At 51.4% G+C, this 67,682-nt stretch overlaps 4 protein-coding genes across 11 annotated transcripts; all 4 read left to right on the top strand.

Moving 5' to 3' along the window:
* Positions 1-9,795: 9,795 nt before the first annotated feature.
* NECTIN4 (nectin cell adhesion molecule 4) lies at positions 9,796-25,827 on the top strand. The gene is made up of 9 exons (XM_041003260.1): positions 9,796-9,974; positions 19,382-19,741; positions 21,126-21,416; positions 22,624-22,744; positions 23,738-23,886; positions 24,120-24,276; positions 24,607-24,682; positions 25,044-25,118; positions 25,438-25,827. The coding sequence occupies exons 1-9, from the start codon at positions 9,923-9,925 to the stop codon at positions 25,660-25,662; spliced, it is 1,506 nt and encodes a 501-aa protein (XP_040859194.1). The 5' UTR covers positions 9,796-9,922; the 3' UTR covers positions 25,663-25,827.
* Positions 25,828-27,762: 1,935 nt separating this feature from the next.
* Positions 27,763-42,401, top strand: ARHGAP30 (Rho GTPase activating protein 30). Of its 3 annotated transcripts, XM_041003417.1 has the most exons (13): positions 27,763-28,175; positions 31,144-31,246; positions 33,516-33,660; positions 35,085-35,167; positions 35,324-35,431; positions 35,972-36,099; positions 37,440-37,611; positions 37,692-37,795; positions 37,873-37,950; positions 38,408-38,803; positions 39,772-40,043; positions 40,136-40,504; positions 41,129-42,401. In XM_041003417.1, the coding sequence occupies exons 1-13, from the start codon at positions 28,079-28,081 to the stop codon at positions 41,777-41,779; spliced, it is 2,706 nt and encodes a 901-aa protein (XP_040859351.1). In that variant the 5' UTR covers positions 27,763-28,078; the 3' UTR covers positions 41,780-42,401. The 3 variants fall into 3 exon arrangements, with proteins under 3 accessions (XP_040859351.1, XP_040859350.1, XP_040859352.1); XM_041003416.1 differs by having other exon boundaries at positions 40,136-42,401; XM_041003418.1 differs by lacking the exon at positions 27,763-28,175 and having other exon boundaries at positions 31,162-31,246; positions 33,520-33,660; positions 40,136-42,401.
* Positions 42,402-43,153: 752 nt separating this feature from the next.
* Positions 43,154-49,747, top strand: USF1 (upstream transcription factor 1). Of its 4 annotated transcripts, none has more exons than XM_041003421.1 (11): positions 43,154-43,400; positions 45,175-45,315; positions 45,970-46,019; positions 46,149-46,264; positions 46,584-46,685; positions 46,917-47,112; positions 47,346-47,433; positions 48,165-48,223; positions 48,371-48,465; positions 48,679-48,807; positions 48,990-49,747. In XM_041003421.1, the coding sequence occupies exons 2-11, from the start codon at positions 45,308-45,310 to the stop codon at positions 49,077-49,079; spliced, it is 933 nt and encodes a 310-aa protein (XP_040859355.1). In that variant the 5' UTR covers positions 43,154-43,400; positions 45,175-45,307; the 3' UTR covers positions 49,080-49,747. The 4 variants fall into 4 exon arrangements, with proteins under 4 accessions (XP_040859355.1, XP_040859354.1, XP_040859356.1 ...); XM_041003420.1 differs by having other exon boundaries at positions 43,155-43,400; positions 45,224-45,315; XM_041003422.1 differs by having other exon boundaries at positions 43,166-43,400; positions 46,917-47,028.
* Positions 49,748-49,844: 97 nt separating this feature from the next.
* On the top strand, positions 49,845-51,723 carry TSTD1 (thiosulfate sulfurtransferase like domain containing 1). 3 transcript variants are annotated; one of them, XM_041003424.1, is made up of 4 exons: positions 49,845-50,069; positions 50,275-50,397; positions 50,863-51,025; positions 51,110-51,723. In XM_041003424.1, the coding sequence occupies exons 1-4, from the start codon at positions 50,060-50,062 to the stop codon at positions 51,159-51,161; spliced, it is 348 nt and encodes a 115-aa protein (XP_040859358.1). In that variant the 5' UTR covers positions 49,845-50,059; the 3' UTR covers positions 51,162-51,723. The 3 variants fall into 3 exon arrangements, with proteins under 3 accessions (XP_040859358.1, XP_040859359.1, XP_040859360.1); XM_041003425.1 differs by having other exon boundaries at positions 50,314-50,397; XM_041003426.1 differs by lacking the exon at positions 50,275-50,397 and having other exon boundaries at positions 50,060-50,069.
* The last annotated feature ends 15,959 nt before the right edge of the window (positions 51,724-67,682 follow it).

The raw sequence follows: 67,682 nt of genomic DNA on the forward strand, positions 1-67,682 counted from the left end.
CGGGTCTCCCAATCAGGTACATGGTCCCAAGGCTTTGAGCCATCCTCTACTGCTTTCCTAGGCCACAAGCAGGGAGCTGAATGGGAATGGAGTAGTCAAGACACGAACTGGCACCCACAAGGGATCCTGGCACCTGCAAGGTGAGGATTTAGTCATTGAGCTATCGTGTTGGGCCCTGATTTATTATTTTTAAATGTATTTTATTTTTATTTGAAAGGCACAGTTACAACGAGAAGGAGAGACACAGTGGAAGGAGCTTCCACTGCTGGTTCAGTCCCAAAATTGCTGCATTGGCTGGAGCTGAGCTGATCCGAAGCCAGAAGCCTCTTCCGGGTCTTCCACACGGTGCAAAGGCCCAAGGATTTGGACTATCCTCTGCTACTTTCCCAGGAGCATTAACTTGAGATAGATTGGAAGTGGAGCAGCTGGGACTCAATGGGCTCCCCTGTGGGATACTGGTGCCACAAGCAAAGGCTTAGCCTGGTATGCCACAGGGCCAGTTCCACATCCCTGAACTTCTTAATTCTGTCCTTCCAGGACCAGTGAGGGATGAAGAGGCCTGGATCTAAGCTGAGGAGCTTCAGCTGCAGACAGAACTACAGTCAGACTTCTACAACTAGAACAGCCAGGCTGGGCAGAAACAAAATCTGTCCTTCAGGCCAAGGCTGAACATAGGAATGACATTGCTTCTTTTGCCTCTGGTTTCTACACATCAGCTTGTTCTGTATCCTACTGAGTGTGAGGGCCTAATGGCTAAACCTTCCCCTTGTACATGCCGGCATCCCATATGGACACCAGTTTGTGCCCTGACTGCTCCACTTCCCTTCCAGCTCCCCGCTTGTGGCGTGGGAAAGCACCAGAGGACAGCAGGACCCTGAACTCATGTGAGAAAGCCAGAAGAAGCTCCTGGCTCCTGGTTTCAGATCAGATCAGCTCCAGCCGTTGTGGCCACTTGGGGTGTGAACCAGCAGAAAGAAGATGTTTCTCTCTGTCTCTTCTTCTTTGTGTAAATCTGGCTTTGGGCCGTCCTTGACTGTTTTCCCAGGCCACAAACAGGGAGCTGGATAGGAAGTGGAGCTGCTGGGATTAGAACCGGCACCCATATGGGATCCCGGTGCTTTCAAGGCGAGGACTTTAGCCACTAAGCCACCACGCCGGGCCCAGGTTGCTTTTCTAATCCCAACTTTTGATCCTCAAAGAAAACAGCATGGAGAAGATTTGTGCAGGAAGGCACAGTTCCTAGGACTTGGTTCACACCTGTGCATTACAGCTGAGATACAATCACTTTGAAAGTATCTGTGCAGTTGTCCTTGAGTCTGACAGGTCTCTTGGATCATGGTAAAATTCTACAAAATCACTGACTTGTAATGTCCTTGGATGAAATCTGAAAGCCAGTCTTCTTTTTTAATCTTTATTTATTTTAATTGGATAGTCAGATATATAGAGAGTAGGAGAGACAGAGAGGAAGATCTTCTGTCCATTGATTTACTCCCCAAGTGGTCGCCAACGGCTCAGCTGATCCAAAGTCAGGAGCCAGTAGACTCTGCAGGGTCCCAAGGCTTTCCCAGACCACAAACAGGGAGCTAGATGGGAAGTGGGGCTCATATGGGATTTTGGGAGCAAGCAAGGCAAGGACTTTAGCTACCAGTCTACCATGCAGGGCCTGAAAGGCAGTCTTCCCACGGCTCTCACTGGCTGGCCTCTCAACAGCTGGATTCAGATCTGTCACACTCGGGGGATTAGGCAAGACACTGTCTGGGGGTGAGGTGGGGTCATTTTGCTTAAACCTTCTTGGCCTATATGCCCATCTTTGGCTGTTCAGCTGCATTCTTATTTTCTGTTTCTTCTGGAGAGAAGTGGGAACTCCCCACCCCCAGGGCCTTTCCACCTTCTCTCTCACAGCTTTGTTTTGCTCTTCCTCGCAGCTTCCCCTCTGCCTCTGAGCCCTTAGCACTAGGCTTCTCTTTTGGACACAGGGCCTGATCTCACACACTCTGTGGCGGTATCATCTCTGATTCTGTGCCTCTTTCAGTTCTAGTTGCAGGTATCTATACATTGCTTACCCCAACCCTACACCAGGGAGCAAAGCCTCCAGGACTTCCCCCCCTCCCTTGGCTAGTCTGAACCAAGCTTATGTTCTTTTTTTTTTTTTAAGATTTAAAAAAATTTTTTTTAATTAATTAATTTATTTTTTTATTGGAAAGGCAGATATACAGAGAGGAGAGACAGAGAGGAAGATCTTCCATCTGATGATTCACTCCCCAAGTGAGCGCAATGGCCGATGCTGCGCCGATCCGAAGCCAGGAGCCTCTTCCAGGTCTCCCATGCGGGTGCAGGGTCCCAAAGCTTTGGGCTTTCCCGGGCCACAAGCAGGGAGCTGGAAGGGAAGTGGGGCTGCCGGGGTTAGAACCGGCGCCCATATGGGATTTTGGGCGTGCAAGGCGAGGACCTTAACCACTTGAGCCATCGTGCCAGCGCCAAGCCCATGTTCTAAAGACATAGAAGCCTGATCAAACAGAGGGGCAGAGAGAGGCAGAAAAAAAAAAGTAGCCAGTGTGCACTTGTGTCACAGACACATCCTTTATACCCTGTATGTGACACATTAGGTGGCAACTGAAGTCCTTGTGAAGAACCCTGTCACCTTCTGGATGGTACTCCAACTGAGAAGGTGTGAGATAAGGTGAAGGGTGATCCAAGAGCAGGGCATGAGAGACACAGAGAGCAGCAGCCAGGGTTTGCAACCTTTGTCTTCACCCGCAGATGACTTCCAGGGAGAGTCTCTGCCCAGGAGTTGGCATAGGTTCGGGGATGCCTCTTAACCCTGATATGACCCGGTGAATGTAGAGTGTCTCAAGGGACTGTGTGTAGCCAGCCAGGGTCTCTAGATCCCAGCTTCCCCAACCTTTGATGTCAGTCCCAGCCTGAAACCCATGCCTCCTTGCCTCAGATCTTCACAACCCTCTCACTCTACTTTGCCCCTTCCTTTAACTGTGTTTCTGGACCCTGGGATCCTCTCTGGTTTGCAGCATTATTTGTGATGCACTTGAGGTGTCAGTCACATTTTCAGATTCTTCCTGCAAGTTCCCTCGGCCTTTGCCTCCCGCTAGTCTCATTCTTCAGGCCCTTCTGGCTGCTCCTCCACTGTGCTGGGAGCATGCCCCAGCTCTCCCACAGCTCATTCTGGACACTTGACTTCCTAGCCTCATGCCATCCTGGTCCCAATTCTGACTGCTTGCTGAGCTCATCCAGAATAAGAGCATGAATAAATAGAAGGACAGAGGAAAGATGAGCGACAGTTAGAGCACCGCGGCGGCATGCGAGCCGAGTCTGAGAGACGAGTGAGCTTCCAAGCCGACTCAGAGTGGAGAGGAGCAGGACTCAGGCAAGTCACGTGGCGATGGCGAGGTGGCTGAAGTGGGGAGGAGCTTGAGTTACTGAGAGCCTCGGCAATGTCGGGTGAGAAAGTATCATTGGGCCATTGTTGAGAGGTGAGAACTGAGGGCAGAAGAGAGAGTTATTTAAGTGATCCAAGTGTTCAGTCAGTAGACATTCAAAGATCTCTCTTTTGGTCTACCTGTCTGCAGTTCAGATTGGTCTCAGCTATGTTCAATTCTCCCCTTTGTGTGTGTGTGTGTGTGTAAACACAACAGGTTTTCTTTTAATATATCTTTCTAAATTTCTTTTTTTTTGTAAAAATTTATTTATTTTTATTGCTAAGTCAGATATATAGAGGAGGAGAAACACAGAGAGAAATATCTTCCGTCTGATGATTCATTCCCCAAGTAACCACAACAGCCGGTACTGAGTCAATCCGAAGCCAGGAGCCTCTTCCGGGTCTCCCATGCTGGTACAGGGTCCCAAGGCTTTGGACCATCCTTGACTGCATTCCCAGGCCACAGGCAGGGAGCTGGATGGGAAGCAAAGCAAGTGGGACATGAACCGGCGCCCGTATGGGATGCCTGCATCTGGGGGTGGAGGATGAGCCAGTTGAGCCAACTGTTTCTTACTCTTGATGTTCTGCTTCTCTCACTGGTACTCCTGTTTCTCTGCTGAACAGAAGTAGCCATTTAACTTTCCAAAAGAAGCTTTGGAACTTTCAAGTAAGTGGCCAGGCTGCTTCCCATTGGCTGTGTTCTAGAACTGTAGCATCAGCTTCGGCATGACCATTAGACCTCGGTTACTGAGGGGCATCTGAGTGAGCTTCAATATATGAGACCTTCTGAATGCACACCATCCTGAATACACCCAATCTCGTCTCATCTCAGAGGCTAAGCAGAGTCTGGCCTGGTTAGAACTTGGATGGGAAAGACCTCCTCAGGGAGCAGGGTTTCCCCAGAGATGACCTCACTGGATGGAAGACTGGATCTAGAAAAAGAAGCGACCTGGCAAGGGGTCTTGCTGTAGAGCTCACAGACCAAAGCTTCCAGCCCTGCTGCCTATCATTGGCAAGGGGCTCCTGCTATGCTCTCTGGTCCAATGTGCTTTTCTAATGCCATGTCTGTGTCTGAGCAGGTACAGTGGAAGATGCTGAGAAGGCAGTCAGGAACATGCTCCACTTGGCTTCCACTCCCTGCTTCTTCCACAGACTTGGGCTTACTGCTTCCATCCTCAGCTCACACACATCCAACCTCATCATCTCTACGACCCAAAGCTGGTGCAGGACAGAGTCTGAGTCTCCAGGTGCAGCGACGGCAAAGCCAAGAGCTAGTTCTGCTGTGGCAGGGCCCTGGAGGGTATTGCAGACCTGGGCGACTTGGCTCTCACTTTTCAGAACCAGGAAGTGGGAGCCTGGGGCGTAGGGCACCTCTAAAGTTGCACCACATCCTGACTCCCAAGCAAGGCAACTACACACCTACCTGATGATCCCTGAGCACTGATTAGGGGGTGGATTTTCTTTTAGAGAGATCTTCCATTTGTTGGTTCTTGTTTTGGTTGTTCCACTCCTGATCTAGCTCCCTGCCTGTAGCCTGGGAAAGCAGTCAAGACGGGCCCAAGGCCTTGGCACTCTGTACCCATGTAGGAGACCAGGAAGAAGCTCCTGGTTTCCGGCTTCAGATCTGCTCAACTCCAGATGTTGTGGCCATCTGGGGAGTGAACCAGCGGATGAAAGATCTTTTTGTCTGTTCCTCCTTCTCTTAGTAAATCTGATCTGCCTTTCTAAAGGCGGATATACAGAGAGGAAGAGAGAGAGAGGAAGATATTCTGTCCAATGGTCCACTCCCCAAGTGACCGCAATAGCTGGAGCTGAGCCAGTCCGAAATCAGGAGCCAGCAGCTCTTCCGGGTCTCCCATGTGCGTGTAGGGTCCCAAGGCTTTGGGCTGTCCTCGACTGCCTTCCCAGGCCACAAGCAGGGAGCTGGATGGGAAGTGGGGCCGCCAGGATTGGAACCAGCACCCATATGGGACCCCCGCGCTGGCAAGGTGAGGACTTTAACCACTACACTATCGAGCTGGGCCCAAAATAAATAAATCTTAAAAAAAAAAAAAAAAAAAGACAGAGAGAGGAATAATTCTGGGACACAGAGAAGTCATCTTGTGTTAGTAAATCTCAAAAGAAAAATCACTCTCCTAGCGCAGGCGCATCAAGTTCCCACTCCTTCCCTCTAGTTCCCACTGGCTGCTTGTATCCCAGCTCCTTCCCCTCTAAAATCTTCCAGATGCTTCCTTTCTTCCCCTGCAGATCTCTTTAACACTTGCCTCCTCTTCCAAGTGCTCACATCTCTCCCAGGCTTCTCACAGACCCTGTCTCCCAGGGTCTCCTCTTAACCCACAGTCCCATATTGCAAGCCCGGCCACTGTGCTGTCATGGCAGTGCCTGGCCCGGGAATGAGAATGGACTAGGGTAGGGGGTAGGGAGGGCTTCCCCTGGAGGAGCTGAGTTGTCTGGTGGCAGGAGTCAGGACCCCAAGTGGCAGGTTTGGGTCTGTAGGAGAACTACTCCTTCAGCATCCAGGCCGGATGCTCAGAGATGAACGTGAGAGTTCCAGAGGACTGATGTCACCTGAAGATGCCGCGGGTGGTGCAGACTCTGCAGGCAGGGCTGGGCCCTGGGGGCTGCTCACGTGCTGCCCAACAAGCAGGCTGCTGGGAGGAGCCCTCGCTGCTTCTGTGGTCAAGCCTGGGGACAGGGAGCACAAGCTGGAGTCCTTACTAGGCTCTATTCTCTCACCAGATTACACCCTCTGGGTTTTTCTGTGACTTCCTCTTGCTACTGCATCTTCTGCTGTTCTGGTCCCCGCTTGGAAGACTCTGATATCCATGTAGTCTTCTACCCATCCTGTACCAGTGAGGAGCTATTTTAAGAACCTTGTAAAAAGGGACAGAGGCATAGGGCCATAGAATAAAGGCCTTTGTCTTTTACCGCATGCTCCAGCCCTCGATTTCATGGTGGTGTGTTGATACAGATGAGTTCATGGCATGAGAGCTCACGCCTCAGCCTACTGAGAAGCAGGACCCAAATGTATCATGTGCAGCCACCTCCTCCCTGGTGGCTCACTCCATTCTGTTTAGGGACCTTGAGGAACAAACAGATTCTTCCTCCGAGCTCCCAGGGCTGTTAGGCAACCCAGGAAAAGTAGGTATCCTAAAAAGATAACGCTGAATATTGGGGAATCAGTGGGCCTGCAGGATAGGCCAACAAAAGTGGCAAGGCGCATGGCTAGGGTTACGTGGAATCTCCTGGGAATCGAGATGCCACTGCAGGAAAGCTGCTGGGGGCCTTGAGTCACAGATGGGGGTCTCCCCATCCCACCATAGGTGGGAACATTCTAGGTGGGGAGCAGGAGTAGTGACTTGGAAGCACAATTACATCAGTCCTAGGTGATGGGATCCAGGCACATAAGAATAATCTTCTGCCACGTTAATCCTATATCCATATATCGCACAGACTGCAGAAACCAACGCAGGGAAGTTAGCACGTGGAGACAAAGTTGCAAGAAGTGGATCATAGTTTGATTTATTGTTTATTCTCCTTCCCCACAAGGCCAAGGGTTTCCCCCAAGCCCTTGGCTTTTTTCTGACCCAGGAATCAGACAAATGATCTTCATCTATTGCTCCTAATCTGTCTTCCTGACAGCCCATCCCTCAGCCTTCCCTATTGAGCCCGCCTCCTCCCCCACTCCCTCCACCTGACCCTCACTCTCACTCTTCTTCTCCCCCACACCACTCCACCCAGCTTCGTCCCTCCCTGACTCACCTCAAGTCCCATTGACACAAACAAAAATTTCAGCACAACCCACTCCAACCGGTTTGGCTTAGCTGTGCAGCCTGTCACAGGGACAGAGATGGCTATAAGTGGATGCTTCGACACTTACAGGTGGTGAACATCCACGGCTATGCACACGGACAGCCCATGGGCACACACAGAAACCCAGGGAGTGCACAATGGTGGCACTCAGCAAGTGTGGAATGAAAGCCTGCAAGCAGGTATGCGCCCAGTGACGCCGCGCGAACACACACACTGGAGAGGCCACCCACCCCACTGTGGCTTGAGTTGTTCCTAATCCTAGAGCCCGGAATGTAACTGGGAGGAAGGTAGGGAGTGAAGCATTTGGGGAATGGGCATTCGATATGAAAGGAAGACCTAAACTCAAGATGCACGCCAGGGTCTGGAATACCTTCCCCAAACCAATGTTTGTTTGTTTTTTCTCCCAGGGCCAATCACAGAACTGAATGGGCCTTCTCCAGACTTTGGTCCAGAAATGGGTAAAAAAAAAAAAGCATAAATATGACAGTCTGTTCCCCCAAAGCATGGCCCTTGTTAGATATACGAGGTTTAGACAGTGAGGAGGCAAGACTTGGATGCAGGCATTTGTTAGGGAACAGAGGGAGAGCCTACTTGGTATGGGGGGATACCTGACCCTCTCAGGCCTCTTGATTCCCTTGACCCCTACTTCAGAGCCACCTTTGGTGCTTACAGGACTTAAATCCGCACTTGAGAATGGGCATGGCCAAGGCTGCAACACTTGCCAGTGGTTGTTTCTACCTCTGTGTGGGGTTCCATGGGGCTACCATGGGGGCAGGCAGCAAGGGGCTCCCCTGGCACTTAGCTGGGAGGGCTATGTTGTGAATGGAAAGGCCCAAGCAGACCAACTGAACTGCTTTCCCACCCCCATGCCTCAGTTTCTCCCGTGGTTTCCTGAGCCTGGAGGGCTAAGTCCGTGGGAAGGAAAGGAGCACCTCTGAAAGCAGGTGATAGGATCCAAGGTGCGATAATTATAATTATAACACAGGATGCTCCCCCTCCCATTCCTCTGGCCCTACCCCGCCCTGGCCAGAACGGATCTCAAAGCAGCATCGGGGTGGGGCTGTTTCCCTGGCACAGGTGGGGACTTGAGTCCTGAAGAGGGGAAGGGGTTTGCCAAGGAGGAGAAGGAGGAGGAGGTGGAAAGAAACTGAGGAGTTTGGGCATTCTGCTTGGTCCTGAGGGCTATCCCTGACCAGCAGGATATGCAACCCAGAAAAGCAATCAGTGCTGTGGTCACCGCAGGGAGTTGGGCTTTCTGGCCAGTGCTGGGGCCGTGGTCCAGAGGCAGTGTTAAGGCACAGGCTGCAACCCGTTTTACTGACCCTATTGTAACGCCTATTCCTTACCGATACTCGTTTGTTCAGACACTGCTGACTTTAATGAAAAATGTGTTCCATCCCAGTGGAGTGCCGGGGACTGTACTAACACTTTCCACTTTCAGAGGATGCACAGCCTAGGAATCACGTCCTGTCCCCCAGTTGAACAAATTTTCTGAATCCTTGGCACACGGCAGCCCTCAATCAATGTTTCTTGACTTGAAGCTTACAATTTAATTAAGGAGATAAGGTATGCACAAATTATGAGTGCATATGCTATAATAAAGGGACTAGCAACGATCGAGGAAGAATAGAAGAGGGAAAGATTAATTTTGGGGGGTGGGGAGGAGCTGGGAAGGTTTTGTAGGTGCTGTGGCATTTGAGGTCAGCTTTAAAAGAGGAGAAGGCTTACAGCAGGTGCCGCGGATGGAGTGGGGGTCATTTCCTTTGGTCAGTTGACTCCTCTGGACGTAGGACTGGGGCTGGAAGGGGTGGGGGTCACTTGAACTCTTTCTGAAAGCTCTTTGATCAGCTCCCTGCTTCATGGACAGTGGGGTCTGAACAAAATGTACCCACTTTCTGAGCCCCTGGATTCTCATCTGAAGGTTGAGGTGTATGGGTGGCTTTGATTTCAGAGCCTCAAAACTCAGCCCCTTCAGCAGACTGGGGAATTTGTCAAAACCCCACACCCCCCACCACCACCACCAGGAGGCAGCGGGCTTGGGTCCCCCTCAGCCCACAAGGGTTGTCTTGTCACTTTTCATCCTGGCCTGGCCCAATGCCTCCCTTTCTAAGACACCCAAGGCCTCCCCCTCCACCTCTCCACCCTTGCCATTCCCTTCAGAGCCCCCCTCCACGCACCCACAGGTAAAGCATGGAGCCAAGGATGGAATCCCACCGCACACCCCCCTCCAGGTCCTTGCCTCCTTTCCTCCCTCCCTGGCGCCCATTAGCCAGCCCAGGCCGTGGGGGCGGTGGCTCCTGAGTCTCCGTGCCAGGCCCAGCCCCCGGAGACGCACCTGTTCTGACCTGCTGAGCAGGTTCCCAAGTTTCTGCCGTCGTTGTTGGCCACGGCGTGGGAAGCAGCTCTGGGGGAGCTCGGAGCTCCCCGGTTACGGCCTTTCTGGGGGGCAGCTGTGGCCGGGTGGGTGGAACAGAGCTGGGTCCCCTAGTGGAGACCCGAGTGGGAAAGGCAAGTTGGCGGTGGCTTTGTGGCTTCCTGCCTTGTCTACAGCTTCCTGCCTTCTGGGTCGGTGCCTTATCCAGCTCTAGAGCCGGCTCCCAGGGAGAACTCGGTGGAACTTCAGAAACGCTGGACAGGTCTGCCTTTCAACTGCTGCCCCTGGCCCTGGGAGCCGAGATGTGGGGGCCTGAGGCCTGGCTGCTGCTGCTGCTCCTGGCATCCTTTCCAGGTAGGACTTGCCTGAGTCATCAGGACCCTTGCTTCTGAGCCCAACCTGGCCTGGACACACACACACACACACACACACACACACACACACACACACACACACACACACACACAAGTATTATCTCTTTTTATGCTCTGGACGGAGGAACTATTCCTTTTTTCCACGCCAGCAGCTACCAGCTCTGCACTCTACAAAGCCAGTGTGGCCCTTCCCCTTCATACCCCCCTCTTTGCCCCCAGGCCAGGTCACTCTGACAGGCAGTGGACAACTCCCTCTGTCAAAGCCTGGCTTGCCTGGGTCCAGGCTGTTTCTGTTGGAAAGGTGACCCAGTGCAGGTGGGCAGGGAGGTGGAGCAACTGAGGACCCTGCTCAGTCCAGGATTTCCAGAGGGCTCCTTGGCCTTGCCCCTACCCTGGGCTCCAGGACTGCTGTGTGGATCTGGGGCTGACTCAGGGCTGAGCTGGTCTCATCAGTCACTGGGTTGCAGGAAGCCTGGTGTACAGGGAGTGGCTGGGGTATTTATCTCCCCTTTTCTTCTTTTCATGCTGGGCTGGGCTGCAGGCACCTGTTTGAGGGGCAGCAGGGAAGCTGGTTTTCCTCTTACTCTGACCCTCTCATTCCCTGGGTACCCTATTACATGTGGGATGGTCATGGGGGTAGCTTGGATGGTGGGGTTTAAGGTAGGGAACCTTCAGGATAGGGTGTGGTCCTCTCTTGTTCAACTGCTGTCCCTCATTTTCTCAACTAGATGCCTTGTGTTTGTTACTCCTCACCTGCCTGTCTACTGCACATACAGCAGAAATAAATTGTAGAGATTTATAGTCTTCAGAGTGAAGGGAGACGTGTATGTGTGTGCACACGAGCGTGCATGCACATGTACGGTGGTCCCCCCCCCCACACACACGCACAGTGGGATGCATATAGGCTGTTATCAGGGTGAGGAGTAACTGAGAGAGCTTTCTGCTGGGAAAGATGATGCCTGAAATGGATGGGACAGTTTGATTCTCACACCAGACAGCACCAGGAGAGGCTCAGTGGCCGAGCAGGCCCCAGCTGTGGCCCCCATCCCAACTGAAGGTCATGCGAGCGGAGCAAGGCTCAGATGCATGTTCTGGTGGGGGTCAGGGCTGCCCCCATTCTGATCTGTTCATGGAAGAGTCCTTGGCCCAGTTTCCAATCACAGGATTTTGAGCTCCAACCCCTTCCTTGCCTATTCCTCATGTCTTCATTCACATTTTCCAGATAACTTAACTTGTTTAGATCAAGAGGATGAGGTCTGGTGGCTGAGGCCAGGGATCCCCCCTCCCCATCAAGAACTTTGCTGTAGGATCTGTCTACACCTAAGGCATGGAGTTGTGCCCTCTCAAGTTGGAAGGGATCAAATCTACCTTATTTTACAGACAGCATCGCAGAGAGAAGTAGATAGGTGTATGACAGCTGTGAGATAACCCCGCGTTGGAAGCCTGACCAGGCTTGGTGTCTTGGCCTCTCAGCTCCTGCTTCATGGAAGAATGGGAAAGTCAAGTGCAGACTGGGTAGAGTCAGGCTGCCAGCTTCAGGAGATGCGGCAGGGTTTGTGCCACAAAACTACCGTCAAAAAAGCCCAGCGAAGGGAAAAGGAGACCCCGTCTTGTGAGGAAGTGATGCTCAGCTTGCTCAGGGACTGTGAGGTGCTGCGGGCTGCATGGCGATGGAGGGCTGGAACCAGGATTTCCCCAGGAAGTTGGGGTCCCACTCCGCCTGCCCTTGCTGTATTGTGCTGCTGCAGTAAGCTGCAGGGTGTTCTGAGGGCTGTGGATTCAGATCTGGGACCTAGCCTGAGGGTCAGATGGGCAGGGGCAATTCCACTGCCCTATCCCCCTATTCTGTGTAGGGCATCTGCTTCAGGATGCCTACCTCCAACTGCCCAGGGTGCTGGTGTGTTTCATGTTTGGAAAAATATTTACACCTGGAAGTTAGGAGTCTTGAGCTCTGATCTCATGTCTACTCTTCAGGGGCTAAAAGTGACTAAGAAACTCAACTTCAGTAGTCCAAGCGCTAGAATGGGAGGATCCCTACGAGCCTTCTCTGAGATCCCAACTGTGAGATTGTGCAGGCCCTGGCAGAGGTGGGATGCTGGGGTGCAGAAAGGGCAGGTCAGTCTCGGCCCAGCTGCAGTAGGGGAGAGGGGAGGAACATTCTAGCTCCTCTCTCAGTGGGGACCCCAGGATCTTCTAGGATGCTGCCTTCCTGGTCCTTTGGTGGATCTGTGCTGCCCCCACCTCAATTAGGGCTGGAGCCCCAGGGCCGGGCCCCACCCCTGACAGGGAGAGGAGCCCAGCTGGGGAGGTGCCTGCGACACCACGGCTCTTTGTCTCTCCTTAATGGGATGAGTTTCCGGGTGAGGTCCTCACCCTCCTCCCTCCCCCACCTGCTGCCCTGGGGCTTTCGAGACCCAAATCTGGGAGATAACCACCCCAACCCCCCACTCCCTAGTGGAATCCTGGGCACGGAGGACCCTGCAGAATCAGTGAGTGCAGCTCTGGAGCCTGGAGTCTGTCTTCCTGTTTGGGGCAGCTTTCCTAGAAAGGGAGGGGTTCCAACCCGGCTTTTCTACTCCTATTGACAGAGAGAGGCAAGCCCTTCCTTGCAGAAGCTGGCCAAATCCAGGCAAAAACAAACAAACAAAAATAACAACAGCAACAACAACAAAAACCCACCAGTGAGCAGAGGCTGCCTGCTGGCCGCATCACTGCCCTGGAGATTCCTAGGGAAGCCCTGCTCCGCCCCCAGCCCCCTCCCCCAGCCTGCCAGCACCAGCTCCAGGACCTCAGTCCCAGAGCCTGAGCCCCAGAGAGACTGGGGAGAAGTCCACAGTGCAGGATCCACTCTTGGGGACTTGCAGGGGTGGGTGTCTGCCACCATCAGGAGCAGGTCCAGAGGGGAAGAAGACCAATGCTTTTCGGCCTTGCATGGACCAAAGTCAATGTGGAAAAAGAAATGGAGATGATACGAGGAAACTGAGTCAGGAGGGAAGGAGTAGAGAGGGGTGGAGCTGGGGACAGACTTTAACATGGAGGTGACAATCCGAAGCAGGGACTTGAGCCTGGTGTCTCGTGAGGAAGGCTGTGGGATGGCGCTTTCTCTGGAACTGGAGGCTTTCCCACAGCTCTCAGCCTGTCTCCTCCCCCCGCCGCCTCCCCAGGCTGCTGGGTCCTGGGCGTTGGGGTTGAAGCTGTGACTCGGGGTGGAGCAGAGCTGGCCGCAGTGGGGGAGGGGGCCTTGGCTGGAGGGGACAGGGGAGAGAGAGCATCAGGACACGAGTTTGAGAGAAGCTGAATTCTGGGTCTCCCACCCACAGTGTGGCTGTTGCGGTGACTCAGCCAGGCTCAGACTCTGGCTCCGGGGGGGTTTAGGGGACTTATCTGTGCTGGGAGTTGTGTCTGGGCCAGAGCTGGGGCTGACTCGAGGCCCGGCCTCCCTCATTGTTCTCAGCTCCCTTTGTGACTGGCGTGGCCCCCCTCCCCAGACGCTAATCTACAGGTGGGCGCTTTGCCCAGGTTGGGAAGCTCTTGCTAATCTGGGGGGCTTAGGACAGTAGAGGATGAGGGAGGAAGGCACATGAAGGACGAGGGCCAATCTGCTGGTTTTCAAAGTCCCTTAGCATTCCAAGGCCAAGGTGACCATGTGGGGTTGTAGGGAAGGGCAGACAAAGAGGGCTTTCTGAGTTGTCTGTTACCTGTCCTGGCCAGAAGGCTTGGGGCTATCCTCCAAGCACCTTTCTTATCCCCAGACTCACCCACATACTCCAGCTCTCTCTAGTGGAGGCTGCTTGCGTGGGGTAAGGGGAGGCAAGAGTTAACAAAGCATGAGACCCTGACATCCTGGACCCCTCTCCCTGGCCCCAGGCAGGGTCTCCCCCCTCCATACTTTCCCACCAAACCCACACCAGACAAGCCTTACCCCAGGCCTGAAGCTAGAGCTGGTTTTTCAGGTGGTGGCGGCAACAGAGCCCTGACGGATTCCCAGGGAGAGAGAGGCCTCCTTGAGGGAGGGGGGGCACAGGTGCTGGGGGGACTTAGGGGGAGGGGCTGAGCAGGGGGAAACCTCTTTCATAGGAACCCGAGAAGCCAGGGCAGTGGGAGCTTCGCTGAGGAGGCTGGAAGGTAATTTCCCATCACCTGGAGGTACAGTGACCTCATCGCTGGGTACCTCCACCTTGTGCCTGGGATGAATCTGCCCTCAAGTCTTGGGGTGAACTCAGAGGGATGTCGGGGCCACTCTCCAGACAGGGTGCAAGGGCTAGGACCCAGCCACATACCACTGGCCAAGGGCTGCTGCAACAGGCAGACACGTGGAAGCCAAGATAAACCGACTTCAAAATATTTACCCTGTGTGTGGAGTTCCGCAACCCGGGAATGCACACTGCGCATACTGGGGGTGTGAGACGCCCAGGTAATGATGCGTGCAACAGTGACCACACACACACACACACAAGACACACACATGCGTGTGTGCATGCCCTAACATGGCCCTTCCCTTTGGGCATAGGCAAGTGCACATACTTCCCTGAATGTAAGACACAAACACACATTTGTGAGAAATAAACCTCACATGCATGGGAACTAGAAAGTCTGGCCACGCCCTCACCCAAAGGTACCCAGTGTGCACGCCATCCCGGCAGCCTCATCTCCTGTTCCGCTTCTGGGACTCTGGTGCATACCCTTCCTTATATGTGCCAGTGGGTGATGCTGCCACAGAAAGACCCCTCTCATAAAGGAGAGATGGCTTCCCCATAGATGTGGCTGGGTATCTTTGCAGTGTCAGCCTTAGTGTCGGCTGCTGAGATTAGAGGCCAGGCCCTATGCAGAAAGGGAAGCAGCGACCCAGGAACAGGGTGGGGAGTAGCCAACCAGCCCAAACCAGGAATGGAGGGCCTGTCTGGGATCGGGCGGGGTACACAAAGGGCAGGGCCCCAAAGAGGCCCGTGGGGGCCTGGCCAGGGGTGGGGGAGGCCAAAGCCAGGGATCCCGTCTGGCCAGTTGGGCCTGTTCTTTTCCTTGCGCAAGGTGGTGGTGGCTGTGGCTAGGCCTGCTGCTGTGTGGCAGCTTCTGAGTCACCAAGGCTCCTGACCAGCGTCCGACCGTCCTGGTGCTCCTGGGAGGAAGGGGGGGGGGGGGTGGATCAGAGGGAGGAGTGCCCAGGTAGCCAGAGACCAGCAGCCTCAGCAAACAGTTTGCAGCACAAGGGTCTGTGGGTTTGGCCTAGCTTGGCCACCACATGCCCGTAGGGTGACCTCACCAGGCAGATGGTGTGTCTCCTTCAGTCTGGTGACATCATCATGCTGACGCCAGGCAGGCACTGGGTGGGGGAGAGAAGGAGGAGGCAGTCCTGGCCTGTGCTGACTTGGGAGCCTGGGCTGCTGGGTCTATCCAGCCCAGGGCAGGGGTTCTAGGCCCAAGCTCTCCTTTCTCTTCTCTTGCAGCTTGGGGGACTGTGTGTGTGTGTGTGTGTGTGTGTGTGTGTGTGTGTGTGTATAAGACAGGAGGAAAGGTGTTGCTAAGATTGAGATGCTTCTATTACACAGTGGATCTGGGACAGTGAGGTGGGCTTCACAAAGACCCTGTTTTACTGGGTTCCTTGTTCTGCAAAGTTTGGCATTAACCTTGGGAGAAGGGGGTCTTAGACTCCCAGACAGGAATTCAGGTCTGAGCTGGGTAGCTGATTCCTACTGCATCCTAAGAAGATGGTTGTTTGATGATGATGATAATGATGATGAAAGATGTATTTATTTGAAAGACAGAGTGAGAAATCTTCCATTCACTGGTTTGTTGCTCAAATCTCTGCAACAACCAGTGATGAGAACAGGAAGAAGCCAGGAACCAGGAATTCCCATTCGGATAACAGGAATCCAAACATTCAATCCACCACCTGCTGCCTCCCAGGCATATTTACAGGAAGCTAGACTGGAAGCAGAGGAGCTGAGACTCAATCTCAGGTGCTCTGATGTAGATGTCCCAAGTGGAAGTTTAATGTGCTGCGCCACAGCACCTGCCACAGGAGTGTGTGTGTGTGCACATGTGGATAACTTCGGTGATGGAGAGGCAGGTGGTTGACAAGTATAGGGATGGGGATGGGAGACATGTCTTTTTTTTTTTTTAATGATTTATTTTATTTGTATTGGAAAGTCAGATATACAGAGGGAGGAGAGATAGAGGTGAAGATCTTCTGTCCATTGATTCACTGCCCATGTGGCTCCAATGGCTGGAGCTGAGCTGATGTGAAGCCAGGAGCCAGGAACTTCTTCCAGGTCTCCCATGTGGGTGCAAGGCCCCAAGGCTTCAGGCCATCCTTGACTGCTTTCCCAGGCCATGAGCAGAGAGCTGAATGGGAAGTTGCTGGAATTAGAACTGGTGCTGATATAGGATCCTGGCACGTGCAAGGTGAGGACTTTGGCTATTAGGCCACCACGCATGGCCTGGAGACATTATTTAGAAGGACTTGAGGGCTCAACCGCGTGGCCTGGCAGCTAAAGTCCTCGCCTTGAACTCGCCTGGATCCCATATGGATGCCCGTTCTAATCCCGGCAGCTCCACTTCCCATCCAGCTCCCTGCTTGTGGCCTGGGAAAGCAGGGGAGGACGGCCCAAAGCTTTGGGACCCTGCACCCGTGTGGGAGACCTGAAAGAGGTTCCTGGTTCCCAGCTTTGGATCGGCACAGTACCGGCCGTTGTGCTCACTTGGGGAGTGAATCATCGGACAGAAGATCTTCCTCTCTGTCTCTCCTCCTCTCTGTATATCTGACTTTGTAATGAAAATAAATAAATCTTTAAAAAAAAAAAAAAAAGAAGAAGGACTTGAGTGTCATTAGAGCAGGGCTCAGGGTCCCTGTCACCTGCATAGACACTGGGGGTTTGAGGCAAAGGTTGCGCTGGGATTTGGGAACTATCCTGAGCACATCTGAGCCTTGCCTGCAGTCTTTCTCCCTGCTGTGCTGGGAGGAAGTGCCTGGGAGGGGTAAGGTGGTTAGCTGGACTCCCAGGCTTGGGCTGGGTGGGACCAACTTTAGCTTAGGCAGGTCAGGGCCCTGGTATCTGGCCCTGCAGGTCTGTCCCGTCAGGTTCAGGCCCTCCCAGCTTCCAGCAGCATCCTCCCTCTATTCCTGCCAACAGTGCCACGGGACCCTTTCCTTTGCCTCACGGGAACCCTCTGGTATGTTCCCATGAGGCTTCACTTCCTTTCTCCATGCCCGCTTCCCTCCATTCCTTCTTTCGCCCTCTGTCCAATCTGGAGGTGCTTGCTTTGGCAGTGAACCTGGTGAAGCAGCCTGCTTATCCATCCTCCACCCCAAGGTTGCCATGTCAACGCCCTTCCTGCCCAGCCTAAGCAAGGATTATTCATTCTTCTTCCTTCTACCTTTTCCTTCTGCTGCTTGTCTGTCTCACTCATTCATTCATTCATTCAGTCAGTCAGTCAGTCAACAAACATTAACTAAGCACTATTATGCACCAAGAATGGAGACTGCACACCACAGAACATTAAATTATAAACAATGTTTCCATGTGTGCTGGGAGACCCAGTTCCTATTTTCTGTTCTTGCAGCACTTAGTGTAGTGGGGGTTGGAAGTAGACCCCAAAATAGCAAAGGCCACCTGTGGGATAAAGCACTGTGATTAGAGTCGCAGCGGGGTACGAGAGGGTAATGGAGCAGGATGCCCAAGGCTGCCCGAGGTGGGGGTGGGGAGAGGGTGGAAGTCAAGCAGAGACTTACAGAGTGAGTAGGAGTTATCCAGACAGTGATGAGTAGGAGCTCCCAGACACGGGGAGGAGGGTGTTCCAGGAAGGGGGTGCAGTGTGAGCAGAGGTGAGGAGCAGCAGTGCTTGTGACGTGTGACATGCTGGCAGCAGACGGTCGGCAGTGCTGGCATGCTCATTTCAGGTCTGAGGTTCCCAGCCGCCAGTCCCGGGTCTCATGTTCAGCGTCACAACTCCAGAAATCTCTCTCCAGAAATTTGCCTCCCCCTCTGTATGTGTCTTAGTGGAGAAATGCAAAATGTATCTCCTTATGTCCAAGTCTTTTCCTCATCTTTCTTTCTGCTTTAACCCAATTCCTGACAAATCTCCCCACTGCCCCCTCTGTCCCCTACTGCCAGGACCCGCCTCGCCAGGGCTGCTTGCTCCCTCTCTTCTGTCTAAGCCCCCTTGCCTCTGCCCCTCCCTAGCTGAGGAACCTTAAAGACTCCCCATTTCCTCTTGACCAAATCTGAGTTCATTTACCTGGCCCCTGCCAGGTCTAGGTGATTTGGCACCATCCCGCCCCATCCAACACACCCAACCTGCCTCAGGTAGCTCCTGACCAGCCGGCCTCCCGACCTCCTTTGTGGTGGCTCATTTTGATCCCTTCCTTGAAATGCCTTCTCGGTGCTCTCTGCTTGCTAATCCTGCCCAGCTCATGCCTGAGGCCCTCAGCTTGGACTGCCTCCTCCCAGCACTGCTGAGCATGGACTGATAGGCTTGAGTCTCCGTGTGTGTGTGGGGAGGGTACGTCCTCCTGAGCAGCTGTCTGGTGTCGCCTGTTTGCAGGCAGGCTTCTACTCCGTCTACCCAACTTCTCTATACGCTCCTGGTCAAGGCATCCAAACACGGGCCCGTCTTTACCCCTGGTCCTCTGCTTGCAGCTCACGACGCTGACCTGGTCAAGGTGTGCCTGCCCTGACCTTGTCTTTGGGGCTTCCGACCTGAGCCCTTTCTGCTTGATGACTTGCTCATTCCTGTCCCTGACCATGCCATCCCTGTTCATGCCATTCCTCCCACGTGGAATGCCTCCTTCTGGCTGGGAATTCAGGCCGCTCACCCTGTAGCCATGAAAAGAATGTTCTGAAGAGCCTGCTTGGGATGGCTGCTCCCATCAGCTGTGCTCCATCCCAGACCACTGGGGTCGGGGGTCCTGCATGCTTGTTGGGGCTCCAGACCCCACCTCCTGAAAGCAGTTTCTCTTACCCCTTTGGTAATTTGAGCCTCCTGTGAAAGTTTGTAGAAGCTTTTCCCCAATTCCATGTGCATCAGTTTTATTTCTTCCCATGAGCTCCCTGAGGGCTGGGGCCGGGAGTCTGGGCCTGTTACAACCTTCCACGTTGCAGTTGTTCAGGATACAATCCTAGGTGCAGGAGGGTGTAGGTCTTCCATAAATCATCTGTGTGGCCTTAGGCAAGCCACTTCCTCTCCCTGGGTCTCAGTTTCCTCATCTGTTAAATGGCGATAATAACGCCTACCTCTCGGGAATGTTTTGTGGATCTAATGAGGTAATGAACTGAACGCGCTTCGCCAGCATAAAACCTCCGTGAGTTCCGGGGGCCTTTGCAGCTGTGGCGATGCTTAGGCGAGTTCGCCCCTGTGCTAACCCCGGCTGCTCTTGTCTGCCCCCTGCAGGCCGATGCCCCGCCAGTGAGCTGGAGACCTCGGACTTGGTGACGGTGGTGCTGGGCCAGGACGCAAAGCTGCCCTGCTTCTACCGAGGGGATCCTGGCGAGCAGGTGGGGCAGGTGGCATGGGCTCGGGTGGACGCAAACGAGGGTCCCCAGGAGCTGGCGCTCCTGCACGCCACATACGGGCTTCACGTGAGCCCGGCCTATGAGGGTCGCGTGGAGCAGCCGCCGCCCCCGCGGGACCCCCTCGATGGCTCCGTGCTGTTGCGCAACGCTGTGCAAGCCGACGAGGGCGAATACGAGTGCCGGGTCAGCACCTTCCCCGCCGGCAGCTTCCAGGGGCGGCTGCGGCTCCGAGTGCTAGGTGAGTGGGGTCAGGGGCTGCTGGGTTAAGTGCGTGGAGCTACCAAGACCTCACGCCCGTGGCAATGGAAGCAGAGATGGATGGGGTAGTGGCAGAACAACAATGAAAGAAGGCAGCCCCACCGGCCCACTTCTCTCCCATTAACCCCAGAAGCCGAGGAAGAATTCGTGTGTTAGGAAGTCCTTCTTTCCGGTGGCTTTTGCCCTCTGGAGCAATGTGGTGGGGATTTGCCCTCTCCTCTGTACACCGGCCCCTCCTCCTGTTACTCAGAGCCAAGAACCCTTGTCAGGCCCCTCCCAGATCTGCCCTTTCCCCCTCTGGTGCCTACTGTCCAGGCTCTGCCCCAGAGCCTCCCTGGTCATGCTGGGCTGCACCGTTTTCAAGTGTGGTGCCATATGGGGCACCTTAAATGATTGTGATGTTGGATCACAGGCCCTCCAAACCACCGCTTTGCACTTGTGGTCAGCCCTGGTCAGCCACTGGTCAGCTTAAGTTTCTCTCATTCTGGGCTTGAACTGCTGGTTTTGCATGATAAAAGCTTTTCCAGTTTCCCTTCATCCACATGGGAAGTCTCTGGCTCCAGCCTTGGAATAGAAAAACAGGAGTGTGAACATCAGGGCTTCGCCACCTGATAGCTGGTGACCTGGAATAGCCCGTTTAATGTCCCTGAGCTCTAGTCTCCTCCCTGGAAAGGAGGGATGAGAGAACCTAGCTCATGGATTTGTTGACACACTTAACCGAAATAACCTTTGTCAAGTGTTTGGCATTCCGTTGCGCATAGTAACTGCTTACTAAACGGTGGCTATTATCATCATTATTATTATGGATGAGAGCTGCTCAGTTTTTTAATTGCTTCATTATTTTGATTTGAAAAATAACCCACGAGGGCCCAGCACAATGGCTTAGTGACTAAATTCTCACCTTTCAAGCACCGGGACCCTATATGGGTACTGATTCGTGCCCTGGCTAGTTCCCTACTTGTGATTTGGGAAAGTGGTAGAGGACGGCCCAAAGGCTTGGGACCCTGCACCTGCGTGAGAGACCTGGAAGAAGCTCCTGGCTTACGATTGGCTCAGCAACGGCTGTTGTGGCCACTTGGGGAGTAAACCAGCAGATGGAAGATCTTTCTGTCTGTCTTTCCTTCTCTCTGTAAATTTGCCTTTCCAACTCAATTCAAAACAAAACAAAACAAAACAAAAACAAGTAATGGAGAAATTCACACAGAGTCATCTGAAATTCTGCCACTCATCTGAGACCTTTGCTGGTGAAAACAAGAATGAATGGAAGAGGGAGGCCTGGGAAGTTTGTGCTGAGATGGGAGGGGGCAGGGCATCCTGACGGGTTGTGGGGACGAGTGTGACTCCTGCCTCCCACTTCCCTGCAGTGCCTCCTCTTCCCTCCCTGAACCCTGGCCCGCCACTTGAAGAGGGTCAGGGCCTGACCCTGGCAGCCTCCTGCACGGCTGAGGGCAGCCCGGCCCCCAGCGTGACCTGGGACACTGAGGTCAAAGGCACAGCCTCTAGCCGCTCCTTCGCACACTCGCGCTCTGCCGCTGTCACCTCCGAGTTCCACCTGGTGCCCAGTCGCAGCATGAATGGGCAGCCGCTGACCTGTGTGGTGTCCCATCCCGGCCTGCTCCAGGACCAGAGAATCACTCACACTCTCCAAGTGGCCTGTGAGTACTTGGATGCTTGGACAAGAAGGGGCCGGGGGTCTGGGGAGAACTGAGGACACACCGAGAGGCCCTGAGCCACACCCAGGCTGGCTGGCAGGCTGAGGATCATGCTGTGCCAGAGAGCATTTGTCCATAGGCAGAAGACCTGGAGCCTGGCCCAGGGTGACCTCAGCCTGTCTGAATCAGAGGCCTTATCTCCTGCCCCTCTCCCTACCCCTACCCCAGGACCTTGCTCCGCTTCGCAGAGCTGTTGGGAGGATCAACTCTGAACATGCAATTGGAAGCACTCTGAAAAATACACACTTTAGAGATGGGAGAGTCAGGCGAAGCCCTAGTTCTGCCATTTGCCAGCTGGTATTTAATCTGGTTAGGCTTCATCAGCAGAATGAGCCTAATTATACAAACTTGATGGGGTTTTGATGAGAATTAGAAACCACGAATGCAAAGCTCCTTGCACAGTGCTTGGCACGTGCCGGGGGTGCTTGGTAAATGACAGATACAGGTTCCCCAGCATGAGACTAGACTAATGTCAGCTCAGACTAACCCAGCACTTGGCACAAGGTGCTCCTCAGCCAGTGTTTGTTAAAGAAAGAAACAGAGGGCCCGGCGGCGATGTGGCCTAGCGGCTAAAGTCCTCACCTTGAACTCGCCGGGATCCTATATGGGCACCGGTTCTAATCCCGGCAGCTCCACTTCCCATCCAGCTCCCTGCTTGTGGCCTGGGAAAGCAGGGGAGGACGGCCCAAAGCTTTGGGACCCTGCACCTGTATGGGAGACCTGGAAGAGGTTCCTGGTTCCCGGCTTCGGATCGGCACAGTACCGGCCGTTGCGCTCACTTGGGGAGTGAATCATCGGATGGAAGATCTATCCTTTCTGTCTCTCCTCCTCTCTGTATATCTGACATTTAATAATAAATGCTTGTTCTGTGAGCAGCCATAGACAGTGCAGAAAAAGCAGAAAAAAGAAATCACCCTTTTATGTGTTAACACATCATGGGCTCCCAGCACAGGAAATCAGCAGGGTCACTCTGAGTTTGGGCAACTGTGTGGCCTGACATGGTGCGGAGGTGGGGCTGAGCTGGGTTTGAAAGCAGGTGTGTAGGAGGGTACAGGACAGCCCGAGGCTGTGCCAGGCAGGGCGGGGGCTCTGAGAGGACCCACACAAGTGCAGGCATCCTTCCCATTCTTTCTCCTGTCTCTCGTTCCAGTCCTTGCAGAGGCCTCTGTGAGGGGCCTGGAGGACCAGAAGCTGTGGCACGTTGGCCGAGAAGGAGCCTCGCTCAAGTGTCTGAGTGAAGGGCAACCCCCTCCCTCATACAACTGGACGCGGTAAGAGCCTAGTCCTCCCTTGGGCCAAAACTTTGAATCTGAAGTGCAGGTGCTTCTCTCTGAGAGCCAGGGTGTTCTCGTTCTGAGCTGGGATGATGTATTCTGAACGCCAGGTGGATTGTCACACACCTCCTCGGACTTAGGCAAGAATGTGTGTGGTTACCAGATATTATGGGCTTGCCTCAGGGTCCCTAGGACGCGTGGTGGGTCACTGGTGGGGAATGAACTCACAAAGAAATTTGACTGCTGTAACATTTATGTAGTGAGATGAAACACAGTGTTTTAAACTTGAACCTTTTATCTATGCAAGGGCACTGAGTGCAAAAGACAAAAAGGATACAGCTGACTGTAGCTGCTGTGAGCCAACACTCCTTGTTGGCAGCACTGTGATACACACAGTATCACAGTGTTGCCAACAGCCCCGAAACACCTCCCCCCCATCCACCTCTGCTGGTTCGTTCCAGGACTCCTTGGCCCCTTTCCAGGACCTGAGATGTCCAGAAAATCAGAGAGAGGTCAGGCACACTTGTAGGCTGTGACAGGCGTGTTCTCACATGTGAGCGTGTGAGCGACGCATGTGGCCTTGTGCCTGGGGCTGTGTTCACGGGCCCTGCCATGTAATACCACGGGTGTTGGAGCATGAGCTGCACTTTTCCCAATCCCTCTGAGTCAGCTAGGAGTGGAGTGTCCTGTTGGGTGGACTTTATAAACACGCAGCTCTGGTCCCCAGTGCTGGATGACGTGATGCCTGTGGGAGCACGTGGGATGGCACGCGTGTGCTTTTTCCCCGAGCGTGTGTGGGGGGTGCCCGGGTCAAGCTGGGCGGTAGGGAGAAGGGGCCTGTGCCTAGACCTGCCTGGGGAGGGAGGGGCACCGTGGGAACAGCCGGCGGCTCTGGGTGACGTCATGGAGGGGGAGAGCTGTCTGGGCACGTCGGGTGGTGGCAGCCTTAGCCTGCCTTAGCTGGCATCCTTCAGCTTCCCTCTCTTCCAGGCTGGACGGGCCTCTGCCCAGCGGGGTACGAGTGGAAGGGGACACCTTGGGCTTCCCTGCGCTGACTGCTGAGCACAGCGGTGTCTATGTCTGCCACGTGAGCAACGAGCTGTCCTCCAGGGAGTCCCAGGTCACTGTGGATGTTCTTGGTAAGTCCTGTGGTGGAAGCAAGGCCAGCTGGGCAGAGGGTCTGGTGGGGAGATGACAGGAAGCAAGGCGGACAGGAGGCCTGGGAAAGGAGCCGTTTGGAGGGGACTGCATTGTATGTTTTGCAGAGGATTCAGCTGGGTGGGTGTGTTTTGTAAGGGCACTGTGGGGGTGGGGGCCGGGGACTGTGGGTTCTGGAAGTCCTTGTGTTGAGATGGTGGCCTTTCTCCAGTAGATGCTCAGGAGACCCCGGGGCAGAAGGTGGACCTCGTGTCGGCCTCGGTGGTGGTGGTGGGTGTGATTGCGGCACTCTTGTTCTGCCTGCTGGTGTTGGTGGTGGTGCTCATGTCTCGGTACCATCGGCGCAAGGCCCAGCAGATGACCCAGAAATAGTGAGTACTGGCCACTCCTGGGTGGGTTGGAGGATGCAGGAGGTAGGCCCCTACAGACAGGAGCAAGGATGCAAAGTGGCCTGATAGCTGGGGAGCTTGAAGGACAGATGTGAACAGGGTCTCAGGGCAGGAAAGAGGACATTTGGGGCCTGCACCACAGCTAGGGAGTATGGTGGGGAGTGGGGGCAAATGGCCAGAGTGAGGACCATTCTGTAAGCGCAGGTGTCAGCAAGTACACACACACCCCCACACTGTGTCACCCTGGTCAGGCTGGACCTACCCTGGGCAGCCACAACTTTCTGGTCCCTGACGAGTAGGTATTTTTTCTAGTGAGGAGGAGCTGACCTTGACCCGGGAAAACTCCATCCGGAGGCTACATTCCCATCACACGGACCCCAGGAGCCAGGTAGGTGCTGAGGCTGAGTGCATGGCCACACTGGGGAGTGCTGTGCCGGGCCCTCTGCAGACCTGGGAACTGAGCCCTCTCCCACGTCTGGCCATTGACTCACAGTTGGTGCTGGGCTCAAGTGCACATGGGAGGGTGCTAGGGCTTCCCTGGAAGACCCCCTGGCCGAAGCTGCACTGGATCCTGGGGGGCTCAGGGAGTGGTGGGGGGAATGAGCACGTTTATATCAAGGACAGAATGGACCTGTGTGGTTGGGGGACAGGTGGTCAGGGAGGAGGCTGCTGGAAGAGGCAGGTGGAGAGGTGGAGGGGAGGAGGTGGAGCTCCATTCTAACTCCTCCCCCCTGTCCTGGGCCCTGCAGCCGGAGGAGAGTGTAGGGCTGAGAGCCGAGGGTCACCCTGATAGTCTCAAGGACAACAGTAGCTGCTCTGTGATGGTGAGGCCCCCGGCCCCACCGCTGTCCCCACCACTCTCCTCAGGCCCCTCTCCTGGCCCCAGATGTGTTGTATCACCAGCCCCCTTATCTCTCCCCATTGCCTCAGCCCTAGTTCCCAAGTCCCCCAAGCCCCAGCACTCTCCTGCCTCGCCTCCCCTGTGCCTGACACTTGTGCCTAGCCCCCATGCCTCTGAGAAAATCACAACCCCTGCTTTGCCTGACCTCTGACCCCACCATGACCCCCATGGCGCCTCCTGGCCACCCTGCCTGGCATTCCTGACTCCTCTGTTGCTTCCCACTGCCTGTCCTTGCCTGCCAGAGTGAAGAGCCAGAGGGCCGCAGTTACTCCACGCTGACCACGGTGAGGGAGATTGAAACGCAGACAGAACTGCTGTCTCCCAGCTCTGGGCGGACCGAGGAAGAGGAGGACAGAGATGAAGGCATCAAACAGGCCATGAACCATTTTGTTCAGGAGAATGGGACCCTGCGAGCCAAGCCCACGGGCAATGGCATCTACATCAATGGGCGGGGACACCTGGTCTGACCCAGGCCCCCCCGTCCCTCCCCTAGACCCGGCTCCTTCAGCTGACATGGGGGATTGTGGCTCATCTTGGAGGGGACCTCTTAAAAGTCCCCATTTCTTGAGGAAGATGCTCCCCACCCCAGCGACTGCTCAACCTGTTCCTCCAATCCTTCTGTTCACAGTGTGTGTGTGTGTGTGTGGCGGTGGGAGGGGGTCTCCCCAGGGAGTCCCTCCCACCATATGTGTGCAGGTCACTGTGTGTGTTTGTGGTATGTGTGTGTATTCGCTGACTGTTCAAGGAGAGCCACTGGTATCCCTGGTGTGCATTGGGTGTGCTGCAGTGTGGGCCACGGGCTTTGGGAGGCTGCCTGGGGCGCGCTGTCTGCGTGTGGCTGTGTGTGTCCTCTGCCTCTGAATGCAGGTGTTTCCCTCAGACCCCAGAGCAGTATTAATGATGCAGAGGTTGGAGGTGAGAGGTGAAGAAGGGGGGGCCAGATCCAGGTGTGCGGGCATGGCTGGAACTGGAGTCTGGCCCTCAGGGTGCAGGAACTGGGTTCCTATCCTCTGGGAGACCTGGAGCAAGCACGATGTGGCCACTCAGGGGACTGCCAGAGGCCTGGAGTGTTCCAGAAGAAGTCCTCTGCCCTCTGGTGGCCTGTGGGCCTGCTGCGTGGACATATTTCCTGTAAATAGATCTTCCCAGGGGAGTTTCTAGCAAGAACACTGCTCCACATCCCCTAATACGAGAAATGACTTTAGGAAGAAGAAGCTTGATATATCTTCATGTTTGTTACTGGGGTTGCTTAGCGTGAGGCCAGCCTCCATAGGAATTCGGAGTGGCGCCATCTTAGGAGGCTAGTTCCTGTGGTTCGGATGTTGTTCCTTCTAGGACAATCTTTATCAGAGCGGCACCTTGGCAGGGACCCTGGGAGCTGCTGGGGTCTGGAGTTGGGGGTGTGAAGCTGGGGACGGGGAATCAGCTGCGCCTGAACCACTGTCCCCCAACCCCATGCCATGGCCTCCTTGTCCTGCCCCAGCTTCCTCTCTGGTCTTCATCCACGATTGTGTGTGTTTCCTTAGGGTGGTTGTTGGGACTTGGTAATAAGCGCTCCTGGTTAGGGTGTGAGTATGAGCGGGAGGGAGATGAGGGGAAGTAGAGCTGGGGTGATCGAGGTGCTGGAGGTGAGAGGATTTCGCTAATTTGGGGCTGTTCTTGCAGGTTCTCTGGGCTGGAGGCTAGGGTTCAAGGACTTCTGCCCAAACACACTCAGCCAGTCTCCCCAGATATTGTGCCCAAATCCTGCTTGGCCTGAAATTCACTGATTTCCAGACCAAAGGAGAGTGTCCCTTCTGTTCCCCAGCCAGCCCAGACAGGACTCTGAGTGTGGGGCCCAAAGACCTGGGGTCCATGTTTGTACATTTTGTGTAAATATGTGCATATTTGTACATAAAATAATATTCTGTTTTTAAATAAACAGATAAAACCTGTTTTGTCTGGTTCCTGTTTGGTCTCTGAATCCCATTCTGTCACGGTGAGTCCCATCTTCCCCGTGGCCCCAAGTAGGGGAGGAGTTAGGATGCCTGTCACCAGGAGGAAAAGGGACAGGACCGGCTTCCACCAGACCTTCCGCGTCTCCAACTCCCCAGTTAGGATGTGCGGTTAAGAATCTTTTCCAGGTGTTCAGTGCTTGAAGACTCAAAAGTAGCTGTGTAGGCTCTTTCTACCTATAAAGAAACTGAAACCCAAGTTGTATGAATTCCACAAGCTGTTGAAGCTGGAAGGATTTGAAAGTTCATCTGGTCTACCCACTTCATGTCCCTTTGTGGGGAGACTGGGGTACAGGGGAGTCACATGGCAGGCCCGTAAGAGGCAGAGCCCAGGCAGCCTCTGGGGGTACACAGTACAATCATGTTCCGCCTGCTCTAAACCTTCGACCCAAGAACTGTGGTCTTTAAGGGTGCCAGCCACCTGCTCACGCCCTAGACACCATCACCCCACCCCGGGGCTCTGACATCACCTCTCCTTGACCAATGAGGAAAGACCCAGTCGTGAGTGGGGATGTGAATGTCAGCTACCTCCCCCACCCTGGCCCTGTGGTTGCAAAGATGCTCTAACAGGAAGCGGGTTTGAGGAGCTGCACAGCTTCCTGCTCCCCCATAGCAAAGCGGGGCGAGAAGGGCGAGTGCCCAGCCGGGCCACGAGACAGCTTCTTGCCGGGGTCCCATCAGCTTCCTCTTCCCCAGCCACTGGCGTGTGTGGCTGGGGAGGGGGGGCGCCGAGGCAGGAACCTGTTGCCCAGGCCACCCTCTATCCACCCCTCATTGGGAGCCTTGGGGCTGGGCCAAGCCCGGATCGGCTGAACTCTCATGGGGGACTGATAAAGCAAAGGTCTTGGGGGGACAGACGTGGCTGGGCCAGAGCCCTGGGGCTCCGGCCATGAAGTCTCGGCAGAAAGGAAAGAAGAAAGGCAGTTCGAAGGAGCGTGTGTTCGGGTGTGATTTGCAGGAGCACCTGCAGCACTCAGGCCAGGAGGGTAAGGAGGCCACCTGGGAGCTGCTGTGGGTGGGTGGCTGGGGAGACACGGAATTTGTGCAGCCTGACCTGGTCTGAGGGGCAGTAGCAGCTTCCGGGTGCTTCTGGGGGAAGGGGCAATGGCCTGGGGTCACCACCCCAGAGACCTACCAGCAGGCAAGACAGGAAATGGAGCTCAGTGAAGGCAGGGTGTCTCCTTTGGGGAACTCTCTGAAGTTGGGGTGGGTGACCAAGGGAGTGGTGAGCAGAGAGGCTGGAGAAATTGGAAATGCAAGGACAAGTGAACATGAGGGAGGTGAGGGGCTGGCCCCTGGGGGGCAGGAGAGGTAGGCCAAGGTGACAGAAGAGAAAAATGGCCAAAGTGCTCCTGGGTGGTCCTTGGGTTTGAGTCGGAGGAAGCAGGAGCAGGGCTGCAGGGGAGACTGGGAGGAAAGGGGCTTCCCAGTGGGAGGAGAACACCCAGGTCCAAGACCCCTCCGTAGCCTCATTGAGCCATTGTGGGCAAGGGTGGGACAACCTCCTCCTGCCTAGCGAGTCTTGTTTTCCCAGTGCAGCGGAGAGGAGCTGCTGAAACATGGAGCACTGGTCACATGAAGGAGATCTCTTGTGGCCTGTCTGGAGGCTGGGGCCGGAGAGTGTGAGGGAGGGGCAAGTGGGGACTGTCTATGGCGTGTGCTTGGCTTCTTCCCTGAGTTGCCTTGGCACAGTCTGAGAAGCCAGCAGGAGTAGGGACAACCTTGGGCTCACTGGGAAGTCACTCAAAACTGTCTCTTGACTTGATCTGAAACTGAATCCAGGTGTCCTGGTAGCCCAGCCAGGCTTGTTTTTGGCATGTCGAGCTCCTCCCAGCATAGGGCTTGATCTGTCCCTCACTGCCGCACCCTACCCCAATCTGTCATTTCCTCTTTGTCCCCTCCTCTGCTCTGGGCTGTGGTGCCTGCAGTAAATGGTGGTTCCCAGCTCATTTCCTCCTCTTAGCCCTGCCCCTGCGTCCCCGGACACCACCTTCCGCTTTTCTCCTCCCCATCGTTACTGGCTTCAGTTGGAGGGACAGCCTGGGCCCCAAGGCAGAGAGCTCCTCAGCCATTGCTGGCTGTACACTTGGCCATTCTTAGGGCAGAGTGGCCATGGCACAGCTGTTGGGGCAGGGTTTGCTGTTTTAGGACAGGTTCCTCCTGAGAGAGACGGTTCATGGCCAGCTTTAACTAGGGATGATGCTCTGGCCACAAACCCTTGGGTCCGCCTCCTCCCCAGCAGCACTGCCCTATCCCGTGACCCACCACCTGCCCTGACTTGAGCACAGGTTAAACACACACCTTGTTCTGGCAGCCCTCCTGGCCTCTGCCTGCCTCTGTGATGGGTAAGGCATGTGTTCTCCAGTATGGTAGACCTCGTGAATCTCACAGAGCAACATACCTCCTTGCCCTTCATCAGCACCTCACCTGAGCCCCAGGCTGAGGGCTTTTGGGGGGGGGTCCTCTCTCACCCTACTCCAGCAACCCCACCCCTGCCTGTTACAGAGAAGTGCAGAGGGAGAAATACAGAAGGGCTGAGGATGGTGTCACAGTCAGGTGAAAACCCAACTCAGAAAGGCCTGCTCCTTGCCAGTGTATCTACCTTGTCATCCTAGATGTCCCAGCCTCACAACCCTGCCCCATCTCAGGCCTCTAGCCCAGTCCTTTGCCCCGTAACGAGTCTCTTGCTTCCAGGTCCTCCAGGCATTGAATTCTAACTTTTGTTTCTTTTATACCTTGCTCAGGGTTCTGATCCTCCATGTCCTCAAGCTTTGGGATCCACATGGGGACTGCACACCCCTTCCTTGGTTTTTCATCCCTTTGCCTTCCTCACCCCGACCTGTGTGCATAATCTTCAACCTCATCTCCCTGATCTCTATCTCCTTAGCACCCTCATCTCTGACACCGCTCTCTCCTCCCATGCCCTTGGCCCATTTCCTGTGTGGGCACTTGCTCCTTATGGCTCTTGAACACCCTCTTTGAGGGCCTTCTCTGAAAGTTCCAAATCAGCAGACAGGAAGGGGAACACCTATTTTGGTCACTGTTTATGTGATGAGGACCTGAAGACTCAGGTGACAGTAGATACATGTGAGTCACCAAAATAATGTGGTGGCCAAATGAGTTTGTCTAGCATTAGACACTCAAGAACACAGTAGAAGCTCAAACCAGGAGGACCTGTCTCACTTCTGCATCCAGTAATGGAAATGGACGTCAGGGAAATCCTGGTACCTAGAAGCAGGTCCTAAAGGGATGGACAGAGAAGCTTAGGGCTGGAGCTAGAGTGAGGGATGAGAGGGAGCAGGGTGAAAATTTTAAGGAAGCACCCACTCTCAGAGCACCAAGTGACACAGGTATCTCATTCTTGAGTGCACTGTTGGCACTTGCATGGCCCCAAGAGTGAGCACTTCCTTAAATTTTGCACCCTAAATGCCTTTCTTATTTCACCCAGCTGTAGGATGTGCCTGTGCAGGAGGGCAAAGTGTCTTAAAACCAGCTCGTAAGAAAACAGTTAAAAGATAGTGAATGATGAACTTTCAAAACTGTTTCATTCATTCTATAGATTTTTTTAAGCAAAAGAATAAACTTTTACCTTTTTAAATTTATTTAGAATTCAGAGAGAGAAGAGAGAGCAAGATACAGCATTCTTATCTCTGGTTCAGTCCCTAAATACCTGCATTGCTTAGATCTGGGCCAGACTAAAGCCGGGAACTTGAAACTCAATCCAGGTCTCCCAGCCAGGTGGCAGGTGGCAGAGATCTAACTGTCTGAGGCATCAGTTGCTGCCTTGTAGGGTGCATATGAGCAAGAAATCAGATCTGGGAGCAGAGCACGGACTTAGACCCAGCACTTTGATAATGGGACGGGGGTGTGTGAACTGCTAAGCCAAGTGTCTGACCCCAAAGACAAGACCTCCCGGATGTGATTTCTCTTACCCTATCCTGTCTGCATCCCCAGTGCCCCAGGTGCTAAGGAGCTGTGCGGAGTTTGTGGAGGAGCATGGAGTGGTAGATGGCATCTATCGCCTCTCAGGGGTCTCCTCCAACATCCAGAAGCTCCGGTGAGTTGGCAGAGTGAGAGGGCTGTGACCAGGAGAATGGGGGACAGAGGACCATGGGGACAGCAGGGAGGAGAGATGGAGGGAAGTGGGAGAGGTGGGAGTGGGGATGCTTGGAACTCTCGTGGGTGTCCTCCAGAGTGTAGATAGTGAACTCTGCTTCGCCAGCACACACACACACACACACACACACACACACACACACACCTTTCCAATCGCACTTTCATTCACCCGGGTTTTAAAAAATTACCTATTATATAATACATGATAATAGATAATAAAATTACCCACTTTAAAATGAACAACTCAGTGACTTTTTAGTATATTTGTAAGGTTGCACAATTATCATCATTATCTAATTCCAGAACATTTCACCACCCTGAAAAGGAACCCTCTGCCCACCAACAGTCACTCCACACTTCCCCTTGCCACCCCCATCCCCTGGCAAATGCTGAGTTACTTTCTGTCACTGTGCATTTGCCTATCCAGGACATGTCATAGAAACGGAATCTTAAAATACGTGACTTCGTGTTTCTGACCATTTGCACTTTAAATGTCTTCACGGTCTGTTCATGTTATAACATGTCCCGGTACTTTGTTCCTACAACTTTGTCATGTTTTGTTTATTCATTCATCAGCTGATTGCTTTTTGGACTGTTTCCACATTTTGACTGTTGTGAATAATTCTGCCATAAGCATCAATGTACTCATTTTCGTATGGGCATATATTTTTAAATTCTTCTGAGTATATACCTAGGAGTAGAATTGCTGGGTCATATGGTAACTCTCAAACGTTTTAAGGAATTGCCAAACTGTTTTCCAAAGGAGCTGTATTATTTAACATCCTATCAGCAATGTATCAGAGCTCTAGTTTCTTTACAACCTCACCCACATTTGTTTCCCTGCATCTTCTTTTATTATAGATATTCTGATGTGTGTGAACTGATATTTTATTGTGATTCACAGTTGCATTTCCTGAATAACTAATATTGAGCATTTCTTCATATGTGAGAAAAATGACCAATGGTCATTTGCTCATCTTCTTTGAAGAAGCATCTATTCAAATCCTTTACCCATTTAAAAAATGATTTATTTGTTTATTTGAATGAGAAGCAGAGTGCCAGAGAGAGAGAGAGACCCTATCAGCTCATTCATACCCCAAATAGCTGCAATAGCTGAGGTTGAGCCAAGCTGAATCCAGAGCTCAGAATCTCCTCCTGGTCTCCCACATGGGTGACAGAGCTCGTAGGCTTCTTCTGTGGGGTTCCTAGGCTCATTAGAAGGGAGCTGGATCAGAATCAGTGTAGCTGGAACTCAAACCGGCACTCCTGGTGTACAAGGGGCTGTTTCACCGGCTGTGCCACAACACCAGCCTCTGCCTCCATTTTCTTTTCTTCTCCTTATATTCATCTTTTTTTTTTTTTAAAAAAAAGGATTTATTTATTTATTTATAGGAAATGCAGAATTTTACACACACACACACAGAGCTCTTCCATCTGCTGGTTCACTCCCTAGTAGGCCCCAATGACCAGGGCTGGGGTTAGGCTGAAGCCAGGACCGAGGAGCTTCATCCAGATCTCTCATATGGGAATAGATGCTGAAGCACCGGGGCTATCTTCAGTTGCTTCCCAGTTGCATTAGCAGTGTGAATTGAAAGTAGAGCAGCCAGGACTTGAACAAATGACCACATGGGATGCCGGTGTCTCAGGCGAAGGTTTAACGTGCTATGCCATGGTGCCTAACCTCACCCCTCTGCCTTTCGTTTTGTTGATAGTGTCCTTTGATACATACGTATTTTTAAATTTTGTTATTTATTTTTGCTTTAATTGCTTGTGCTTTTACTGTCATATCTAAGAATCTATTAATTAATCCAAAGCCATGATAGTTTATACTCGTTTTTTCATTCTGAGAATAATATCCAACCATTTTCACACATTCCCAGAATACATTCGGGTCCATTCTCCTGCTTCTGCTGATTCCTGTATACCCTGCCTTGCTGTTCACATCTACACCTACGTCCCTGACAGGTCCCTGTTTAGGTCTAGGTCCACCTACTATACACATGTCTTTCCCCAGATCCACATCGAAATGTCAACATGCCCAGTGCCTTATGCTTACTACTTCACATTTATACACCCTGGCATTCTCCTGTTGGCTTCCCCGCATGTGAATCTACAACCCTGCTCAGAGCCTGGAGCTCTCAGCTCTACCTCCCACCATCCCCGGCTGGTTCCCGATCCTGACCGCTCCTGACCACCTTGCATCTCCCCAGGCAGGAGTTTGAGACAGAGCGGAAGCCAGATTTGCGGCGGGATGTTTACCTCCAGGATATTCACTGCGTCTCCTCCCTGTGCAAGGCCTATTTCAGAGAACTTCCAGATCCTCTTCTCACCTACCGACTCTATGACAAGTTCGCTGTGAGTTGAGAGGCTGAAAGATAAGGTTCGGGGTGGCCATTCTTGTTTTGACATCCCAGGCTGTCATCTGCCTTGCAGAGCGCTGGTGATTCTGAACGGCCACAGCCGGGATGCCGGGATATAACATTGCTGGGAAGAAAGACCCCTCCTCTCCCAGTCTCCTCATTCCTGCTATGTTTGCCCTCATTTCACATCATTCTGTGGCCCTCAGTGCAGTTGTCAGACCTGATGGGATGGGGTCAGCTGGGAAAGTCCCTAGACTAGAGCTTCTCTATGCTTAAGAGAAAGGGAACACATTTTAGAAATTTAAACTTTTTCAAGAATGTCCTTTCATGAACTCTAATTGTCAGGATTAAAAAAAAAAATGCATGGCAACAGGAGATTCTGACTTAAGTAACTTTTTTTTAAAATGTATTTTTATTAGGCAGAGTAATAGAGAGAAGGAGAGACAGGGAGACTTCCTATCTTTCTCACACAGCCACAATGGCCAGAGTAGTGAGGAGCTTCTTCTGGGTCTCCCCCACAGGTGCAGGGTCCCAAGACTTTGCTCTGCTGCTTTCCCAGGCCATAAGCAAAGGAAATGAGACAACCAGGACACTAATCAGCACCCATATGAGATACCAGAGCTGCAAGTGGAGGATTAGCCCTATATACCACCACACCAGCCCCAAATCATCCTGACATTTTAAAAATAAGCTGCGTGTTAGTCATTTAGTTCAACAGCATTGATAACATAGTGCTGAAGGGTGGTGGCACCTCTACTCAATCTAATCAGAACAGACTGGGTGAGTGGAGGCTTTTCTGAACACTTTAAAACAGATTTTTTTTTTTTTTTTGGAAAAATTATTTTATTTGAAAGACAGAGAGAGAGAGAGAGAGAGAGAGAGAGAGAGAGAGAGAGAGAAATCTCATTCCCTACTCTATTCCCCAAGAAGTGCAACTCCCAAGGATGACCAGGCCAAAGCCAGGAGCCAGGGATTCCAGCCTGGTCTCCCAAGTCCTTGTTATCTTCTGTCTTCTTAGCTGGTTCAGCAGGAAGCTGGAACAGAAGCAGAGAAGGTGGGACTTAAATAGGCATCCCAATATGGGATGCTAGCACCACAAGTGGTAGTTTAATTCACTGTGCCACTGCATCAATCCCTTCCTGGACACTTTGTAACAGCTCTTCAACTGTGAGGCAGGGAGTCGCAGTGACTGGTGCCATGCAATAAAGCTGCTAAGTAGCATGACCAAAATCCAATTGTTATTCTCTGTGAAATCCAAATTCTAGGCTTTTCTCATTATATCAGGGTGTCTTGGAAGGTTCTGGGTGCAGGCACTGTGGATGCAGTATGGACTGTTTCTGAGTGGTTCGGAGCGCTGAGGAGTCAGCAGAGGCAGGCTGGGCTACTGACTCCTGCTCTGTGCACCTTACTCTTCCTCAGGAGGCAGTGGCAGTGCAGCTGGAACCCCAGCGCCTGGTCAAGATCCTAGAAGTGCTTCAAGAACTCCCTGCCCCAAACTACAGGTGTGTGGGGCTCCACTTCCAGCATCCAGCTCCCTGACAACAGCCTGGTCTGGTCTCACTCCACCAAGAGACTTGACTTGTCCCGCCCAGCTCCCTACCTGTCACTTGCCTGTGGTGTTCTCTGTGTGATTACCACCTCCTCACCCCTTTCTGCAGGACCCTGAAGTTCCTCATGCAGCACTTGGTGCACATGGCCTCCTTCAGTGCCCAGACCAACATGCATGCCCGCAACTTGGCCATTGTGTGGGCCCCCAACCTGCTGAGGTGGGTGCATGCGGGAGCAGCATGTGGGGAGCCTTGGAGAGCCTGTCCCCTGGAAGTCCATTGGGAAAACTGGAGAGGGTCAAGGGGGTCTTGCAAAACTCAACAAGAAAGGAAAGCTCAGAATTATACAGAAAGGGCTGGTGCCAGGGGGCCTTTGGGTTTTCCTCTGCTGCATCACTGAGCTCTGAGACCGGGATATAAGTCCCTACCAACAGTTTATTCAACATGAATGTCGCAGTTGATTGGAGGTCTGGCCTGCATATACTCACCATGGGATAAGGCAGACGGTGAGAAATCCTGTAATTCGTTATAAGCAGGCACCCTGATGTGCAAAAGGCATACGGATTATTCACTAAGAAAGTGACCAAGAAGACTTCCAAGAGGAAGTGGCAATTGACACTTCATGGCATTAATGATTTAAGAGGTGGAAACAGGGTTAAGAGCCATCACGGGGGAGTGGCAGGGAGTAGAGGTGTTTTCAAAGAGACTTTGGTGAAGAAATGATGGGTCTGGGGGAAGAATAACTCCACCCTTCTACAGGTCCAAGGACATAGAGGCCTCGGGCTTCAATGGGACGGCAGCCTTCATGGAGGTGCGTGTGCAGTCCATCGTCGTGGAATTCATCCTCACACACGTGGATCAGCTCTTTGGGGGTGCTGCCCTCTCTGGTCAGTGTCTTTTCTGCTCAGCACGTATCACGACTCTGGGGAGGCATGCCAGAATGTCAGAGGACCTCAAAGTTCAGCTAGTTCATTTCCTGTGTTGCAGAACAAAGACTGAGTTACAGAGGGACTTCATGGATAATGGTGCAACCAGCAGCACCTGAGAGGGTCTCTTCTGATGCCAGTCTAGTGAATAACTTGACCTCTGTTTTTCTTTATTAGTCTTGCTTTCTTTTTTTAAGATTTATTTATTTTGGAGCCCAGCATGATAGCATAGTTAAAGTCCTTGCCTTGCACGCACTGGGATCCCATATGGGCGCTGGTTCTAATCCTGGTGGCTCCACTTCCCATCCAGCTCCCTGCTTGTGGCCTGGGAAAGTAGTCAAGGACGACCCAAAGCTTTGGGACCCTGCACTCACATGAGAGACCTGGAAGAGGCTCCTGGCTTCAGGTTGGCTCAGCTCCAGCCATTGCGGCCGCTTGGGGAGTGAACCATTGGACGGAATATCTTTCTCTCTGTTTCTCCTCCTTTCTGTGTATCTGCCTTTCCAATAAAAATAAATAAATCTTAAGAGAGAGAGAGAAAGAGAGATATTTATTTAAAAAAAAGGGGGGGTTCCCAAGGCTTTGGGCTGTTCTCTACTGCTTTCCCAGGCCACAAGCAAGGAGCTGCATATGAACTGACTGGGATCCGTGCCAGGACTAGACCTTTATTTTTTTTATTTCTTTTTTTAATTATTATTAATTACATTGCATTATGTGATATAGTTTTATAGGCACTGGGATTCCCCCCACCCCTCCTCAAACCCTCCCCCTATGGTGGATTCCTCCACCTTGTTGCATAACCACATTTCAAGTTCAGTTGACAGACCTTTATTTTTAAATATTTATTTTTATTGGAAATGCTGATTTGCTGTCCAAATGGTCGCAATGGCCAGGAACCAGCAGCCTCCTCTGGGTCTCCCACATGGGTACAGGGTCTCAAGGCTTTGGGCCATTCCCTACTGCTTTCCCAGAATACAGGCAGGGAACTGGATTGGAAGTGGAGCAGCCAGAACATGAACCAATATCCATATAAGATGCTGGCTCTTGCAGGTGGAGGGTTAGCAAGTTGAGGCATTGTGCCAGCCTCATAACTTGACTTATAAATCACTATCCTGGCTCCCCAGCCTACCAGACCAATGCCCTGGGACTTTCTAGCCCTTTTCGTCCATAAAGACACCCTCTCAAGGAACTGGAAATGGAGGAGTTACCTCCAGGAACCTTAGAGGACATCCCTGACCTAGGAATTTGTGAGTTCTCTACTTGCCTCTGGTCTTAGCTGGCCAATTCCTTTCTTTTCCCAGGTGACGAGGTGAATAGTAGCTGGAGATCACTCCCAGGTGCCCGAGCATCAGGTAGCCCAGAGGACCTTATGCCCAGGTCCCTGCCCTACCACCTGCCTAGCATCCTGCAGGCCGGTGATGGACCACCACAGATGCGACCCTACCACACGATCATTGAGATTGCGGAGCACAAGTAAGACCTCCCTCCAGGACTCTGCTGCCCTGCACTGACTACTAAGCCCCAGATTCCAATTGTTTCTCCATTCTCCACAGGAGAAAGGGATCTCTGAAAGTCAGAAAGTGGAGATCTATCTTTAATCTCGGCCGCTCTGGCCATGAGACCAAGCGTAAACTTCCACGGAGTGCTGAGGACAGGGGTAAGTCTAGGGAAACGGGGGTATCATGCTGAGAGTGTGCAATGCCCTGGCCCCTACTACACACCCCTATCTCGCAGAGGAGAAGTCCAACAAGGGGACCTTGCGGCCCGCCAAGAGCATGGACTCCCTGAGTGCTGCGGCTGGGACAAGCGATGGTGAGTGTAGGTGTGTGTTCCTGTATATGAAGGCATGTGTGTGGTGTGAGCAACAGCGTGGTCAGCCATGTTCAATCATTTCAAAACATTGTTAATGAGTGCCAGTCAGGCAGTAGCCACAGTTGCAGAAGCCAAGTGTACAGTGGTGAGTTTATTGTCCCGTCTGTGAATGTAGCCAGTGTTTGTACATGTAGAGACAGTACAGGGTGTGTGCGAGTGTGTGATGGTGACAGCCAGTGAGTGGACTCCCTAGGGATGTATAGGTGGGGGGGTCCTGCCGGTCGGGTGGCAGGTTTGTAGCAGTGGCTAAGGGAAATTGAGTCTGCCTTTCTGATCTGAGAAAGCAGGGCTTTCTGGGAAAGAGAAGCAGAAAGCAGGGCTCTGCTGAGGTGTTTAGGCCCCTTGGAGTTAAGGCTATTGCTTCCTTAGCCTTTTTTTTTTTTTTTCTCTTCTACAGAGCCAGAGGGACTGAGGGAATCCAGCAGTTCTCAACCGAGCTCACTGCTACCTGAGTGCCTGGAAAATGATTCCATGGAGATGCTAGAGGGTGAACAGGAGACGGAACCAGAGGCACTGGGAGACACCAGCTCTGAACCAGGCACGCCACGAGCTGGGCGGACAGTCACCCGGGCTGTATGCAGCAGCCGTGCAGAACGCTGTGCTGGTGTTCACATCTCGGACCCCTACAATGTCAACCTCCCACCACACATCACCTCCATTCTCAGTGTGCCCCCAAACATCATCTCCAACGTCTCCTTGGCCAGGCTCACCCGTGGCCTTGAGTGTCCGGCCTTGCAACCCCGGCCAAATCCTGCCTCTGGCCCTGGCCCTGGCCTTGGCCCCAGCCCCCCAGGTAAGAGCCCTGGGATTTTCCCAGAACTAGGAAAAGGGGCTAGAGCTCTCAAATCAAGTTAGGGAGCTGGAAGATGGCCCCTTGGGAAGTCAAAAGTCTTGGTCTTTATGCTTTGGGGTTACCTTCATCTGTCTTCATGGATACAAGGTTGGGGAATTTACTAATAGTGTCAGGTCACATAAAATTCATGGCCAAGGGATCTCTAGAAGTCTTCAGATCACTGATGTACCCAAGAATGAGAGTCTGCTTCAGACACACAGGAGGGGATATCAGAAAGTTTATGGAATATGGAATTAAAAGATAATGCATGCTTCCCATCAACTTGAATTTCCCTGTACATCGGGGCTTGTTAAGCCCAAGTGTGGCAATATAAGACAGATGACTAAATGCTAGTGTTTGCTGGGATTTATAACATGCCATGGGCTCCAGTGAGAAATTTTGTAGGCAACCACTTAGTTTTCTCATAATCTTATGGCACATGAATACTGCTATGCTCATGTTACAAAGTGGCACCTGTGATTTAGAGTGATTTACCAACCCATTAGGCAGAAGTTGGCATAATTGGGACCTGATGATGCTGTGACTCCAACTGCCACAGTGTTACTGCTAAGTCTTGAGGCAGCATAGGATAGGATATAGGATATCAGGTTAAACAGATGTGAGTTCAATTGTTTCAAGTTCACTTTTTGGCTGTGTGATCTTGGACAAACTGCTTAGTATTTCTGAGTCTTAGTTTCTTCTTGACTAAATAATTACACTGCAAATAAAAACAATCACATCATATGAAATAACACATTGTAAAAGTATAGCAGAGTGCAGCGCTTGGTGCTATAAGCTGTTAGGGATTTTGATCTGGGAGAACCAGCCACCCAGAACAAACATTCTGGGAGCACTAGGAAGGCCTACCTTGGAAAGGGTCAGGGCTGGCCTTGACCTCTGAATTCATGGCAGAATTTCTCTCTTAACAGAGAAGAAGTTGGAGGCAAGTCCAGTACCAGGTCCTCTGGCTGACTCTGTTCCAGTGGACATAGCTCCTGCCCTGGAGGACTCCCTGTCTCAGGAAGTACAGGATTCCTTCTCCTTCCTAGAGGACTCCAGCAGCTCAGAGCCTGAGTGGGGAGGGGTGGAGGATGGGGAAGTGGCCAAGGCAGAAGCGGCAGGAGCAGCAGCAGCCTTCTCTACTGGGGAAGATGACCCTGGGCTGGGCTACCTGGAGGAGCTCCTGGGAGATGGGCCTCAGGTAAGGAGGAGCTGTGCTGGGCTTGCCGGTGGGATGGAGCCCAGAGATGCACAGGACCACCCAGTGCTGAATCACAATGTTCCTGTCTGCAGGTGGAAGAGTTCTCTGTGGAGCCACCCTTGGATGATCTGTCTTTGGATGAGGCACAGTACGTCCTGGCTCCCAGCTGCTGTTCGCTGGACTCAGTGGGCCCCAGGCCTGAAGCAGAGGAGGAAAATGGGGAGGAAGTTTACTTGAGTGCCTATGATGACCTAAGTCCCCTTCTGGGGCCTAAATCCTCAACCTGGGAGGGTGCAGAAAACAGGCAGGAAGAGGCAGGAAGAGGGTGTGGAAGACAGACTCCAGGACCAGCTGAGGAAGAACAGGCATGTGGGAAGGTAGAGGAGGACAAGCAGGCTGAGCCTGCAAGCGGAGGTGCTGTCAGGGAAGAAGCTGAAGGGAGCCCAGAGATCGAGACAGATGTTGGAAAGGCAGATGAGGAAGAACAGGAGGCTGTGAGCAGCCAAGAGCTGATGGTCAGCTCAGTCGAAGGAAGTGGGGAGGAGTCAGAGGCCAAGGGAGAAAAATCCAAAGGACATAAGGAGGCTGATAATATGGAAGAAACTCTGAGTGTGGAGGAACCAGGGAGAGAACAGGATAAAGACCAGGAGAAGAAAAAAGAGACCAAGAGCGAAGCGGAGGCCAAGGGAGGAGAGGAAGCACAGACAGAAGCTGGAAGCTACTCAGAGTGTGCGGTCCAGGAACACCTGGCTGCTGAGAACTGGGAAGTCGTACACAAACAGGACATTGAAGAAAGCACGGAGGATGAGGTCAAAAGACAGAGTGGGGATGGAAACCATGGGACAGAAGCAGACCAAGGAGATGGTGAAGGCAGCAGAGACTTAGAAGTAGCTGGAGGAGGAAGGGAGGTCCCCAGGCAGCCAGAGAGTGGTGGCAGTGTGGCTGAGGGAGATCAGAAAACTACAGATTACCATTTAGAAGAGGAGGTCCTCCTGGATGGGTCCCTCCAGGATGGATCAGGCAAGAAGTTCTTAGGGGCTGACAGTGCCAAAGAGGGCAATGTCCTACCTTCTGATGCAGAACAGGTTGTCCCACAACCATCCCAACCAGAGGAGCTGGAGACTGCGGGGCAGTCCAGCTCTGAGGGTCACACTCTGTGTTCCTGTCCCATTGGTTCAGCGGGTGGTGTGGGTATGCGTCTGGCTTCTACCCAGCTTCAGGTCCAACAGGTCCACTCTGTGCCAGTGGTGCCTCCCAAACCACAGTTCGCCAAGATCCCCAGTGCAATGTGCAGCAAGATCCACGTGGCCCCTGCAAACCCATGCCCAAGGCCCGGCCGGCTTGATGGGACTCCTGGGGAAAGGGCTTGGAGTTCCCGAGCTTCCCGCTCCTCTTGGAGGAATGGTGGCAGTCTTTCCTTTGATGCCGCTGTGGCCTTGGCCCGGGACCGCCAGAGGACGGAGGCTCAGGGAGTTCGGCGCACCCAGACCTGTACTGGGGGTGGGGACTACAGCCTCATCCCCAGAACCTCCCTCTGTGGCATGACCCCTGCCCATTCTCCTCGACCCCTTAGCTTCCTGGAACTCCCACCTGAAGGCACGGAAGCCTCAGCATCCCGAAGTCGGTTTAGCCTGCCCCTCAGAGAAGCCCAGCCCCCTGACCTCCTCCTGTCTCCTCAGCGCAGGTCCTATGCATTTGAAGCACAGGCTAACCACGAGAAAGGTGAGAGATTGTGATTAGGACCACATATTGGGAAAAAGGGACCTGAAAATTCTCTGGAGTCCTTGGGGTCTCTGGCTGTCTCTCCCGCAGCCTAAGCCACAGTAGTGCCAAATTCCGTGGACTCAGCCCCTCCTCTACTTTCTCTTTTTGACCACAGGAGGCACTTTCTGGCTGGTTTACCTGAGCTTGTCTCAGATCCACAGCACCAATCTCTTACAACCCTAGGGAGTGAGGTCATTGCCAAAGCAAAAACAGGGTAGCCAAAAAAGTTTCAAGGTTTTCTCTTGACCGAAGAAGCCCAGGATAGAGGTGAGGACAGGGCCCGGTCAGAGCTTTTCCTGCACAGTTCTTGAGCTGCCCCGGATCCTTGGATACCTTCTGAACCTCTTAGTGCCAGATGAGGGATAGGCCCACCAGGGAGCTCCCTGAAGCCGTCACTGTGTAATGGAGGGCATGCACTGCAGCAGCCTCACTGTGTGCCTCCCAGCACACTGCAGGAGAGAGATCTCATGCAGATCTCTGGCCTTTTTCCTATGGAAATGTCTTCCTATTTCAGGAATTGCTTCTCCAGGCAGGCGGAGGGAATGGGTCTCACTGTTTGATATCTCAGAATAAAACTCGTGTTTTTACATGGAAGCGGTATGCAGTCTCCTTACTCAAACCGTGGGTGATCGATCAGTATCCTAGTCTCAAATATTCCACGAGCTAACTAACTCCAGCTCTTGTTCTGGGCTGTTGCTCGGTTGTCATGGAGACTTGGGACTGAAAACTAGAGCTGGGTTCATGGTGGTCAGGAAATGGGGAAGAGAAACTCCAATTTACATAATGCTTATTATGCACCAGTGACTGAGCTAAGTAGTCTCTGTGTATAGAATCTTTGCATCTTATTTAATCCACTTAATTTTGAAGGTAGGAAACTGTAGGAAACTTGCAGATGAGGAAAGGCAAGCTCAATTAAGATACTTACAAGATCTCAGAGATAAGGAGAAGTGAATTTGAGAACCAGGTTTCAAACATCCGAGATTCTGAATTTTTCCCATTATCCTAATCTAAACCCATTAAAGAAGTATGGAAATCCATCTTATCAAACAAACAATGAGCCTTAAGAGAACTAAAAGCCTTAGATCCATACACACCCTGAGATGTCTCAATCTCCAGTATGAAACTCTTATTATTATTATTTTTTAAAAGCCCTGTTCCAACATGGCCACCCAAACAGCCCTTGTTAAAGATGGCGCCGCCATCCGACACCCTCCCTCCCTGGATCATCGCCTGCCGCCTCACTCTTCTTTCTGGAATTAAAGCCCTGCCTGGCAGGGAGAGAGTACACGCTAGCCCCCTGTCCGGCCTTCGCCGAAAAGTGGCCTGGACTTAAGCAACAGTCTCCATCACTATCCCTCCGCGACCACCCGCACACACCCCGCAGGCCTCCAGCTCTCGTCAAGATGGAGCCAGCGGAAGTGGAGCGACTCAGAGGCTATAAACGGGATGGGCGGGTCGAGAAACACACTTCCGCCCCTCACCAACATGGCCCAGGGCTGGGAGTGCGCATGAGCAGCTGTCTATGGAGCGACTTGGGGCCGGAGAGGGAGAACACGGTCGGGCAGAAATCGGCGGCTGAGACGACCCGGACCGGTGAGTGCAGGGCCAGACGACAGTCTGGAGGTTGGCTGGGTCGGCCAGGCGGCGCTGCTTTGGTCCAGTGTCCCTTTTTTCGGGGTGGGAACCTCTTGGGAAAGAAGCCTTTGTTTTGGGGGAGGGGGTCGCCCCTGGTCCTTTTATTTGCTGCCCCGCTCTGTGGGCCACGCTGGCCCCCGGCCCTCCTGCGCTGTCTCCAGCCGGCCGCCGAGTCCCCGGCGCCCCTTTGCTGCTTCCTTCTCGAAGCAGCCGCGGCGCGGGCCGAGTGTGGCGGGGCTGGCCGGGTCACGGCGCGGGTTCCCGGGGCGCGCGCTCGCCTCGCGGGCACTCGGCCGGGGGAGCGCCCGCCTTGCTGCTTGGTGGGCCTTGGGGAAGACACTCGATTCTCGGGCGAGATCCGGGCGGCCTGCGTTCTTTCCGAGCTTGATCCCTCCCCCAGCCCGCTTTGTGTGCAGCGTGGCGAGGGGTCTTGCTGGACCCTCCTTCCTGGGCGTGCACAGCATAACATCCTATCCCCGTGTCCGTGTCACAGAACCCTAAGCCTCAGGAAATGCTTCCGGACATCCAAACTGAGGTCTGAATAAGTAGCTCGACCCGGTCGTTGGTGGCCTCGGCGGCTGCCCTTGGCTGACAGCTGTGGGTGATAGAAGTGTCTTCTGCTCTCTGCCTTCTCTTTCATTGCTTCCTCCTGCAGTCGACGCGCGAGCCTCGGGGGGCACTTAGCGCTCAGGTTTGAGGATGGAGCCGTAGGTGGTCCCATAACGCCAACACTGCTTCCTCTGAGGGGCTGGGATCTCATTGCATTTACTTCCTCCACACAGTTTCACTTTCAGTTCCTTGTTATTGTTCTTGTTACCATTTTCCTTGGACCCGGGCTTTCCGAGGCTTCTCAGCTGAAGGTTTTTTCCCATGGAGGGAGGGTTTCCAGACATCTTGTCCTTTTCGTTTGCTGCTTTGTACTACTGTGTGGCTGTTTTTCTTTCTGCAGCTGCCTGCTCAGCCCTTTGTTTTTTTTTTTTCTGTCTTCTGGCTGGGTGTCAGGGTCCTAAGGCAGGCACCTCCTAGCTGGATTCCTCCCCCATTGTCTCCTCTCCTTCGGAAGCCAGAGCCTGGGTTTCCCCCTCACTCCCACCCCCTGCTAAGGCTCCGTTGATTTGGAGTTGTCATGGCAACGTTTTAGCAACCGTGTTCTACAGGAAGGCTTAATGAATAATAATAAAGAGGGCTTGAAGCAAATGCGCTTGGACTGTAGGTTTTCTAACACATGATATAAGTCTGGGCAACCCCCTCCTCAACTCCCCAAACAAGAGCCCTTTCAGTAGAAAGGAGCCCAAGGGCCAAGCCTTTGTGATTAGCATCCCTGTTTCAGGGGTCACGGTTTCATGTGCCCCCCCCCCTTCCTAGCCTGGAGAACAGAAATTTCTGTACTGTGTGGCTGAGAAGGTGGAATGAGTGTCCAGGAGCCTGTGTTTTGGTAATGGTGGTCTAAGCCTGACCCCTCAAGAGCCCCTCGAAGTATGCTGTCCAGAGAGAGTGTCAGAGCTTTAATAATAATCCTTTCAGAAATGTGTTGTGGCTCAGTCTTCCGGGGTAATGACCCCTTCTCCAGCAAGACCCGGAGTGATAATGAAGGGATGAGCAACACTATTTGTAGGGTTGGTTGCCTTTTCAAACAGACCGGCCCTCAGAATTGGAATGGGGGAAGCTACCTTGTAGGTGGCTGGGTTATCTTCCTGGCTGTGTTTTCAAGGAGCCTTGGTTCCAAATCTAGGGCGGCTGTTCCATCCTACACTCACTGCAAACCCCGTGATTTCTACCAGGACTTAGTATTCAGGCCTGCGAATCAGGACATAGGAAGACTACCCAAAAGGACCGGTTCCTCGGATGTGCCCCCTCACAGAGAGATGAAGGGGTGAGTGAAGAAGAGCTGGGGTCTGGGCTGGGAGGGGGTTGACCTGGGAGATCTGCAGACACTCAAGAGTCCCAGCTGTGTAGTTGGGCTGACCTGGATCTGGGGCCAGCTCTGTCATCTGGTTTCCCATCTGCAGGATGCAGGTGGTGCTGCCTGCCTTGTAGTGCTGTTTTTACTACTAATAAGATAGTACATGTTAAGTGCTTAACTTAATGCCTAGGTGCATAGTAAATACTGCTTTTTTAAAGATTTATTTTTATTGCAAAGTCAGATTTACAGAGAAGAGGAGAGACAGGAAGATCTTCCATCCACTGGTTTACTCCCCAAGTGGCCGAAACGGCCGGAGCTGAGCCTGGAGCCTCTTCCTGGTCTCCCACACCGGTGTAGGGTCCCAAGGTTTTGGGCCATCTTGGCTGCTTTACCAGGGCACGAGCATGGAGCTGGAAGGGAAGTGGAGCAACCAGAATAAGAACTGGCATCCATATGGGATCCTGGCATGTGCAAGGCTAGGGCTTTAGCCACTAGTTGTTGTTCTAACTAGACCCAACATCTGTTGGGAATGCCAGTGGATTTTGAGAGTTGTGTGCTACTGGGCAAGTGAACTTCTCATTCCCTTTTCCCTAATTCTTTCTTTTGCCCTTTTCCCACAAACAGGCAGCAGAAAACAGCTGAAACGGAAGAGGGGACGGTACAGATTCAGGAAGGTGAGTGTTAGAACTAAGACCAAGAACCATCGAGGCGTCCTTCCCTCCCACTCGACTTCCTCCAAGTGGTGCACAGCTGGGACAGAGAGAAAGGCAGTTAGCTCAGAGACCTTTGCTTTGTTGCTTAAGGTGCAGTAGCTACTGGGGAGGACCCAACCAGTGTGGCTATCGCCAGCATCCAGTCAGCTGCTACCTTCCCTGACCCCAACGTCAAGTACGTCTTCCGAACTGAGAATGGGGGCCAGGTAAGGGAGGGAACCAGGTGGCTGCAGGTGTTACTTGGGGTTGGGATTGAGGGAGGTGATGAATGTGGGTTGGGGAGATATGGCTTGGAGGGTGAACATGTGGTCTGTTGGGGAAGGGGTGGGGTGCTGTTGTGAGATTTGGAGTAGAGATTGGGGTGGGCCAGGGGTATGCCGAACCCTCCGTGTGGGGAGGGAAGGGAGAAGGGCTGACTGTCTCTGAGTGGGTCTTGCTTTGGGGCCTTCTCTGGGGGAAAGTTTTGTGAGGTGTTCTGGCATTTACTTCTCTCTTCCTCTTTCACCCCTTCCCCTCTGCTTTTAGGTGATGTACAGGGTGATCCAGGTGTCTGAAGGGCAACTGGATGGCCAGACTGAGGGTACCGGCGCCATCAGTGGCTACCCTGCCACTCAATCCATGACCCAGGTACTTGGGCTTGGCAGGCAACTAGATTTCTAAGTAGTGGGAGACAGAAGGGAACTCACAGGATAGGGAGTAGAGCTGGGAGCAGCGAGGTTCTAGGGCTGCCTTGACCCAGGGCTCTTCCTCTAGAGATGTTTCTCTGCCGTCTATCCCAAGGGATAGAAGCTACAGATTGGACAGTGGGCAGAAGTAGCCGAAGGTCGCTGGACTCTGCTCTCTTGCTCTCCTCTCTAGGCCGTGATCCAGGGTGCTTTCACCAGTGATGATGCAGTTGACACAGAGGGGACAGCTGCTGAGACGCACTATACTTACTTCCCCAGCACTGCAGTGGGAGATGGGGCAGGAGGTACCACATCGGGGAGTACAGCTGCTGTTGTTACTACCCAGGGCTCAGAGGCACTACTGGGGCAGGCAACCCCTCCTGGCACTGGTGAGATATCGCGTGAGGATGCTGGCTGGAGGGGCTAGGATAGGCCATGGGACATGGCTGGTGGGCAGTGGGCCTTCTCTAGACCTGGGCAGGCAGTGAGGCGGCCTCTCCTGCTCTCCTGCTCTCCTGCTAGTAGGAGGAAGCCTGTTCTTTTCAGAGGAGGATCCCAGGGTCTTGGCCCCAGGGCGTGGTGATGTTCTTGTCCTGACACAAGCTCTCCTGCATCTTCACAGGTCAGTTCTTTGTGATGATGTCGCCACAAGAAGTGTTGCAGGGAGGAAGCCAGCGCTCCATTGCGCCTAGGACTCATCCTTACTCCCCGTGAGTGACTGTTTTGCTTCTCTGTTACCCTGAGTAGTGGTGTTTTTTAAGAGATTGATTTGTTTGAAGGGGTGATAGAGAGAGATACATCTTCCGTCTGCTGATTCACTCTGCAAATGCCTGCAGTAGGTATCCACCGGAGTCTTCACATGGGTTGCAGGAAACCAAGTACTGGGCCATTATTTGTTGCCTTTCAGTGCCAGGAGCATTATTAGCAGGAAGCTGGAGTAGAAGCAGAGTAGCCGGGATTTGAACTAGCACTCTGAGAAGGGTCTTAAGAGGCAGCTTAACCGTCTGTGCCACAATAATTTTCTGCTGTAAATGTCGAATCATCTTCTTCTGTTTTTTTTTTTTTTGTGTGTGTGTGTGTGTGTTTTAAGATTTCTTTATTTGAAAAGCAGAACAGCAGAGGGAGAGAGAGGGATCCATTGCTTCCATTTGCTGGCTCACTTCCCAAATGGCCACAACAGCCATTTGGGCCCAACAGAAGCTGGGAGTCAGAAACTCCATCCTGGTCTCCCATATGGGTGGCAGGGGGCCAAATACTCGGGCCATCTTTGGCTGTTTTCTCAGGAACATTGTCCTGAAGCTGGGTTGACATTAGAGTAGCCTGGACTTAAACTGGCACTCTAATGTGGGATTAGAGTGCTGCAAGCAGCAGCTTAATGTGCAGTACCACAACAGCGGCCCATAATCTCATTTTCCATTCTTTGACTGCTTGGGGTTATCAGGAAGTCGGAGGCCCCTCGGACGACTCGGGATGAGAAACGCAGGGCTCAGCACAATGAAGGTGGGTTCTAGTCGAGTGTGAAGCTGGGAGCTGCCTGGGGAAGTTGGGGCCGTGGGTGACATCTGGCAGGGACGAGGTTTAGGTAGTTCTACCCTGGGCTGTGGTGCGCTCTCCTGGAGTCACTTTGCTCTCCCCTTTGCTCCACAGTGGAGCGCCGCCGCCGAGACAAGATCAACAACTGGATTGTGCAGCTGTCCAAGATCATCCCAGACTGTTCTATGGAGAGCACCAAGTCTGGCCAGGTCACCGAAGGACCCTGGGAGTGGGCAGGATGCCTCCATTCTGTCTCCTGGCATTGCTTGCAGTCTGTTCTCACCTCCCTCTGAGCTTCCTGTATCCCTGGGAGATGTTACATAACCTGCTTGAGGGGACAGCGAGGCCCAAAGTGGGAACATTCTTTTGGACAGGCCGGTGGCCCAGAGGCCCATCCTCACTCTGTTGGCTTTGTCTTGCAGAGTAAAGGTGGGATTCTTTCCAAAGCCTGTGACTACATCCAGGAGCTGCGGCAGAGTAACCACCGGTTATCTGAAGAACTGCAGGGGCTTGACCAGCTGCAGCTGGACAATGATGTGCTTCGACAGCAGGTCAGGCGCCCACCCCTGGTGGAGCCCCCTCACCCCCACAGCCACTGAGCCAGTGTCAGACCCCTTGTGTTCTTCGTCCCTCACTTGGTCTCCATGCCACCAGGCACCTCTGGCCAAGTTCAGGAGCCTGGCAGTGTGAAACTTTCCTATCCCAGTCCCCTTACGACCTCTTTCCTTGGCAGGTGGAAGACCTAAAAAACAAAAATCTGCTGCTACGAGCTCAGCTGCGGCACCACGGACTAGAGGTCGTCATCAAGAATGACAGCAACTAACTGGGGATTCAAGGGCTTTGGGCCCAGGAACTACAGCTAGCCCAGGAGCACCAGGCTAATCCCATGCCCCTTTCCTTCACTGCCCAATCCTGGCATGGAACTGGGGGTGGGGGGAGTTCGGAAGGCGTGTCTTTGAACTGAGGCCCTGTGATATGGCAGACTGCAGTGGTGTGAAACACACAGTGTGGACGTGCCCTGACAGCCTCGCCTACCCCTACCATGCAGCCCCTGGGTTCTCATGCTCCTCTTGCACAGTGCATGTGCTGTCCCCATGCTGGATCCTGGACACACTGAACCGGGGGCCTTGCCCTGTGCCTGCCTAGAGTGCCCAGCAGGGGATCTGCTGACTGCCGGGTGTGCTCTGGCTTGTCACAGGACTTGGGCACTTCCGGTGGGTCTTTCCCTGGGGTGGAGGTTCAGCCACACCTGCCTGGCTGGCAGCTCTGGGGAACAGACTGAAAAGTAAGGAGGGGAAGAAGGATGCTGAGCAATGGCTGCTGCCCCACGGAGAACAGCCAGCGGGCAGTCAAGGCCTATGCAGAAATCTCTGGAGCCAGGGAGAAGAGCAGGCAGGGGCCCACTTGGGGCCTTCCCCCTTAGGGGTTGGTTTTCTTCCTTTTTTTTTTTTTTTTCCTTTCTTTTTTTTAAGATAAAATTGTTCAGAGCCATGGTTGTCTCTTTTTTGCGGTCCCCAGGGCAGAAGGGAGGGCATCTGAAGCTCTTGAACCATTAATGGCTGGGTGGAGTTTAGGGTGAATTGCTGGGTCCCAGTACCTGTGCCAGATGAATGAGTTTTTTCTTGCACACGCTGGGGAATTGCTATGGTGTCTCCTGTGAACTGGCGTCAAGCACCACTAACAGGTGCTGTGGGGGTGGAGCAGGAGGCTGGCCCTTCACTTCCGGTTCTGGGCAGCTTCTGAAGGGAGAGGACACCGCGGGGGAGGGCCTTGGCTTTATTCCTGCGATTTGCGGCTTGCACCATGGCTGGAGGTACCTGCAGGCTATACTGAGACCTTACCTTGTCCAATAAGGAGCCAAGGGGGGCAGGGGTGGTGAGGAGGTGGGGTGGGGGCGTGGCAAGGGACTAAGATCTTGCATACCTCCCTGGATTGGAACTCAGCCCGGGGACTGAGCCCCCTGGGGAACTCAGCCCTGGGAACCCCATCCCTGAATGCACTCGTGCTCCCTTCCTCAGCACCTGGCGTCTCGTTCCCTGAACTCTGTTCACTCCTAGCGTCCGGCCGGGCCCAGCTCTTCGATGTGCGATCTCGGGAGGAAGCAGCAGCTGGGACCATCCCAGGGGCAATCAACATCCCGGGTATTGCATGGAGAAGGGAGGTCCATCCCCATGTTAGACTAGCACCATTAGTGGGGGGCTTAGCAAGGTTTCCCAAAGCATGGTTACCAGGGATCCGGCATCCCTCTTTAAGCCATCCCTCAGTTTCCTGAGAAAAGGACTGATTGGAAGCAGGTCCTGGCAGCAGAACCAGCCCATCCAGTTTGAGGGGTAGTTGGCTGGTGGGGAGAGGGGCCAACCAATTTCTTTATACCCGACCTCCCGGGGCTGGGTGCCAAACCGGGCACCTCCTCACAGCAGGAAGTGGCTGGGGTCAAAGGTTGTTTGGTTGACCTCCTGAGCTGTAAGTTGCTGCTTTAGGTGGGGGTTGGGACATCCTGTTGTTTTGAGGCCCATTGGAGGGGGCTCAGCTCTTCCAGGCTCGGCTTCTGACACCCAGGGTACTAAACCACGGGTTTTTGCCTGTGTCCTCTCCACTCCTCCCAGTGTCAGAGTTGGAAAGTGCCTTGCAGATGGAGCCAGCTGCTTTCCAGGCTCTGTATTCAGCTCAGAAGCCAAAGCTGCAAGATGAAAATCTCATTTTCTTCTGTCAGATGGGCAGGCGGGGCTCCCTGGCCACACAGCTGGCCCAGAAGCTTGGATACATAGGGTAGGGGACAGGCCTGGCTGACCCTTGGGAAGGCGTTGGGGACTGCCTGCTGGGCCTGCCTTTCCACTGTTCTTGTCTCTACAGGGCACGAAACTACGCTGGGGCCTATAGAGAATGGTTGGAGAAACAGGGTTAGGGAGCAGGTGGCGAGTGATGCTGTGGATGCCCCAACTGAGGAGGATGAAGGGGCTGACCTGCTGGGGCTGGGGCAGCATTCCAGTGCACATGAAAATATCCAATAAAGAGCATTTCCTCAAGGCATTCAAAGCATTCATTTGTCAGGTGGACCAGAGACCGCTCCAGTCATCATCACGTGTTTGATTTAGACTTCCTGGATCATTTATCTGTTCAGCATCCTTAAACTCTACACCCCCAAGCCCCAAATTCTGTTTGAGAGAAACTACAGGTTTCTTTTTAGAGGCCCAGGATGCACATCAGACTCTAGCAGCTCAAGGGGAGGAAAAAAAAAGTTTGACTTATTCCACATTGAGAATCTGGGGCTTGGAGCTTTGGTGAGCTGTCAGGTGCTTCTGATATCCAATCAGCAACAAGTTCCACTGTTTCACCACCCCACGGTTCTGATTGGCTGTACCACACCCCTGCCTTTTGTTTATGTACTGTTTGACAGAATATTTGAAGCGGGTTATATGTCCTTTAAACTTAAAAAAAAAATATGTATTTGAAAGGCACAGAGATAGATCGATTTTTTTATCCACACGTTCACTCCCTAAATGGCTGCAATAACTGGAGCTGGTTCAGGTCAAAGCCAGGAGCCTGGAACTCCATCTGGTCTCCCTTTTGGATGTTAGGAGCCAAGGTTGCAAGTAGCTTAATGCTGACCTAGATTTTTTTGGGCGGAGGTGGGGTAGGGGAGTCAGATATGCAAGGAGGAAGCCCTTGGGTCTGCTGATTCACTCCCCAATGGCTACAAGTCCTGCTTGTGGTTGCCTTGGCAGCATCAGACTAAATGACTTTGTGGCTCTCATATGGCCCGTGGGCCAAATGTTCCCAGATACTCCTTCAGTTCCTCAGTCCCAACGTCACTTTTCTCAGCTTGTTTCCTGAGTTGAGAAAATAAAAGGGCAACCTTTGGCTGAGGGAAAAGGATGGGGCCCTCATCCCTACCATTTCTCCCTGCTACGGATGACATATGAGGAACGCTTCCTAGGCCACCCTAACGGGTCTTTCTATTAACACTGATCTGATTCCCCACTGTGTTTAACAAATATTAATTGGTTAAAAATAACGAAATAGGTGGCCAACACTGTGGTATATTCAGCTAAACCTCTGTAGTGCCAGCTTCCCATATGGGCACCAATTTATATTCTGGCTGCTTCACTTCCCATCCTGCTCCCTGCTTATGGCCTGGGAAAGCAGAAGAAGATTGCTCAGTCCTTGGGATTCTGCCTCCACATGGGAGGCTTGGAAGAAGTTCCTGGTTCCTATTTTTTTTTTTTTTTTGAGATTCAAACAGGTGTTTATTATTTAATGTTAGCATCATATTAACCAAATGCACAAAACACAAGTTCAGAAAAGTCCCTGTTACCCTTATTGTATAGGTTTGAGAACTGGGATATATAAATAGGCTAGGTAACTAGTTGAAAATCACAAAGCTGTTAGCTAGGGAATATGATGATTTAAGTACAAATTTAACTTGAGTCCACAGCCCATATATCTGTTGCTACCTGCTTTAAATCATGTTATGGTAGTGTCCTGGCTCCTATGTCTAGACCAGCCATTGTGACCTTTTATGGGGTAGACCAGTAGATGGAAGATCTGTATCTCTCCTCTCTGCAACTTTGCCTTTAAAATAAAAATAAGTCTTTTTTTTTAATGAAATAGCACAAACTTACTGAAAATAAGATATAATAATATACATAAGATTATAAGACAATAATAAGTTACAGAATTCAACAATACAGTAGGTATATAACTTCCCCTTTAGCATGGTCTATGGTTTGATCAAATCCTACCCTCTATCTTTTAAACAAATGCTTATTTATGGGGCTGTTCCACTTCAGATCCAGCTTTCTGCCAATGTGTCAGGGAAAGCGGTAGAGGATTGCTCAGGTGCTTGAGGCTCTTTATCCATGTGGGAGACAGAAGAAGCTCTGGGCTCCTGGCTTCAGCTCAGCTCTGGCTGTTGCGGTTATTTGGGGAGTAAACCAGTAGCTTCTCGCTCTCTCTTTTTTTTTTTTTTTTAAAGATTTATTTATTTTTATTGGAAAGACAGCTATACAGACAGGAGATACATAGAGAAAGGAAGATCTTCCAACTGCTGATTTCGTTCCCCAAGTGGCCACAATGGCCAGTGCTGCCCCGATCTGAAGCCAGGAGCCAGGAGCTTCTTCCGGGTCTCCCACATGGGTGCAGAGTCGCAAGGCTTTAGGCCATCCTTGACTGCTTTCCCAGGTCACAAGCAGGGAGTTGGATGGGAAGTGGAGCTGCCGGGATTAGAACCAGCACCCATATGGGATTCCGGTGCTTATAACTCAAGGACTTTAGCCGCTAGGCTACTGTGCTGGGCCCTCTACGCTGTCCTTCAGCAATCACTTGGTGCACCGAGCTGATAATAACACATGTGGACTATTGATTGATGGTCAATAGCAGAAGTTTATTAGTGGCATCAAACTTTTATAGACTGAGGGTCACATAGGATAAGGAAGGAGGTATTGAGCTTATCCAAAGGACCCATCAATAGTTTCCATACCCTTGTTTGGAACTCTTTTGTATATCCCACCAAGTGTTTTCATTGCAATGCTATCCACTCAGTTACACAAAATGGTATCCATTCAGTTCTTCTCATACAAATGTTATCCATCAATTGTAATCCTATGCTCACTGACCTGGAGTTGCAATATTTTACTACAGGCCCCTGTAACTCTTCAAATGAATAAGTACATCCTTATTTAAAAAAAAAAAAAGTTTTGTTTTAATTGAAAGGCAGAGAGGGGCTGGCATGGTGGCTGAACAGGCTAATCCTCTGCCTGCAAACGCCAGTATTCTCAATAGGCGCTTGTTGTGTCCTGGTGGCTCCACTTCTAGTCCAGTTTCCTGCTTATGGCCTGGAAAAGCAGCAGAAGATGATCTGGGTCTCCTTGGGAGACCCAGAAGAAATTGGCAACTCCTAGCTTCAGATCAGCTCAGCTCCAGTTGTTGTGATTGGTGAGTGAACCAGTGACTGGAAGGTCTTCTCTTTTCCTCCATGTTTCTGTAGATCTTTCAAATTTAAAAACAAAACAAACAAAAAGCACACACATTTTAAAATGATTTATTTCGGGCCTGGTGCGGTGGCCAAGCGACTAAAGTCCTTGCCTTGAACGTCCCAGGATCCAGGTGCCAGTTCTAATCCCGGCAGTTCCACTTCCCATCCAGCTCCCTGCTCGTGGCCTGGGAAAGCAGTTGAGGACGGCCCAAGGCCTTGGGACCCTGCATTCGTTTGGGAGACTTTGGAAGAGCTCCTGGCTCCTGGTTTCAGATTGACTCAGCACTGGCCATTGTGGTCACTTGGGGAGTGAATCATCGGATGGAAGATCTTCCTGTCTGTCTCTCCTCCTCTCTGTGTATCTGACTTTCCAATAAAAATGAATCTTAAAAAATAAAAAATATTTATTTCAAAAAGAAAGTCACTGGTTTACCCTTAAAATGCTGGAAAAGCTCAGGCTAAGGCCAAGAACTGGATCTCAATCTGAATGTCATCTGTGGGTGGCAGGGACTCAAATACCATGCCTCCCAGTGAACACTGGCAGGCAGCTGGTGTGGAGGATGGAGCCAAGACAGGAACCCATGCACGTGAATGTGATATCCAGGCATGCCAAGTGGTGTTTTAACCATGTACCAAAAGCCCACCCTTATTTAAAATATTTCAGTGGCAGATTTTCACTTCTTTTTGTTTTTAAAGATTTATTTATTGTTATTACAAAGCCAGATATACAGAGAGGAGCAGAGACAGAGAGGAAGATTTTCTGTCCGATGATTCACTCCCCAAGTGACTGCAACGGCCAGTGCTGTGCTGATCCAAAGCCAGGAACCAGGAATCTCCTCCAGGTCTCCCACGTGGGTGCAGGTTCCCAAAGCCTTGGGCCGTCCTTGACTGCTTTCCCAGGCCACAAGCAGGGAGCTGGATGGGAAGCAGGGCCACCAGGATTAGAACCGGAGCCCATATGGGATCCTGGTGCGATCAAGGCGAGGACTTTAGCCACTAGGCCATGGCGCCAGGCTCAGATTTTAACTTCTCAAGTATCTCATTTATCTCATTTTCTGGGGTAATTTCTTTCTTTCTTTCTTTCTTTCTTTCTTTCTTTCTTTCTTTCTTTCTTTCTTTCTTTCTTTCTTTCTTTCTTTCTTTCTTTCTTTCTTTCTTCCTTCCTTCCTTCCTTCTTCCTTCCTTCCTTCCTTCCTTTTTTTTTTTTAAAGATTTATTTGAAAGGCACGGTGACACAGGAGAGTAAGGTAGACACTGACCTTCTGTCTACTGGTTCATTCCCTAAATGGCTGCCACAGGGTGAAGCCAGGAGTCAGGAGCTGCATCTGAGTCTCCCACATGGATACAGGGGCCTAAGCACTTGAGCCATCTTCCAGCAGGTAGCTAGATCAGAAACGGAGTATGTGTGCGACTGGTGTGATGGCATATCAAGTTAATCCTCCACCTGTGGTGCCAGCATCCCATATGGGCACTGGTTCATGTTCTGGCTGCTCCAGCTCTTGGCTGATGGCTTGGGAAAACAGAGGAAGTTCCAATTCCTTGGCACTCTCCATGTGGGAGACCTGGGAAAAGCTCCAGGCTCCCAACTTCAGATCAGCTCAACTCTGACTTTGAGGTTATTTTGGTAGTGAACCAGCAGATGGAAGATTTTTGTTTCTCCTTATTTCTCTGCAAATATTTACTTTCTAAATAAAAATAAATCTCTTTTTAAAAATCAAGCAGGCACTCTGATATGAGTGGGAGTGAGGCATCACAAGTGGTGGCATCACAAATCCAGTTAAGTTAAATATGACTTGTAAGAGTTGTATTCCTTTACTGTGGAGAAGGTTGAGGATGACAGAGGGATCAATGCTCTCATCTTGCCTGCATTCCTTGCTTTTCTCTCACCTCCTTGTCCTTCCTGTGCCTCTTGGTTGGACCCAACCCTTTAGCATCTTTTGACCGACCGTCCACACTTGACGTAAAATCTTTCATTCACTTGAGTCCTGTCACGTAAGTATCTCACTTTCTGGGCTAATCACAATCCATTGTTGTCTGTTTTTTAGCTAAACACTTTTGGTTTGGAGATAAAGCTGATACAGGAGTCTAGATTAGGGTCAGGAGTGTAGATTAAGGTCATGCAAATAGAAGATGTCAATTTCCTTTTCTCGTAATACTCAAATCCATCTGGTTCCCAGGTGGGGAAATTTCTCCTGGGTTCTAATTTCCCTCTTTGAGTTCTGTTCTTTTTTCCTCTCTCCCTGAGGATTATGGTTATAGCGTTTGTTATTACTGAGGCGTAATCTTCCTACAGAAGTACATTCTTACGTGCTCAGTTCATTGAGTTTTAAGTATGTTTACTTGTAACTTCCATTCTAAAGGAGACTCAGGATTGCTCTAGGAGCCCCTTTTCACTCAATTCCACTGCTTCTCTCTACCCAGGCAAGCACTTTCTATCTTTTATTACCATGAATGAGTTAGTTTTCTGACCCCTTTCCTGGCCTGCCACCGGTGTATACTTTTGGCTTCCTTTGGCTTCACGGCTGATGTAGATTATTAGAGAGAGTCCTTTAAGACAAGTGACCTGGCCCACTACATGCCATGCCCTCTGGCTTGACCATGGTTAAGCACATTCTTCTTTCTCCCTCATTAACTTGTTTGGTTCATAACCCTGACAGGCTGTTCCAACCCATTAGCTGACTTTTTAAAGTTTCCTTTCCTCATAGTTGACTTCCAGCCGCTGTGACGGAAATACTAGGCTTGCCTGCTGTTTGCACGTTCCCAGCTACCTTCTGCCTTCCTCTTCATGCCGATTACCCGCCTTGCATCCTCCTGAATTCCAGGTTAGTGCTCACCATACTCTTGTCATCGTGTCTGTTGTACCACATTTTTGTTGTTCGTGTGTTTGTCTCTCTCACTTCATTGTGAGAGCCTCCAAAGGCCCCTGTTGCCTTTGCTGTTTCGTTGACCTCCAGTGCTTGGAACGTGAGTTCTCAGTAGGTGTTTGCTAAGCCTCACTAGCCTTCTGACCTTCCGAACCTTCTAATTTCAGCCTTTCTGAAGCATCACTGCCTGCCCAATCTTAAAATAACATTTTAATCTTATCAGTAGGAGTTGATAATTTACAATAGGTCCTTGTTGCCTGGTTGCCAGGCCGATGGCTTAGACTGTCCTTTTGAACAATCTGCAGGGCCCTCACCTTGCCATTTCAAACTTAAAGTCCAGAGCCTGATCCCATCAGGCTGTTTTGCGTCAGTGACCGAAGGATACCCTTTTCCTTCTTGACCCCTTTACCCACCATTTTCCCTGTCTGGGAAGCTTCCAGTCCTTTGTATCACTCTCCATTTCATAAGAATCAGAAGAATGTATTTGGCAGAGGATTTGCTGTTCTCATCAAGAGGGCTTTCAGACTCAAGAAGGAGAAAAATAACAGATAAAAATTACATAACAGAATTTCCATGAAAGATGCAAGACACACAACAGTGGGTACAGTCGCAGTTCTATTACAGCGCTTACCACTCAGCATCAGAACTGGCTCGGCTCTTCTTCGGACTGAGCTCTTTGCGGGGTGGGGCTGTTTAGTTTATCGTCAGGTGGCTCATGTTGAAACAGGATGCAGTTACGGGAAGGCACTGCATAGATGCTGACTGTTACAGTGAGGGTGTAGTCATCCCCAGGAAGAAGAAGGTGAGGGACAAAATTGGAAACAGCACTCATGGATGATAGCATGCGATTGTGGGAAGAGCAAAGATTACAGGAGTTGAAGTTCTATTTCACAGTCAGTTAATGTTAACTATTCCAACAATCACATTCCTTACTTGCAAGCTGGGAGTTACAAGATTTATCTCAGATTATTGTGAGAGTCTCAGACCTGTAAAGGATCTGTTATACAGAACGGATGAATTAAAGCTCATGGGTGTGAATAATTACATTACTCATTACACATGAGTGTAAATAATAAGCACCGTAAGATAAATGTAGAGAGCACAGCTGCCATTGGAACCAGACAGAAGGAAACATGTGGCTGGCTCTGGAAAAGCATACCCTAATGGAAAAAAATAGATTTCATAAGGTCAGATGTCATAAGTGCACAGCTTGATAAACTTCTACAAAGTGAATAGACTCATTTAAACAGCACTGTGGAGAAAAAACACACACTAAATGATTTCAATAGTTTAAAAATAGGCTAAGACTTTCTTTATGGCCACTTTCTATAGATGTCCTAGGAAGAGAGAGATCTTCCATCTGCTGCCTCACTCTCTAAATGCCCACACCAGCCAGGCCTGCATCAGGACAAAGGCAGGGAGCTGAGAAGTCAGTTTAGGTCTTCTTTCCCAATGCCAGATTTCGCACATACCAGGGGGTCCATGAGCCAGCCCTACTCAGTTTACCTCCTGTCCTAGCAGGAACAGTGGCCTTTCCTGACTGGCCTTCAACCCAATCTGGTTCTTACTGTTGGATGTTTCAGCTCAGCCACGGCTTGTCCATACCCACATACAGCTCACACATGGCTCAGTAGGGGCTGAGACCAAGCGAGTTTCACAGTTTTAAAGACTACATCCTACAAATATACTGCATCATATGAACTGGTCTCTATGTATTAATGATATATGCATGTCTTTATTCATCATGTTATACTAGCCTCAAACTGGAAGTAACTGAAGCATTCATAATTGTAACAGACTAATTAAACAATATAGGCATACAATAGAATGTTGTGTGGCTGCAAGAAAGAATGAGGAAGTTCTTAGTGTAATCATGAAAGATCTCTAAGATACACTGGTCGGTGAGAAGATAGTAGTAGCCCTGGCATGGTAGCCTAATGGCTAAAGTCCTTGCCTTGCTCGTGTCCGAAATCCCATATGGGTGCCGGTTCTAATCCCAGCAGCTCCACTTCCCATTCAGCTCCCTGCTTGTGGCCTGGGAAAGCAGTCAGGGATGGCCCAAAGCCTTGGGACCCTGCAAACCCGAAGAAGCTCCTGGCTCCTGCCTTCGGATTGGCTCAGCTCCAGCCGTTGTGGCCACTTGGGGAATGAATCACTGGATGGAAGATCTTCCTCTCTGACTCTCCTCCTCTCTGTATATCTAACTTTCCAATAAAAACACATAAGTCTTTTTAAAAAAGTAAAGTAAGATAGTATAAATGTATACTTATAATTGCTTATAGTAACAAAAGAACTAAAAAAAGTTTTTGCGAATTTATCAGCCTTGCTATTCCTTTCATCACTTGTTTAGGCAAACCCTTGCTACGATCAAATCAATTAAGCACTTACTCTCTCCCTGAGATCCAAAAGTTGGAGTAAAACTCACATGTGTTTGTTAGGTATCCGGCTGCCATGGTGGTGCAGTGCATGTAGTTTGCTCCTTGCCATGCCGCCATCCCATACCAGAGTGATGGTTTGATTCCTGATGCCCTACTTCAGATCCAGCTCCCTGCTGACACGCCTGGGAAGGCAAAGGAAGACAGCTCATGTCATTCATGTGGATGTTGTTGGCTACTGCCTTTGGCCTGGCCCAGCCCCAGCTGTTGTGGCAATTTGGAGACTGAACCAAAATTTCTTTCTTTGTGTTGCTTTGCTTTTCAAATAAATAAATGAATGAATAAATGAATGAATGAATAAATAAATATTTTAAAAATAAATGAAATTAGTGTCTGATATATCCAGCAGACATGTAGCAATGCTCACCAAGTGTAATAAGACATGTTCCCAGTATGTTCTTCAGCCTCACGTCTCTGTCTCACTTCTCCAACCTCTGCCCACCTGCAGATTTACCAATATCCCACATACTTCTTGTTAGGGTGATATACTCTTTTTTTTTTCTTTGTGATCAAATTTTTTTTTTATTATTTTTTTTATTGGAAAGGCGGATATACAGAGAGGAGGAGAGACAGAGAGGAAGATCTTCCGTCCGATGATTCACTCCCCAAGTGAGCGCAACGGGCGATGCTATGCTGATCCGAAGCCAGGAGCCTGTTCCGGGTCTCCCACGTGGGTGCAGGTTCCCAAAGCTTTGGGCTGTCCTCGACTGCTTTCCCAGGCCACAGGCAGGGAGCTGGAAGGGAAGCGGGGCTGCTGGGATTAGAACCGGCGCCCATATGGGATTTTGGGCGTGCAAGGTGAGGACCTTTAACCACTTGTGCCACCGCGCCGGGCCCGTGATATACTCTTTTTACCTTCACCTAGCACCCAGGATCCCATTTGTTCTCTCCATTAGGTCTTGGGACTGCAACCAACTTGTCTTTCTCATTTATCTTTTCTTCCTTTAAACTTTTGTAATGCTCTTGCTGAACAAGCATTTCCACCCAACTTTGCCTTCACCCATTATTCCCTTCACCAACTGTTCCTTTGATGCTCTTAGGCAGTCTCTGATGAATTCTGTTTGTTTGTTTATCTTTAAAGCTTTAATGGCCCCAAATAGCGCCGACGTGAAGACAGAAGCTGCATCTAGGTTTCTTATGTGTGTGCAGGGGCTCAAGAAATTAGACCATCTTCTGCCACTTTCCCAAGTACATTAGCAGGGAGCTGGTCTAGAAGTGGAGCAGCCAGGGACTGGCGTTGCAGCCTAGCAGTTAAAGTCCTTGCCTTGAATATGCTGGGATCCCATTTTGGTGCTAGTTCTAATCCAGGCAGCCCCATTTCCCATCCAGTTCCCTGCTGTGGCATGGGAAAGCAGTCAAGGACGGCCCAAAGCCTTGAGACCCTGCATTACTCTCTCTCTCTTTTTTTTTTTTTTAAGATATATTTATTTATTGGAAAGTTAGATATACAGAGAGGAGGAGAGACAGAGAGGAATATCTTCTGTCGCAACGGCCGATGCTATGCCGATCCAAAGCCAGGATCCAGGAACTTCTTCCGGGTATCCCACATGGGTGCAGCGTCCAAAAGCTTTGGGCTGTCCTCGACTGCATTCCCAGGAGAACCGGCGCCCATATGGGATGCCAGCCACGTTCAAGGTGAAGACTTTAGCCACTAGGCCATGCCACCGGGGCCCCCCCGCACTACTCTTATGGGAGACCCAGAAGAGGTCCTGGCTCCTGGCTTCGGATTGGCACGGCACCAGCCATTGCAGTCACTTGGGGAGTGAATCATCGGTCAGAAGATCTTCCTCTCTGTCTCTCCTCTATATATCTGACTTTGCAATAAAAAAATCTTACAAAAAAAAAAAAATGGAGCAGCCAGGCAAGGATTCAACTGGAACCTGTATGTAATGTAGGCATTGCAGAAGGTAGAGGCTTAACGTATAATGCTACAATGATTTTTTAAAAAGATTTATTTATTTACTTATATTGCAAAGGCAGATATACAGAGAGAAGGAGATACAGACTGTTCTTCTATCTGCTGATTCATTCCCCACATGGCCGCAATGGCTGGAGCTGAGACTATCTGAAGCCAGGAGCCAGGAGCTTCTGGGTCTCCTATGTGGGTGCAGGGACTCAAGGCTTTGGGATGTCCTCTATTGCTTTCCCAGGCCACAAGCAGGGAGCTAGATGGGAGGTGGGGTTGCCAGGGTTAGAACCCACACCCATATGGGATCCTGGCGCTTGCAAGGTGAGGGCTTTAGCCACTAGGCTACTGTGCTGAGACCTACAGTGATTTTTAAATATTGTATTTAATCCTTTCATAATGTTTTTCTTATCAGAAACCCACTCTCTGATTTCTAAAAATTTGTCATTTTTTGTTGTTTTAAAATCTGCTTTCTAAAAATGTTATTTTTGGACCCAGCGCAATGGCCTAGCAGTTAAAGTCCTCGCCTTGAATGCGCCAGGATCCCATATGAGTGCTGGTTCTTATTCTGGTAGCTCCACTTCCTATCCAGCTCCCTGCTTGTGGCCTGGGAAGACAGTCAAGGACGGCCCAAGGCCTTGAGACCCTGCACCTGAGTGGGAGATCTGGAGGATGTTCCTGGCTTTGGATTGGTGCTGCTCCAGTGGTTGCAGCTGCTTGGGGAGTGAGTGAATTAATGGATGGAAGATCTTCCTCTCTACCTCTTTTTCTCTCTGTATATCTGACTTTCCAATAAAAATAAGTAAATGTGTTTTTTTTTAAAGTTATTTTCATCTACCTGAAGAGGAGAATGTTAGAGACAGATCAGTTTTCCATCTTTTGGCTCACCCTGCAAATATTCACAACAACCAGAGCTGGTCAGGCCAAAGCTGGTAGTCTGTCATTTTGTTTGCCTACGTGGGTGGCAGGGTCTCAAGTACTTCAGCCATTATCCTCTGCTTCCCAGGATGCGATGTGAGGAAGCTGGATTGGAGGAAGAACATTAACAATTTGAACCAGCACTCAGTATGGATAAATATGGGTGTCACAAGGCCTAGCCATTTGGTCACAACAATACTCTTCTCTCCCAAATTAGCCTTTTTGAAAGATTATAGAAAACACATATCCCCAGCTATAGGCAACTTGTACCTATAGGTTGCCTTGTACCTAGGCAAGTGTTACACTGCTGGGAGAAAAGCAGCCAAGGCCGGTGGGCATTCTATTCTTGGTTAATGCCAAATATATGTTAACTATACCAGCGTGCTGGCCCTGCTGCTTTTTATTTTTATTTATTTATTTTTGTTTGTTTGTTTTTAAAGATTTATTTATTCATTTATTGGAAGGGCAGATATACAGAGAGGAGAGACGGAGAGGAAGATCTTCCATCTGATGATTCACTCCCCAAGTGACTGCAACGGCTGATGCTATGTCAATCCAAAGCCAGGGGTCAGGAACTTCTTTCTGAGTCTCCCGCACGGGTGCAGGGTTCCAAGGCTTTGGGCCATCCTCGACTGCATTCCCAAGCCACAGGAAGGGAGCTGGATGGGAAGCGGGGCTGACGGGATTAGAACCGGCAATCTTATGGGATCCTGGTGTATGCGTTCAAGGCGAGGACTTTAGTCACTAGGCCATGCTGCCGGGCCCAGATTTATTTATTTTTTTTGAAAGATGGATGTACAGAGAGGAAGGGAGACAGAGGAAGATCTTCCATCAGATGGTTCACTCTCCAAGCGGCTGCAACAACTCGAGCTGAACCATTCCAAAACCAAGAACCAGGAGCTCTTCCAGGTCTCTCACACGGGTGCAGGCCATCTTCCCCTGCTTTTCTTCTTTTTTTTTTTTTTAAAGATTTATTTTAATATTTTGTTTATTGGAAAGAGGAATATACAGAGAGGAGAGACAGAGAGGAAGATCTTCCGTCCGATGATTCACTCCCCAAGTGACTGCAACGGTGGATGCTATGCCGATCCTAAGCCAGGAGCCCCTTCTGGGTCTCCCACGCGGGTGCAGGGTCCCAAAGCTTTGGGCCGTCCTCGACTGCTTTCCCGGGCCACAGGCAGGGAGCTGGAAGGGAAGCGGGACTGCTGGGATGGAACCGGCGCCCATATGGGATCCCGGGCGTGCAAGGTGAGGACTATAACCTATGCTATTGCGCCAGGCCCTGGCCGGTGCCTTTCTAATCACCCCTGCCCTGGTCCTGTTTTACATGTTCTCCAGTGGGAATGGTAACCAAAGAGGGAGGCGCCCACCATCTCCCTACTAGGCCACTCCCACTCCTGGGTTAAGCACTCTCCAGGTAGTTCTGGAGTTTAACTTGACAGATTAAGCCCCCAGTGTCAGCCTCTGCCAGCTGATGCTGTGGCTAAGCCCAACCAACCCTCACCCACTTTTATTTATGCTTGCATCAGTCAGAACAGTCAGTCCAGCCTGGTCCTTCCCTGATCTAGCTCATATGAAGCCCACAGGTGTTGCAGCCCTGTCTGGTCTGGTCTGCCACCGACCCAATTCAGGATCTCCAGTGGGAGTAGTTGTCCAGCAGGGGAGCCCACATTCCCCCTGCTGGCTTTGCCCCCTCCCTCCCTGGTTCTCATATGTGCTAGTTGGGCACTGTGGCCACATCTGGTACGGCTCACCTCAGCTTGACTTTCCGTAATGTGCACTGGTATTTGTTGTGACTGAACTCGACCTGACCCCCACTCTGTTCTGGTGCTCGGATTCGCAAAAGGTGGTGTGAACTGGTTCAGCCTGGTCTGCCTTTGACCCATGCCAAATGTATGCCTGTGAGTATCTTTCTCTGGCCTGGTCTGGGTTGCTCCCTATCATGGTTCTTGTGTTCACCAGCAGGGACTGTGTCCTGACAGAAGAGTTTCCCAAGCTCCTCCATCAGAACCTCTCCCTGTGCCAGAACTTGTGCATACCGGTGGGTCCATGGGCCAGCCCTACTCAGTCCAGCTCCTGTCCTGGCAGTAACAGTGGCTTTTCCTGACTGGCCTTCAACCCATCTCAGTTCTTATTGTTGGATATTTCAGCCCAGCCAAGGCTTGTCCATACCCAGACACTGCTCACACATAGTTCAGTAGGGGCAGAGACCTAGCCTAGTCTGTCCTGCATCTACCTAGGTTCTCCAAGCAGCAGATGGTGCTGGAGTCGAGCCTGGTTAGATGCACCCAGCCCCAGTTCACACTTGTGCCAAGGGACACTGCAACTATATTCATATCCAGACCAGAACGCAGCCCCCACTCTAGCCCCTGTACTCACTGGGGTATCCCCAACCCAGCAAGGGTATATTTTCACAGCTCCCCAACCAGGTCTATTCCCAGCCCTCGATTACTCATGTGTCAGTGGTTGCTCTGACCCAGTTGGCATAGCCCCTCACCTATCTCAGCCATTGCCTTAGATGCTGTGGCCTAGTACACCGACTCATCCAGACTAGTCAGTGTAAGAGCCTAGTTTGGCATGACCCGTGCTCCATCCTGAATTCTGTTGTTCCTTGTGAGTTGAGGTTTGCTTGGCCCTGTCCGGTCTGTTCCCTTCCAGTTGCAGCTCGGCCCACCCCAAATCCTATTTTAGGGTGCACATTCGGGTACTGCTGCCTTGACCCACCCAGACTGTTGTTTGGTTCCTTTACCCATAAGTGATGGCACATTCCATGGTCACACATAGCTCAGCCCATCACCACCCCAACTTGCGAGCTAAGCAAAGGGACTTCTATTTCCACAGGGTTGGGCCCACACGTCCCCTAAAGAATCTACCCCTGGATCTGGTTCTCTTGTGTGTTGGTTAGTGTTCTGACCCTGCCAAGTGTGACCCATCCCCTGTTCCACCACTTGGTCTGGTACTAGTACCTAGCCCTGCCAGATAGGTCCCCATCCATAGCTTTCATGTAGACTGGTGTGTGGCAGTCAGCGATTCTCTACGCTAATAGCCCATCTCAGGATTTCCATTTGGGTTGGTGAATCAGTCTGGTCCAAATAGAACTTATGGAATCTCCCTTCCAAACCCTCAGATCTCAGTCCCCAGGCTTGTAAGCAATTCCCGTGACCCCTTCTCTGGGAATCACCTAGGATTCATCCCAAATCTACACTCACACTGGGCTTATCCATGGATGTTTCTAGGCAGCAATTACATACGCTAAAATCCCCAGAGCTTGCTGCCAGGTGACCAGCAGGCAGAGCCTGGTGCCAAATAGGTGCACTGGTCACCCATAGCCCAGGACTTGGTCACAACTTGGCAGCAGTGACCACGGCCTGAGTCCCCAGCATTGGGTCCGGCCTGGCGGGGGACACCCCCCATAGCCACCATGCTGTAGGAGGCTCCATTTGCCCTAGCCCCAAGGCAGGGCTGAACTGGAGATCTGACTTAATTTTTTACTTAGAACAATCTAATTTGTTTCACTTTGTTGCAAACTGAATACAACTAATTCAACAATGTAATACTGCTATTGCATTATAAATGCATTCTTAGTAAATGAAGATCATTGAGATAGAGTAATGAGGATAGCTATCATTTCATTGCTTAAAATGTGCCAGGTCCTGTACTAAGCACTTACATGTTTTATATATAATATAATCTTTATCTAGGTAAATGATATAGCTTTCATCATATCTATCTTCAGGGTACAGTAAGTTTCAGGGATGTGAAATGGGCAATAACAAAAAGTTAGAAATCAGGAAAGTGGTATTGAACTGAGATCTGTCTCAGGGGAGATGGCTTCTGCAGTGCCTGGCTGAATTCTTGGTACAGTGACGAACAGGATGACCCTGGGAAGGGAGACTTGCTCTGGGAAAATTGTGCTCCTCTGTTGCATGAGGACAACTGAAAAGATATGAAGACGTCTGGCCCAGAGACTGAAAGGTTGTGAGACTTATACCTATCTCAAAATAGGAATGGGTGGTCCTGGTGTGATGACTTAGTGGGCTAAATCCTTGCCTTGCATGGGCCGGTATCCCATATGGGTGTGAGTTTGTGTTTCAGCTGCTTCGCTTCCCATCTAGCTCCCTACTTATGGCCTGGGGAAGCAATAGAGGATGTCCCCCCCCCCCAAAAAAAAAAATTAGGAATGGGTATTTGGTAGAGTTTGCAATGACTACATTGCATGTAGAGAGCTTAGGTTTAAGTCCCAGCTCTACTCTCAGTCCAATTTCTTGCTAATATACATTTTGGGAAGTAGCAGGTGATGAGTCCCTGCTGCCTATGTGGGAGACCTGGATTGAGTTCCTGGCTTCTGGCTTTAGCCCAGCCCGGCTCTGGCTGCTGTGTGCATTCTAGGGAGTAAACCAGCAGACAGGTCTGTCTTTGTTTATTTCTTTCTCCGTCTTCCTGCCTTTCAGTATTTAAACAATTTAGGAAATAGGAACTGGCAAGCTCCTGTTTTCGAGTGACGCTTTGAGTTGTGGCTTCTTGGCTTCGCATCTAGTTGCCTGCTACTGCATGTGGGAAGACAGCAGAAGACAGTCTAAGTGCTTGCCTGGGCCCCTTCTACCCTTATGGAAGACCCTAGTTGGAGTTCTGGGCTTCAGAGTTCAGCCTTGCCCAGATCTAGTTGTTGAAGTCATTTGTAGAGTGAGCCAGTAGACAGACCATTTCTTTCTGTGTCTCTGTCTCCTATTTTTTTTCTGCATTTCAAATAATTAAATCTTTAAACAAATAGTAACAACAACAAAAATGGAGTAATTGCTGCCAATACAAAAAGCACTTGATTTTTAATAGCTTAAATTTTCTTTTAAAATATTTATTTATTTTTTAGAAAGGCAGATTTAAAGAGAGGAAAGCACAGAAAGAAAAATCTTCCATCTACTGGTTCACTCCTCAAATAGAGGCAATGGCCAGAGCTGAGCCAATTCAAAGCCAGGAGCCAGGAGCTTCTTCCAGGTCTCTCTAAGGTGGTTTCAGGGCCCCAAGCTTGGGTTAGCCTCCATTGCTTTCCCAGGCCATAAGTAGGGAGTTGGATTGGAAGTGGAGTAGCTGGGACATGACCAGTGATCATATGGGGTGACTGTGCTTGAAGTTGGAGGATTAGCCTGTTGAGCCAGGGTGCTGGCTGCCAAAATAAATAAATCCTTAAAAAGAACTCACCATTTGGGTCTGGTGTGATGGCTCAGTCTCTGAATCCTCCCCTGGATCCTGGCTTCGGATCAGCATAGCACTGACTGTTGCAGCCACTTGGGGAGTGAATCATCAGATGGAAGATCTTTCTCTCTGTCTCTCC

This window comes from Ochotona curzoniae, unplaced genomic scaffold (genome assembly GCF_017591425.1).
Source record: "Ochotona curzoniae isolate NIBS_2020 unplaced genomic scaffold, NIBS_Ocur_1.0 scaffold_2683, whole genome shotgun sequence".
Classification (NCBI taxonomy): Eukaryota; Metazoa; Chordata; class Mammalia; order Lagomorpha; family Ochotonidae; genus Ochotona; species Ochotona curzoniae.

Excerpts from the sequence above, each read along its gene's own strand:
- NECTIN4 (XM_041003260.1), top strand. The coding sequence starts at position 9,923 with ATGTGGGGGCCTGAGGCCTGGCTGCTGCTGCTGCTCCTGGCATCCTTT. Across the intron at positions 19,742-21,125 it reads GCTGCGGCTCCGAGTGCTAG|TGCCTCCTCTTCCCTCCCTG; the intron begins GTGAGTGGGGTC and ends ACTTCCCTGCAG. Across the intron at positions 21,417-22,623 it reads TCACACTCTCCAAGTGGCCT|TCCTTGCAGAGGCCTCTGTG; the intron begins GTGAGTACTTGG and ends CTCTCGTTCCAG.
- ARHGAP30 (XM_041003416.1), top strand. The coding sequence starts at position 28,079 with ATGAAGTCTCGGCAGAAAGGAAAGAAGAAAGGCAGTTCGAAGGAGCGT. Across the intron at positions 31,247-33,515 it reads TCCAACATCCAGAAGCTCCG|GCAGGAGTTTGAGACAGAGC; the intron begins GTGAGTTGGCAG and ends GCATCTCCCCAG. Across the intron at positions 36,100-37,439 it reads TGGGGGTGCTGCCCTCTCTG|GTGACGAGGTGAATAGTAGC; the intron begins GTCAGTGTCTTT and ends TTCTTTTCCCAG.
- USF1 (XM_041003421.1), top strand. Across the intron at positions 47,113-47,345 it reads GGCAACCCCTCCTGGCACTG|GTCAGTTCTTTGTGATGATG; the intron begins GTGAGATATCGC and ends GCATCTTCACAG. Across the intron at positions 48,466-48,678 it reads AGAGCACCAAGTCTGGCCAG|AGTAAAGGTGGGATTCTTTC; the intron begins GTCACCGAAGGA and ends TTTGTCTTGCAG.
- TSTD1 (XM_041003424.1), top strand. Across the intron at positions 50,398-50,862 it reads AGGGGCAATCAACATCCCGG|TGTCAGAGTTGGAAAGTGCC; the intron begins GTATTGCATGGA and ends CACTCCTCCCAG. Across the intron at positions 51,026-51,109 it reads CAGAAGCTTGGATACATAGG|GGCACGAAACTACGCTGGGG; the intron begins GTAGGGGACAGG and ends TTGTCTCTACAG.